Raw genomic sequence first — 65,587 nt, 5'->3', positions numbered from 1 at the left:
AACCCTAACCCTAACCCTAACCCTAACCCTAACCCTAACCCTAACCCTCACCCTAACCCTAACCCTAACCCTAACCCTAACCCTAACCCTAACCCTAACCCTAACCCTAACCCTAACCCTAACCCTAACCCTAACCCTAACCCTAACCCTAAGTCCGAAGCAACGGTCACTTCGAAGCGACGGTCGGCCGTCGCCTGCCAAATAGGGCAGTGCGACCGTTGCGCACGTGGCCAGTGTCCCGAGCAACGGTCGCTTCGAGGGGACGGCCGGCCGTCGCCTACCAAAAAGTTGGATTGGACCGTTGCGCACTTCCCCAGTGTCCCCATTTCGAACAAGTTCACGCGTCGCGGCCGTCGAAAATTTCAAACCGTTGCTGGCACTAGACCAGTGTTTTCCCGCACCGACCGTTGCTTTTTTGGCAATGTGAGATCTCTCCCTTTTGGCAGGGCGGCGGCGGCCGTCGCCTGCGAGCGACGGCCACGGACTAGGGCTAGGCGATTTTTGGCGCCCAATGATGAATATTCGAAGAAAACAAGTCAAGTGAGTTGCTTTTGTGCAGAGCGAGCTAGGTGGTGACGGAAGAAGAATAGCTCTTTACATTGTGTGTGATCCGGCCTTTGGAGGAATGTTAGACTGTTGCGCGATGGTACCGTTCCGGGCGAGAAAGGCACGCGAGAAATGTTACGTGTTCTTTGCAAACAAACACACGAGAGGAAGCAAAGTGGGTGCTACCAAGCAACAATCTCACAGCGACTCAAAAATGGACGGGGCCCCGTGTTTGTCTGGGTTGGGCAAAACGCCAGACCTCCGCAAGCATTCAGCACACTTTACGCAACCGGACGAGTTTTTGAAGCAGTCCGCTTGGAAATCATTACAAGACCCGTCAATACTTTCTATTCAAGATTTTTTTGCAGAGACGAACGTCCGCCAAATGTTTCCTGGAACCCTAACATTAACATGAATTGCCCACAACACCAAGCAAAAAGACTGAAGACCACCTTCCCCCTTTACTTCTTGATAACCTGGAAACCAACCTCGCCATCGGCGGTCGACATGGCATACACGACAGCCATGCCCTCTACAAACGCCATGATAGGCTGTAAGATCAACAGCGCAACCGCATGCACCGGGATCTGCCACGTCTGATACCACTTGTAGCCATAGTCGAGCTCGGAGAAGAAGAGACCCGAGTAGTAGAGCCAGTAGAAGTTTCCGAAGCAGAAACACGAGATGACGTACAACCACCTCGGCGTCGGTCCGGACCACTCCAGGAGCAGCGAGAACGGAATGTTGATCAACGTGGCCACCAGACAGAAGATACCGGCGGTCCAGAGCTTGATGGCGATCTGGGGCAAGAAGAATAAGCCGTCGATACCACGGATACCCATGTACCAACGACGACGCTGCTTGATAAAGTCGGACCATCCTTCCGGCGACTGCTCGCGCACCACACCGTGGATACGACCCAACGTGAAACCTTTAGCCCAGGCCGCCTGCGAAAACTCAAAGTCTTCCGCAAGCGAACCAAAGTCCCAGGTCACCTTGTTCTCGACATCACCGTTGATCATGAGGAAAGAGCCATGAACTCCAAACACCGGTCGCTTGATGATGTTGCCCTGCAGCGAGAACCTAGCTAGCTCGTCACCGACACGAATGCAATCGGCGACAGCAAAGAACCAGTTCCTCCAGTACGTTTCCCTCTTACCATTGTAAATGATAATGCCCTGACCAATGTGGGCCGTGTTGTAGCGAATGAAATCAAAACAGCCACGCAGCGACTCGGCATCCATAGTCGACTCCTCGTCCATGTGCAGCACCCAGTCGTACGGAGTAAGGCCCATGTGCGAGCGGAAGTAGTCGAGTGCCTTGGCCTTGTGCTTGGCCTTGCCCAGTGGCGACTTGTACGACTTGGGCGTCATGACATTGTCCAGATCCGGGTAGTAGTACGGCTCGTCGGTGAGCACAATCGATCGCACCGCAGGATGGTACTTTTCGAGCTTCTTGAGGTGCAAATGCGCACGCCTCGTCGTCTCGGGGTTCGACCCACGCGTGACCGACACGATAAACAGACGGTGAATGTGCTCGCGCACCACGGGCTTCTTCTTGAGCTCCTCCGTGGTCCTCGTAATGTCCGGCGTAGCAAACCCCAGTGTGGTGATGACACAATACGGCAGCGCCAGAGCCCAGAGCACACGCCAGATAGTCGAGAAGTCGGCAAAGCCCTCCAGGATGTAGCTCGCCCACGGATTGAACCACATCCAGGTGAAGCCAAGCCCCAAGATAATCGCCACCTGCAGCGGAGCCAAGAACGACAGCGCCCTCAGCATCCACCTCGTCCTCACCGCCTGCTCGTCGTCCGAGATATCGGCATCAAACAGCGTCGAGTGCAGCTGGTTCATCTGCAGCCCCACCTCCATCGGGTGCGACGGCGGCGGAGGCGCCTCCACCATCGTCCTCCAGTGGAACATCATCCACACAACATGCTTGGTCTGCGCCCACTTGTTCTTCACCCACCCTGGCGTAGCCCTAGCCACAGCAGGAGGCCCAAACACAACCGCGCGGAACGTGTTGACCGCCGACACGCGCATCGTTTCGACCGTATTCTCGCGGATGATGGTCTTTGCGAACCAATTAGAAAACGTCATGGCCCACTTGTCGAGCGTATGCGAGATGAGCCAAGCAGCCACGTAGGCCGAGAAGAACGTGATGAGCCACGTGCTCCACATGTTGCTCCAGAACATGTACCCACGGTCTCGGAAGTGAATCACCAGGTAAGGCATGATACCATAGATGATCGACATCTGGCACACGTAAAACCCAAGCGCCACACGGCCCAGCGCCTTAAACGCCCAGTTTGCCACCAACCACTGGAGCACCACGCTCATCTCGAGCCATAAGTACAACACCCCGGCCATGATCAAATAACTCGGCATACGACCAGCCGGGAATTCGGTGATGTTGTAGCCCAGAACGCCATCGCGGTCTGTAATGCTCTGCAAAACCGAGTCGATCTTGATAAAGATGGGGTTGTAGCAGAACGCCGCGACAAAGAAGGCAGCCAGCGCGACCTCGGTGGTCAAAAACGCAATGCGCGACTTCTGGTTGAACTTCTTGATGTATCCGGACGCCTTGAGATCGGCAGCAATGGCACCCACGGTAAACGGAATATTCTGGTTGTACGTGTAGCCCTGGAAGATAAGCAATAGCGCATACAGCACAAAGCGACGCGAAGGCTCAAGGTACATGACAATCGGCAGCAGCATGAGCACCGACAGCATGCCCCACAGCTGCGGCACAATCGACCAGAGCATCGACGTGTCGAGCTGCTGCTGCAGGTAGTCGCGGTTGGTAGCCAAGCGAAGCAAACCAACCACAATATCGCCGAAGCTCGTCGAGATCTGCCAGTTGCTTGCGAACGGCGAGGAATTGTTGTGGTTGCACCATAGCGGGTAGCCAAGGTTGCCGCTCTGAAGCCAACCCTCGGCAATCACAATCTGGTCAAAGGCGTGCGTGCCACACTCGACCTTCTGGATGACCAGCCAGACACCACCGACAATGAGCAGACGCAGAGCTCGGCGGATCATGGCCTCGGGCACAACGCTCCAGATCATAGGACGACCGAGCGCCTTGTTGCGGAAGAACGAAGTGGCGTTCAGACGTCCCGAGAGCATGTAGAAGAGCACCAACCCGATGGGACTCCTGAGGATGCCGACGGGCGTACCGTTCTGAATCATGTCAGGGTGGGTGGCAACAAACGTGTTGTCGATAAAGTGACCGTTGAACACGAGGATCATGGCGATGCCACGCAGACCGTCGGCATAGTCGAGGTACCCGTTGGCCGCGTTCTTTGCGGGCTGGTCGTCGCGAGGCTTCTGTTCGTCGCTGACAACCCCGGAACCGACGGCGCCCGCCGAGTCCTTGGGCGCCTGGAATTCGACGAGGCTAGCTTTCTCCTCAACCTCGACAGTTGTGGCGGCAGTGGTTTGGTCGTAGAATTCAGGTGTTTGAGGTCCAAGAGTATACGGCAGAGACGACAACTCTCCATTGGGTGTCACTGTGCTCGAATGTGTCCGAGGCAAATGCCATCCACCTTTAGAAACGATTGAAATCAAACCAAGCGGGTCAGGGCCATATTTTCTCTCGAGCCTGTCGGTGAATGATATTTTCGTATCGCAGTTCGGCGGTTTTTTTTGATACTTACGACTATGGTAGCTGAGAGAGTGGATGTACGGCATGCGGCCGATGGGTCTGGTTTCGTCGTCCTTGTCACTGTCAGACGAGTGCGAACGGTCGCTGGAGCTCTCGCTCTTGCGCTGTTCCTGTTGCAGGACAGGCGATAACATGATTGCGATTCGTGCGGCTCAGACTCGCAAGCACGAGCAATGAAATTAAGTGAGCTGCTTACACGATGCGCTTGCCACGATTCCACAACAAAGCACCGACACCGATGTGCGAGCGAAATTCAAGGGAGGTGGGGTGGCGTGGAAGGGAGAAAGGGGAGTGTGCGCTTCAGGGCTGTTGCGTATGCTCTTTGGTGAAGGCAATTGACGGGACTTGGTTGAGGGGGAGGTGGTGGTGGTGGTGGTGGTGGTGGTGGTGGTGAATGATGGATAGGAGAAGGGGGCAGATATCTGTGAGGAAGTGTGAGGAGGACGGTGAGTTGGTTGGGATCGCCTATCTTGGCTGTAATCATGCAGGCACGGTTTGGTTTCCCAAAACCGTCTATTGGGAAGGTCTCACTCGCCGACGAGACCTACTCGAGGGCCTAGGCTGCTATACCGATTGTACCACGACCAGTGCTAGTGTGTGAGCGCTTCTTCTGCCGCATCTCATCTGTTGGCCGAGAGCCTTCGGTGCTCACTGCTGGGGCGGTAGCCTGGATACATGGGAATCCAAAGCCGGCTTGGCCCTGCAGCGAGGAGCACCGAGGCCAAAGAAAAACAATTCTCTGTGCGGGGGGGAGGGGGGCATGGTAGGAGTTGTAGATGTCAAGTACTGCAGCCGAGCGTAAGGCTTACCCGGCACACTTGGGAGGGTGGATAAATTGACCGACGCGAGCTGCTCGGTGAGAGAATACGAGCTGCATGCACGTCGGAGAGACACGAACGTGCAAAGTTTGACAGCTGCTTAGCGCAAATTTTCTTCCAGGGTAGAGAGCCACAGTGATTCGCCGCTGCGTGAAGAAACTGGTTTGTCTTTGTATTTTTTCGGCGCGCTCGATGCGGCGAGCCAAGAGCGTCGAAGATCTCTGCGCATCTGCAGATCCGCGATGCTCCCTCCCCTCCCACCTTTTCCTGCGTCTCACGCATGAATGACTTTCGGCGATCAGCACACTGGTCAATCTGCAGATCCTCCAGATGCACTTACTGCATATGCAATGTAACTCAATTTGTAGGCAAAGAAAATTGAAAGTAAAAAAAGAAGATGCAGAGAAAGGAACAAAGTACAGTACAGTAGGGTTTGTTTCGGTCGGGTTGTCGCCGTGCGAGGCACCCAAGCTATCTATTCACTGAGATGCTTCATAACCAGCCAAATCTGTATCGTCGGCAAGCCATGTGCACGTTTCCTCCTCGTAGAGCGATTGCATCGGACTCTGTGCAGCTGTGCCCGCCCCTCCTGCGCATCAGCCTGGCGGTAAATCAAATATCGGCATGGTGCAGCAACTGTACCCTGCTAGCTCTGTGATGTAGGACAGACGAAGCACATACTGTAAGGCGACTCGTCAAACGAGGAACCTTCTTCTTTCGAAACGTTGAAGGAGCCTTTTGCTCGACTGGACCGATGTACAGTGTAGGTGTGCGCGAGTAAAGGTTGCATCCGAATCACTTGGGGGGACAGGCCCATCAACCTTTCCAATGCGGAAGGATCAACGGCCTCCGAAGCATAGTAAGGCCTCATCTTGACATCCGAGACAAAGCATGGCTCTCGACCAAGAATCTCAGCTGGTTCAAATCATGCACAACGTGCAGCAGGATAAACTTCCTCGTGGCTGTTCTCTGCCGACTCCCCGGGAGGACTGCAAAAGTTTGCAACTGCTTTGCATCCCGTGGTCTAGCCTTTCTACAATCAATCGCAGCAGCTCGACCAATGAATTGCAGATCAGTCTACGTGCACGACTCGTGCTCAGCGGAAAACAGATAGCCGCACAACCGACTGCCTCGATGCAAATTTTCAAGCTCAAACGGTCAATCGCCTAGCTCCATGCCCAGCCATAACATTACTATGTCATAACCCTCCGTCCCTGTCTGCATTGAGCTTGTGTTTGAAGCAATGCTCCGCTATTATACCGATGGCCTTGGTTCAAATGTGAGCCACCAAGGGGTCCAGGTTGGTTACCCCTTGGCGCTGCTCCTTTCTACGGGAACGAAGATCCTTGAAGTTTTCGAAACTGTAAGACATTCCAGCAGGCTTAAAGGAGAGACACTCTCAATGAGCTCGTAAAACCGAGCGCTCAAGGACTTTAAGGTGCGGCAGGAAATACGACTGGAACACTGCATGTTTCAAGACCGAATAAAGCTCAAGATGGGCAGCATGTGATGCTAAGAGCGGGGAGCGCACCATGCTGCAGAAGCTGCAGCTCTTCTGGCCCGGACTGATGTTGTTACATTTGCCTACTTCCGGTGAATCTCGAATGGTGTGGTCTGTGGAATGGAGCAGCGAGATGGGAAGGAAGCGCTATCTTCCAACAGCGGAGACAAGACATGGGAGTCTAGGTGCAAAAGAACACGAAATTTCACTAGTGGCGACGATGACGATGACCATAACCGGACCATTTTTGGCATTTTCGTTTTATACTTATTTGATTTTTTGACTCTAAGTTTGGAAGTTTGGGTGAGAGGTGATTTTCGGTGCCGAAAACCAGTTCTCCGACAAGCCAACATGGCGAGCCATGGCCTGAACACACAGGCAAAACACAATGGTGCTCGCATTGTCACACAGCGCAACCGGCTCCCTTTCCCTATCGCGCAACAAACAAGCTTGCCGCTCTCGTCCTGGCTTTGTCCACAGCCGTTTCGGCGCGGTCGATCATTGTCAGAAAGAATTTCTTTGGTTGCCTGCCGAAACCCGAAACTCCGATTTTCAGAGTTTCCCGAAATGTGCATATCCTTTCAGTTCCTGGCCTAATGCAAGGTCATGTCGATCGGTATTCGAGTGCATTCAACTCTAACCTGTCTGTCAAGCAGAGCCAAGCTGGCTCGGACTCATTCTATCAGACCGGGATCGTCGCTGCCGCTTGCCAGGCCGCATAAACGAGTAAAATGGAAGCTCGATGCGTCTAGCGTGGTCCTCGGCCCGGACCATGTTTTGCACAACTCCTTTCCTTGGAGTCATGCAGAAAGGCCAACGTGGCAACGAGAGGAGGGGGAGAGATAAGGCGAGTGTCGAGGATAGACCGCGCTGAACAGGTACGTCCACTCGTGCCTGCTTTCCTGTGTCTATCGGGGAGAGTGTTCCTGGTTTTCCTGTCCTTACTGCCCTCACTGGTTCAGAACGTAGCGTCAACAAGGATGGTCAGTTTCTTTTTCTCAGACCAAGCGCTTGTCAGGGACTTCGCCCTTGACAAGATCTCCCGTTCCACTGCCCACGCTCATGAAGCCAGAACCTACGTAACCACTTGAGACAGCATGTATAGATCATGGCCTGATCAGCTCTGAGATTGCATTCCTTTGACTAGGACTACAGTTGCTGAGATCGCTGTACAACAGGCTGTACCATAGTCGTCGCACAGCCGCGAGGAGAGAAGAGTGGTCAGGACCCTCACAGGAGGCAGCGACAGGGGCAGGGAAGATCACCTTGATGTCGGCCAACAAACAGTTTTGCGTCGACCTAAGTTTGGCCAAACTGTGAAAAGTGACCCCGCGCTTCCCGATAGCTGAGTCTAAGCAGCACAAACTGAAAGATCGAAAGTTCTCCAATTTCTTCTAGAATCCTTTTATTTTATTTTATTTTTATTGTTTTAATTTTTCCGGATGGCAGCTAAGAATGGGCCGCCTCTCAAAGCGTACGTCTCTCCATCGAGAACCTGCATTTTCCCCTGCATGGCGACGGTCAAGGACGAATGAGCATCAGGTTATGCTCGCCTCTGCTTGCATCTTAAGATCCGAAGGGATGATCTGCTGCTCCTCTCCAAGCCTCTCTTTTTCGTCTGCATCCAGAGACGCTTGTCTGCCTCCTTGCGTTCTTGGTCTTTGGTCCTTCCTCACCTTCATCCGTTCCTTCCTCTAGATCCTCCTTTCCTCACCATCATCCGTTCCTTCCCTCTAGATCCCCACTCGTACTCCAAAGCGACTGAATGCTCTTCACCTTGTAGCATCGCATCGCATCACACATACAAAAGCCATGTCCAAGCCCATCCCACAAGCCTGGCGCAAGGGCTCCTCCGAGCTCTACGACATTCCCTCGTACACCCCCAACGAGTTCCTCAATGGCGTCGAGACGCCGCTGGTCACCAGCGACAACGAGGATGGTATGGCCTACCTTCGGTCCATGAGCTACGTGCACATTCCGGGTCGGTTCAGCTCGTACTCGTCGCTCAACAACAACGACGACTCGCGCAGGGGGTTGGCGCACAACCCCCTCTTCAACGCTTCGGCCGCGGCTACGGACTATACTTCGTCCGACAGCGAATCGCACAAGAACGCCAAGTTCGACTCAGCGGTGCGCAAGAGCCCGCTGCGCTCGTGTAACTCGTGGGAAGCCCAGGCCGAGTTTGGCGGCATGGTCCCAGAGATGAACCCAGATGCCGTGCGAAAGATGAAGTACGGCCGGTTGAGGTACATTGACGGATTGCGGTTGGTGGCTGCCATTGCGGTGCTGACTTCGACGGTGATTGGCCACCACACCCAGACGTGGTCCGCGGGCAAGAGCATCCTGTACCCATTTAACTCGAATTTTGCCCTCACCCTCTTCCTGGCGCTTCAAGGTCGTGCGCTCACGCTGCCGTGGCTGGTCAGCCGAAAAGACGCTATTTCGAGCTTCAAGGAGGCCGCTGCGGCCGCCAAGACGCTGGACGAGAAGGCTGCGCCTCCTGCTGCCGTGACACCGAAGAGCGAGACGAGCTCCAAGAACGAGATCAATAAGCCAGACTTCAAGCTGTACGGCATGGCCATGATCTCGAGGCCGTTCCGCTTTCTGCTTCCTATCCTTTTTGTCACGGGTGTGCAGTATGTTGTCTGCACGGCGACGGGACTGTACGCGCAGAACCCGAAATTTGAGGCGCTCATCGGCCAGAGACCCGAATGGTGCTATGCCAACGTCACGCAGTGGATCATCACGGCGACGAACCTGTTCACCTCGGAGGATCGACCTACGGAGCTGCTCAACGCGACGGGCCCGATTTTCTACCTGCCCTGGTTCTTCCAGAACAGCTACTACCTCTATGGTGTCACGATGATTGTGAGCATCCTGCAGCGCGACACGCGTGTGATGTTCTTGATCGCCATGGGACTGCTCAACTGGTGCACGCTTTCGTACCTTGCTCCCGCGCTTTTGGGCCTGTTGGTTGCCGAGCTGGATGTCTCGGGCTACTTTGCCAAGGTGCGCAAGCATAGGGCGGTGTGCTGGGGCGTGCAGGGCTTGTGTGCGGCGGTGTTCTCGCTGTTTTTGCTGGTGCCTCAGATCAGGGATCCGGTCAACAGCGGGTTGAGCCACTTGCAGGTGCTTCGACCCACGACGCACAACGGCGCCAATATTTACTCTGTGATCAAGTTTACCGATGTCATCTGTGCGACGCTTTTGCTGGTCATGCTCGAGATGTCGCGCTTCTCGCAGCGTGTGCTGTCGGTAGTTCCGATTTCGATGATGGGCCAGCAGATTGGCGCGGCGATTGTCGCAGTGCATTCGATTGTGCTGTGGTTCATCATACCCAAGATCTTCCCCATGACGGCGGACAACTCGGTGACGTCTGGGGCGTCGACCAACTTGGCGGTTATCTGGGCTTTGACGTTGACTATCACGTTGGCGCTCTCGACGGTGTTCCGGGTGGCGATCGAGATTCCGAGTGAGTTGCTGGGGCGCGCCACGCTCATCTTCTTCTACGGTCAGGTCGACCTGCAGAGTCGCTCAACTGTGTCGCAAATGCATGTCGAGAAGGCGCGCAACTCGGGCTACTTTATGCCGCTGCCGAGTCTAGGTAATCCGATGGCTAAATTGGGGTTGACCAAGGTGCCTTGGTAGGTGCCTTTCTTCGGTTTCGATGTTGTTTGTTTCACCTTTGTAGCAAGTTTATTTGTCGTGGTGGTGGTTTTCATAGACACTTTCTTTTGTACAAGTCGGTATTGAGAGGGTGTGTGAGTGGGTGTGAGCGTAGGGCAGGATGGGCTACAGTATATTTGTGCTGTGGTTTCGCGAGCTTGCTTCGAGATTGTGCTGTGCTGTCGAACGATCGTGCTTTACCGCCAGCTGCGACGTTTCCCGTGTCATTACAAATTGCGCCTTTTAGATCTATATCCGCAAGGTGGAGCCTCAATTCAGCCCCACTCGATCGCATCCACTCGCAGTCTAGAAACAACAGAACAAGCAGAAAGATAACCGAAGGTCCATTTCCACGCGCGGGGCATGAAACTACTAGCACATTGTACGAATCAAGAGTGGACAAGCGAAAAGAGAAAGAGAGACAAGTGGCGCGTGTCCCCATAACAAGATGTGAGCGAGGGAGGTGGTGGGGGTGCAAAGCTGGAAGACGTGCGCGCAATTCCAGCAACAGCTGCAACATGCGAGAGAGAGCGTAAGGTTCTAGCCTGTCAAAACGGATCAGGAGGAGAGGTATACAGAGCAGGCACGAAAGACAAGGAAGAAGCGGAAGAAGGCGATTGCTCTAAAGGTACGATAGAGCGAAGACAGCAGCGAGCGCGGTGACAGCCAGACCGACGAACGAGATGCGGCTGGCCTTGGCGCCGTAGCTGAACCCCCTCAACGACGAAGGCAAGCTGGATGGGCCCGCGTTGCTCGATGTAACAGTGGCGGCCGATGCAACAGACGCAGCCGACGCGGACGCCTGTGCGTTTTGCACCGGGGGGAACATATCTTCCGCAAACTGTGTCGGGAAGGTCGAGTTGTTTCTGTGCGGTCTACTCGTCACAGTTACTATTTTCCCATCTTTTTCTCGCGCTGGGCACCTCGAACATCCCCTTCCTGTGCTTCTGCGCCACAATCCTGTGCTTCTGCGCCACAATCCTGTTTGCCGAATGTTTCAATCGAGCGCGTTTTTCTCACCACTTCACCCCGGTGTTACATCTCGCTCGCGTGCATCTGCGTAAGCATTGTAATCATACACGAGGATTAGTTAAATGCCGAGACTTCTGCGCAAAGGCCAGGCTACAGGAAGACGCGTCGTGAGACTAAGACAGGGACGGACCCTTCCCTTCAATGTGCCATTTTGCAGCCAAGGGGATTATACTTGGTTTGCCTATTCCTGGCAGCCCATCACGTTAGCTCTACTTGCTGCCACCATCCTTGACCCTATCTTCATATACATCGAACCGGCGTCCTAGCCTAGGCGGTGGCCGTCGCCTTGCTAAAGGGGACGCGCCGAGCCAGGGCGCGACGGCGAGCGCAAAGGACACTGCTCCCGAGCAGCGATGGTTTGAAACTGACCGCAGCCGACGCGTCCAAATTCAAGGGAAATTTAGCCCTGCACCCAGATGGCTTTTGTGCAGGTCACTGCATTCCTCCACAAGAGCCGCACCCTTCTTGATGATGCTGGGCTGGATCATCCCAAGGTCCAGTCATCCGAGTTCATTGGCAACCTTGGTCCTTGGGCCCGTCAGCTGAATTGGCATGCTTACTGGGCGGGCAAGCTTAGGCGGATTGCTTTCGCCTTCGCCTCTTCAAGAGTCATGAGACCGTCAAGCTGGGTATCTAGGCTGCGTTTCAGTGCGGCCGAAACGGGGGTGAGTTGGCAGCTAGCTTTGCGAATATGCACTCCTTTTGCTGGCGAGGCGCGATAGCCGAGTTCGGGAGACGATGGTTGGGATCGACTAGCCAAAGCACCAGGAAGTGACGCTGACCAGGCTTAGTCTCGTCCACCAGTTTGAACGACTCGACGCGATGTTGCAGAGTATTGGGAAAGGTCAGCAGACGACCACCTGGGGCTGCAATGGTACCTAGCTCTTGCCCCCTGACCTCTTCTCGAGGTGAAGAAGTTCCAAAGTTGACTCGGAGAGGTCCGTGGTTCTCCTACTCATGCGGCTTCTCGATCTCGTCCAAGTCGGCGTTCTGGCGGAACGAGATGCGTTCGGATGCAAAATTCGCCTGGATACCATTTTGGCTAGGCAGCATTGCGGAAGGAGTCCTGCTCGTTGACTTGGCGCTGTCGACCAATACACTAGCCTAGAACTTCGTTAGACGATGTCTGTATTGGAGCCTTGCCTTTCTGACTGGCGACGTACTCTCTTCGAGTTGGTCTGTGGGACAACGGCACCAGATGCCTGTAGCAAGGATGTTGAGGAGCTCGTAGGGGTTTGGACTTGTATCCTTATCTGTGTGTTCCTTTCACGATTGGAGCAGGAGTCCATACACGAGACATTCTCTAGTCATTCACGTGGGGAACCTTACACTTTAGGCTGAAGCATTGTACTGTATTGACTCTTGGCGTGGGGGAGCCTAGACTAAGTGTGGCAGTGCTCGCTTGGCTGCTTTGCATATGATTTGCCTATTGACCAGCCAGTGTCTGTCTTCTATTATTCAATAAAGGTAACCGAGCTTTTTAATATATGACACGGTCAGCTGCCGCAAGACAGCTCTATCGCGCTCACCCAAATTTACCCGGGCATCTTGGAATTAGGGTTCGGCGTCTGTCCAACAACGTGACTACTAGCACGTGCCCGCATTCGGCCCGCTTCCTGTGCCTGAATACTTCGTGTCTTGTCTGTACCCACTTTATGTACGGATCGGTGAGAACGAGCAAGGGGAACTCGGCATAACACGATTTATTGCGACTGCAACTCATGGTGAGTTCAAGCTCGACGAGACTCTCTGCTCCCAGGAAAGGCGGCCGGACGAGCGCAAGGACGGGCAACAAAAGAAGGAAGGAACATACAAGGATGGGAAAAGTTTACTCGCTAGCAAGGTAAGTGGTTGTGGCAAGCTTTAGCCGTCAGGAATTGAGCCATGATGCAGGCAGCCCTGAGTGAGAAAGGCACCTCGTCCGCCTCGAACAGCGCCATCAAAATGCATGCTGAAACCACAGATTTCGTGGAATAATGTACAGTACAAGGACAAGTCACTCTTTGTTGTTTTGTGACTCGATCAGTGATGTGCAGGATCATCAGCTTGAGCTATTCACCGGCTGTCTCGGGAAAGCCCACCATGCGCTCAACTTTGGTTGTGCTAAAGAGTCATCCTGCAACCGAGGAAGCTGGTCAAGATAAGGACGCGAACCACGTTCGGATCTGTCGGATCGGTTACAGATGAGTTGCCCTCGTACCTCGGTCTAAGATGCGGAGTTGGAACCTTTGGCGCTATGGTTGCTTTAAGCGATGCACGTCGATACGTTGATTCTGCTTGGCAGTCGGTTAGCCTTTTTTGGTTTCCCCGAACATTACAGTACTGTAATGGCACTGTCGCGTAGTGCAGGTGCGGGCACTTGGTTTCTGGAATCTTCTTTTTTGGGCTCTTTTCCGAGTGTGGCGCTAATCAACTGTTCTTTGGTCTCATTCATCGCTCTCGGCTGTGTTGTCCAAATCCGAACCTCATGATTGCCCACTTTGACGCTCGAAGTCTTGGCGTTTGAGAAAGACCCAGATTGCTTCCGCTGCCCTCAGACCCAACGGCGTTGATTGTCTCTCTGAACAAGAGACTTATCTCGAGGATGTACAGTGCAGTACTGTACTTGTGAAGTATCAGGTGAAAGGCCATATTCTATGAGTACCGCTCCATCTACAATCGAAGCCGCAGGCTTGAGTACGTCAGTCTGTGGATCTGACTGGGAAGCAGGAGCGGATACTGTACCCGAGCTTGAATGCAGACAACACAAGCGAGCGACTTTTGAAAAGCGAAGTGAGCCCGGTTCCAGAATAAGGCCAGATGAATTGGGTTGCGCCACCCGTTGTCCCCAGGGATTCGGTCAGACATGAACAAAGTGGCTCTCGAATGTTCCTTGAGACCGGAGAAAACGTTGCGTACTTGTCCCGATACTTGATCTGCAACAACGTGCTGCTCTGCTGTCAGGTATCTTTTGGGATCAGAGGTGTTGGTAGCGTCGCCAACGTAGAAACAGCGAGCTCGCAGAGGTTACTCGACTCGCAGCTTTTTGGGGTCAACAGCAATGTATAGTGGAGGTTCCAAGCGTGACCTGGGTCTGCTCGCTTGAATAGAGTCTGTCAACGTGTCGGGTGGCAGCGCAGAGGCGGTGGCTGCACCACCTGTTCCGATGAAGAGAAAGGCGTCTTTCACATTGGCAAGAGTTGATACGCCGAAGCTCGCAGTTCATCCGTAACTTGAATCGGGGTGCCTAGGCGGATAGATGTCTGCCCCTTGCTCGGCTAAAGCTCGCCAAAACCGCTTCCCTTGCATGACTCACTTCTTAAACTGGAACAAATTGTTAGGAGAGCTCACACTCGTTGCTTTCTACTGACGCCGGTTTACTTGCCAAGCGAAGGATCGTGCTTTTGTCTCCATACCCTGTTCAGCAGATGTTTCGAAGTTTTTCAAGCGATGATCGCTCCTGTCCGAGACTTAGTGTGACCAGGACGAAGTGTCTCGACGTGCAGTTTGAGACTGGGCTCAGCAGCAGTACTCGCGCTCGGCATTTGCTTTGCAAGCGCCAGAAGCTTTGGAATGCTGGAGACCTGTCGCCATGTCGCATATATATAAGAATCCAAATATCTGATTGTACCACGTTTCGAGGATATCACAATCTTCCCGACTTCTTGCTACCGTTCCACTAGCTCTCTTCTACAAGGTGATCATGAAGTCGATCATTGTTCTTGTGCTTGCCGTGCTTACGGGCATTTTTTCGCTCGTAAGCTGGTCCATCGCTGCCCACGTAAGCTAAACATGTCCCGTCGCGTTGATGTTGTCAACATACTGACTCCATCACCCCGCATGGCTCTTCTGCTACCAACACAGCTCATGCCCTACTATCGACTGGCCAGTGAAGGCTTCAGTCTCGACACCGTGAGTGTGAAGTTAACCCTACTCGACCCCTCTAGTCGAGGTCATCTTTCGCAAGTTACACCTGCTTACCTTCTCTGATCCCTCGCTGCACATGTGCTGCGAGTCAGGCTTGGGACTCTGGCTATGATTCGAACACCGGTTCCGGTTATATACCGGGCTATGGCCCAACAGGTTCCTCCGGCCCAGGTATCTGCTCTGATACAAACAAAGCTTTCGGATGCACACCCCCTGATTCACTCACAGGTTACGGTTTCAGCCCAGGCTCAAGCTCTGGAGCTGGCTATGGCTCAGGCTCAAGCTCTGGAGCTGGCTATGGCTCAGGCTCAAGCTCTGGAGCTGGCTATGGCTCAGGCTCAAGTTATGGCTCAGGCTCTGGCTCGGGCTCAAGCTCTGGCTCAAGCTCTGGCTCGGGCTCAAGCTCTGGCCCACCCGACTGTTCACGCTACGGCCCGGACAATCCCTATACGGGATCCGGCCCGGCCACACCCGAGGGGGGCTCAAGCTATGGCCCAGGGTTTTGTACAGGAAAGGGCGTCGGTAGCGGTTCACGGAACAGCTCGGCAAGTGGCTACGGACACAACTATGCATCTACCAGCACTTGGACGTTTGCTGACGGTATCAAAGCTCCGCTTGCCGTGAGTGCCCTTGGGCTCGCTGTTGCCGTCTTGCTATTCCTTTTTTCTCCTGCTCTTGCTCTGTACGCTTGGAGGGAGCGCAGCTCCGAGGCAGCAGTGCCTCGATGGCTAAATCGTACCATGCTTGGCCTCGCCTTCATTGGCTTTGCTACGGCCATTGCTATGTTTGGTGTCTATGGTTATTACCAGTAAGTTAGCATAGGCTGACTCATCGACAGGAGCTACAAAAAGCTGATCGTTTCCCCTTCTGACTCTCTTTGGGTGCCCTCTGAACGAGCAGTTTCTTGGGCGGCGAGCCTGCTGCTGAAGCCACTATGTTGCTCTTGGCCGCCATCACTGGGAGTAAGTCTTCTAGTGTCATGCAGACTAATCCTTGAGCCGTGCCCTTATGCTAATCTTCCTTTACTGATTTTGCGACTGCAATCTTGGCCAAAACAGTTGCAGCAACTCTTGTCCCCCATCTGCCTGCCAAATGGTTCGAAAAGCACAAGACAGGAGAAAACAAATTCCAAGTCAAAGAGATCAAGAATGACCACATTGCTGCTTCGGAGCACGCCTAATCTGCACGGTTGATGGGTAGCAGCGATCGAACACCTTGTTACTGAAAGGCGTCGTCACTTGCTGCGTTTCGTTCTGAAAACCTCGGGTTGTCAACTTTGCCTCTCGTGCGACACGGCGAGCGGAGCTCGCTTCCCACCTCTTCATATGTCTAGGCCTTGTATCTATGTTTCTTATGTTTCTTCTCTTCCTCCATCATCTCTCTCATCGTCGCTAGGCTAGTCACCGCCTAGCGCTCGAGTCTTTCCCTCCCTGTACTCCCTCCCTTTGTCTTTTCGCTCGCCCTTGCGCTCTTCCAGCCCCCTTTCCGGCGGGCAGGTAGACTCATTTAGCTCTCAGGTCTAACCATAGGCGGAGCCGCAATCAAGCCATTCTCTCTCATTCATGCAGCGAGTGACACTCAGCCGGGACCCTCGTCATTCAAATGTTTAATACCGACAGTGGTGCCGTGAAAAGAAGGCCGTTGTGGATCTTGCTAATACTTTTCTTCACACGAATTTCACGAAGCTTTTCGGGTTTTCTAGTTGATCCTGCGGCATTTTTTGTGACGAGCATGGTCGGCACCATGCAAGCGAAGAAAAATCCAGTCCAAGCGCCTCTCGTCTGCACTACAAGTAGCCTCGAGCTAGCAACTGTCCAACGCAATGAGACAATCACGAACAATAGCGAACAGTGCAGAACAAAAGAGAGCGGAACTGCGAGCGATACAGCCGACATGATGCGATATGACCGAGTAATCAGTCAACGTTCTCTCTCTCGAAAAGTTTGTGTAGGAGCCTGCACTAGCACGTGCTACTGTGGAACGAGACTGAACAACAAGCAATAATTTGACGGCACAGAGCGGGACCGAACCGGACGAATGACAAAGCAGGCATTGCGACGAAACGGCGTGCATCTGCTAGGCGATAGTGTGTGACTCTTTTGAATCTTGGAGTAGGCACGTTGCAGCATGCGAGTCTTTCTGGCCTTAACGTTTCGACGTCGCCACCTGGCGCACTTAATGCCGTTGGTGAAATGCACTTTTTGACGTCTTGGCGGTCCTGTCCATGAGAAACCAAAAATAAAAACCCACGCTAGGCGCCAACCTGCAGCAGCGAGTGTGCAGGCGGTTCCCGGAATAGAATGACGCGACAGGCATGTTGTCATACTGTGGCGCCCTTTCACGAGTGATTTAAATATTATACTGCTACTGGAAAGCGTGAATAGTTCCCGGCTGTCCTATACCCGGTCGCTTGGTCGCTTGTTTGACAGGCGGCAATCAAGGGTCTCAGGATCGGCAGTTTTGTGCGTCTTGTAGATCATTATACCAATCTGCGCCGACATCTCTCAAACAACAAATGATGCCTTTTTCTCTTTCTCACAGCACCCTTCCATCGCCCGTGCAGCTCGACGACCTAGCTCGCTTCCTCCAAGCTTATGGCGCTGCGAACCGCGTGACCCAGACCTCGCGATGCTAGATGATCACACTGCTGTTTTCAATTTATCAGCATTCCACTCTACCCCTTGGCAATTGCTGGCTTCTCGTTGGATATTGCCAACGTGTGCCCTTAGGCTGATCCCTTCCGCAAACGGTAAATCGACGTCTCTGAGCCAATTGTTGCGAGCTGCTCAAGCGTGCCCCCCTTCCCGCTTAACTCTTGCATGAACCGACACCGTCCGTTCTCCGAGAGTTCTTCTTCGCTTCCGAAGTACTGGAACAACGCAGTATCGTGTAACTCGCTCCATTCCGACAGTTTCTCCCGCGCGCTCCTTCTCCCGTCTCTTCAACGCCTGCAGAACCCATCAACATTGTGGCAAATCTATCTCATGCTGTGTGGTAACCTTTGGTGGGCTCTACCAGGATGTCATATAGACAGATAAGCAAGTTTGAAAATGGCCCTTAGACCAAGGTTGGCGGCGGTGAGGCGTCGGATGCCATCTCGCTCTTCGCCAGATGAGATGATACAGCTGGAAGAGAAAGGCAATCGCTTCTTCTTCATGTCCCGGTTTGGTACAGAGAAGAACGAGAAGCGTAAGATGCCCTGCTCCTTGTACTCTGCCTCTACTCTCGTTGATCAATGCAACGCATGTTAGGACTGGACGTCTGCGCGTGCACTTGCATCAGAACCAGCGAGCTACGATGACAAACTCGTGCGCACTGCTACGACTTGCTCTATCTCTATGAGCATACCTATATCTGTGCTCAAGAGGTATATAGCCTGACCTGTTCTGGCTCTTTCGGTTGTTTGTTTTCCTTCATCACTCTCAAGCTCTTCTTCCTTCGCCTCCTCCTTATAAATCGTTTGTTTTTTCTCTTCCTCACCCTCTCAAAGAACGTACTTGGCAAGATGAAGTTCCCCTTCAACCTGTCCATTCTTCTCTCGGTTGCCTTCATGGCAGCCCCCTCCATGGCGATGCCCAACTTGGGAAAGATGCTGGCTCCCGGACCCAACGGTGGACCTTCGTTTCTCGAGAGGCGCCTGCTTTCGGCCGATCCCCTGCACCTGAACAACCTGTTCACCGACCTCACCAACAAGGTTAAGGAGCTGCAAAACGCTACAGACATTCCGATTGTCAGCGACTTGCTCAACACCAAGATCAGCGAGATTACACCCGAAACGATCTACGCGTCCTTTGGTGTTCGACGTGATGGTGGACTTCTGCCGCCTGCCGAAGACTCGGCTCACCCTTACATTGCTCCTGCCAAGGGTGCAAAGCGTGGACCTTGCCCTGGTCTCAACACGATCGCCAACCACGGTTACCTTCCTCGCAACGGTATTGTCAACCCCATCGAACTACTGGTTGGTACGTTCAATGGCCTCAACCTCAGCCCGGATCTTGCTGCCATCCTCGCTGCTATCTCTTTCGTCGGTATGGGCGACTTGCTGCAGCTGAAGCTCTCTATCGGGGACGGCTACGGTCTCGGTGATGGTTTGAACCACCACGGTATCCTTGAAGGTGACGGTTCGGTTACACGCAAGGACCACTATTGGGGTAACAGCTGGGACGCTGATCCGACTCTGGTGGAAAAGTTCATCAACGAAACAAACACCTACGGCAACGGCAACATCAACATTTGGTCGCTTGCCAACTCTCGTTACCGTGCTTGGGAGGATGGACGCAACAACAACCCCGTCTTCGACTTCAACCCTTGGCGCATGCTCGTCGCGTACGGTGAGAGTGGTTTCGTCCACGAGAACCTGCGCGGATCGTTCGTCAAGTTTGACGAAGAGATGATTAGGAGCTGGTTCCTCAAGGAGCGATTCCCTAAAGGTTGGAGCAAGCGAATCGTCCCCATGTCCACACCGGAGATTCTGGCCTGGGCCGGTATCGTTGCTATCCCTAAGCCTGTCCTGCCTGGTTGGAGTGTCGGAAAAGGCGCTTTCATTCCCCTCCCTACCACCGACGGCGCTTACAAGGAGCTCAAGTCTCTGTTCAACCCTAACACCACCGGTGCTACCCTCGGTGAACTGTTCTGCGATGCGGGTAGTGCCGTGCTTAGCTTTGTCCCTTCGCAGATCACCAATCTCCTCGCCGATATTGGTATCAAGGGTGTCGATTCTTCCTTCAGCTGCTCTTCTCTTGCAGCGTAATCTGCTACCCATCCTTAACATCGCTGTAAAGCGAACGCTGAGCTGTCCTCCGGTCTTCTCCCCCTCCTCCTCAACATTCTTTTCGTCCTCACCTTCTGTCTCAACTCGTTTCATTATCCTTTCTTTTCTCTTGCTTCGTTTCGTCCACACTCCCTCAGCTGCGTTGGATGTCCCTGGGTGGCGGAAGGCGTACCTGCTGTGATTTTCCTTAGTCCTTGGTTGTGGATAGATTTTCCTTCTGCTTTCAATTTGGATCCTTCCCCCTCTAGAGACTCGTTGTCTATGCAAGCGCAAGCGGCCGTTCTCCGAAGGACAGTGTCAAGAGCATGGAGCCCATCGTTGCCTTGATTGGGATCGATCACGCTTGAAAAATCGATCGAACGTGAAATCGGGCCGCTCGCGCATTTTGGCACAGCCAGCATGAATTCTGTTGTGCCGAAGTCTCGGCACAGATGGCTCGCTTAGGCTCGCGGCGAATTTGGACAAGACTCGTTGAGCGCTGCCGCCGGCTCGACCTGTACTAGCTTGCATTCGACGGTCTTCGCAGCCCCGCAAACCTCGTACAGCCCGGTATCTAACACGGAAAAGGCTTGCCGATACAGTTGCGTAGTACTGGATTGTGCGGCGAACACAATTCCAAAGACGGCTGTTGCGAATTGCTGTTGCGAACGACATCGGCCCCTTTCTCGTTTCGAGGAAGATTGATCGACAATGCAGCGCTCTGCCTCTGGTACCTTGCTTGCTACTGTGAACCCCCTGTTTACTGTAGGTCCCGTCGGCAGCAGTCGTGCCGCGCTTCAGGAACCAGGGTCTTGCGTCCGCTAAGAGAAATCACAACGTTCTGGTCGTTGAGTCCGAGCAAATGCTTATATAAGATGCTCTTGGTTGCACGCCGCCCTGCCGGTTGCTTCTTCCTTCCAAATCGCGTTCAAGCTCACTACCTGAAGCAACATGTTCAAGGTACACGCAATCCTGCTTGCCGTACTCTTAGCCTTCATCAGCAAGGAGCACGTCAGCGCCCATGTCGGCCGTGGCATGCCCGTCCACCATCACTTGCAGGCTCGAGTTGGTTCCACCACAGACCAGGACCGTCATCTGAGCATCTATCGTCGCTCGCTCCGCCAGGACAACGAGAGAAGGTCGCAGTTTTTGCACGAGTCGATCCACGAGAACGTGAGGCGAGCTGCATCCAAGGATGGTCACGAGATTCCAGCGTACAGCAAACGTCAAAGCACCTCTGACACTGGCGGCTCTGCGGGTTCCAGCAGCACGGGCCAGACTGATGCTCACGGTACCACAGAGGAGTCGGCTGCGAAGCTCGACAATCCAGTCGAGCAATGCACGCCGTACAATCTGCCCGTCATCGGCCAGATCATTTCGCAGTTCCCACCCGTATGGACTGTCGCCGATATCCTCCAAGGCGATACCGAAGCCACGCAGCTGTTGCAGACCATCAACGCCTCTGGAATCATTCCTACAGGCATTGCTCCTCGCGGTACGCAGCCGAGTTCGCTCAGTGGCGCTGACCTCGATGGCGACTATTCTCTCAGCCAAGATCCCGACTGCTGGTGGACTGACAAGATGTGTACCACCCCTAAACATGCCGGTCTCTTGCCGGACGTCACAACGTGTAACGAGCCCTACACTTGGGGTTACACCTTTGACGATGGTCCCAACTGCACCCATAATGCGCTGTACGATATGTGGGCCGCCAACAACCAAAAGGCTTCTCTGATGTACATTGGCTCCAACGTCCTCGATTGGCCGTTGGAGGCACAGCGAGGAATTGTCGATGGACACCACATCTGTGTCCACACTTGGTCGCATCGATACATGACTTCTCTCACCACCAGCCAGGCGTTTGCAGAGCTCTGGTACACGATAAAGGCAATCAAGTACGTCATGGGCGTCACACCCACCTGCTGGCGTCCACCGTACGGCGATGTCGACGATCGCATCCGCGGTATCGCACAAGGTCTCGGTCTGCGAACCATCATGTGGAACGTCGACACCAACGATTGGAACATTGCCCCTTACGGTCCCATCCCTACTGCCTCGATGCGCCAGACCTACTCGAGCATCATCTCGATGGCCACCATGGCCCCTGCTGCCACCGGCGGAGTCATTGTTCTCGAACACGAGCTCGAGCAGTCGGCTATGAATATGAGCGTGGAGCAGTATCCTGCGGTCAAAGCTGCTTGGAAGCACGTCGTACCCCTCAACGCCTGCCTCAACATCACCCACCCTTATCCCGAGGACATCACCTACCCGGACTTTAGCGACTACATCGCTGGCAACGTTGTCGCCTCTGGTCTCCCCAACAACCACATGGAAATTGCTTCGACCGTCAAGGTGACGGCGCAAGGCACGCTTTCTGGAATGGGCAGCACATTCCCTACCGCCACCGACGGTTCTGGTAACAGCGCAAACTCGGTCGCACAGACGTCCGCGCCCACCAATTCCGGTTCAAGAGCGGGAAGCGCAGGAAGTGCCTCGAGCCCCAGTTCCAGCTCAAAAGGTTTCGCCCAGTTCAGCGGTGCTTCCTCTGTCTCCTCCGTCTCGTTGCTTACCCCTATGCTTGTGGCAGGTTGCGCCATGGTGGGTGCCCTGTTGGTGTTTGTCTGAGCTTGTTTCTTCCGATGCCCACAAAGATGGCCTGAGTCTCTACTGACTTACCTTTGTCTAATACGAACAATGCAATAACTTTCCCGATTAAACCCTGGTGAGGCCGTGATGAGTAAGATTGCGACTTGGGCTTCGTCGTGTGACCACGTCGCCGCCCAGAACCTTGTCCACTCGCTTCAAGGTTCACACCGAGCGCCGCTTCACGTTATCGTGTCAACCGACCCCCTGTCCCACCGTCCGTATCGTGGTAGCAATGACCGTGGGAACGGCCATAAGCCTCATCAACACGAGGGAGCGAAAAGTCCCTGTACTCAACGTCCTCACCTTTGACGTGGGAGGAGCCTGTCCTAAGCTGATTGTTCGCAAGCTATAAAGCGCTTCTCGACAGTCTACTAGACGAATCAAGTCCTGCTCATCCAGGTCAGCACCAGGTCTTCTTTTAGCTTCCTCTTCCACCAGCTTGTCTTTGCCCAACTGTCCCTGTCCAACAACCGCGTGTCGCATCGCCATGCTGGGTCTAGCACCACGTTTTGTGTGGCTCGGCATCTTGTCCGTCGCATCACATCACCTCGTCTTCCGTCGCATCGAGCTATGGCCTTTTCAGCTTGCCTTGCTCACCTTTGTCCTCTTCAGCATCGACGTTTGCCTTCGGGTACATGTCGAAGGTATTTCAGCCTTCCTGGACGCCCTCAAGCCTGCCTATCTCGATCTGACCGTGTACACCTTGGGAGTCTTGGCAAGCATCGGTGCATACCGTCTCCTGTTCCACCGACTTCGACACTGCCCAGGTCCCAAGTGGTGGGCCCTGTCCAAGTTCGCGTTCATCTCCGTCGACAGGAAGGGTCTTCGCGCTAGAACGGTAGAAGCGGCGCATCAGAAGTACGGAGATGTGGTGAGGACGGGCCCTCGCGAACTCTCGATCAATGCGCCTTCCGCGATTGTGCCCATCATGGGCGCGAAGAGCTCCTTTTGGCGTGGCCCGTGGTACGCAGCTTCGGCAGGCTCGAGGAGTCCCCACGTTCCGAGGAATTTGCATGCGCTACTGAACGAGTCGGACCACGCCGCTCGCCGCAAGGTCTGGGAAGTTGCCTTCTCTGCGAAGGCGCTCAAGAGCTATGAGCCCATCCTGATTGAAGTCCTGGAAATCATGATCGACCAGCTAGAAGGACGTGCGCGACGCAAAGAAACGATCAACATCGACGACTACTCCTCCTTCTACGCTTTCGACGTCATGTCGCAGGCTGGCTTTGGTGCAGATTTTGGCCTGCTCCACCACGGCCAGCTGACGCCCATGATTCAAGCATTCCAAGCTTTAATGACATTCATGCAGCTCGTTGGCAATTTGCCTTACCTCGTCGAGATCCTCGGACTGCTGCCCAACCCGATGGCCGAGTTTGACAAGTACATGAACCAGGTGGTCGTGGAGCGAAAGGCGCGCAAGGAGGCGAAGCCAGACATTATGGGACAACTCCTCCACGACGTCAGCGAGACTGCAACGAGCAGGACCAGCAAGCGCAAGGATGCAGAGGCAGTATCGGATGCACGACTCATTGTCGGCGCTGGAAGCGACACTTCCTCGACGACGTTGGGCATTGCCACGTTCTTCCTGATGGAAAGCCCCCAGATCCTAGCTGACCTGCGTCAAGAGCTGCTGGACGTGTTCGGCGATGACCCCTCCTTGCTCACCAACGTTGCTCGGATGGACGATAAGACGTGCCCCCTGCTCAATGCCGTCATCAACGAATCGCTCCGAATCTTCCCTCCCGTTCCTGGCGGCCTGCAGCGTGAGAGCCGTTCTCCTGCCATCGTCGAAGTCAATGGAAGCAAAATCGTGATCCCAGCTGACACGGTGGTCACGCTGCCCATCTGGTCGATCCAACGAGACGCCCGCAATTTCTCGCCCGAGCCCCTCAAGTTCCGGCCCGAGCGGTGGCTCCGTCCAGACAAGGAAGTGCGGTTCAACAAGGCAGCCTTTATCCCGTTTTCGCTCGGCAAGACTTGGTGCGTGGGAAAGGCACTGGCTTACATGGAGCTGCGCCTCGTGCTCGCCAACCTGGTGAGGAGATTCGATTTCGTGCCCGCGGATAAGTACGACGCGCAAAAGTTCCAGGATGGACTGGTGGACGCGTTTGTCGTGCTGCGTAACCACAAGCTACCGGTCCACGTCCGCATTCGTGATCACGCCGGACCGTAAGATGATCTGTACCAAAGTACAGGGTGCCATCGTGCATTCTAAGTGTGGTGATCTATAGCTGTGCTTATCTGTGTGAGGTCAGTCGCCAAGTTGGAGGGGTGCAAACTGGAGACGAGTCAAGACCACCAATCGTACATGTCTTCTCCCTGTTCTCAACGGCTGGTTTGCATGAGCTGTTCGTCAAGATCGCGAGGCAAGTGACTGTCAAATGTGGGCAGCATGCTCTGTTGCGCTGGCACGACAATATTGCGTGTTGCGGAAGGCTCTGTGTGAAAAAGGCTGCCTGCATCCCGGCGTTGAGACGACGATGTGGTCAGCGACAGGGGCGGAGACTGGATCCGCTCTCTGCGAAGTCTTGTACTCGTTCTAGAGGTGTCAAGCTTGCGTTCGATGCGAGCCCGGATGAGACTGACGATGCCAATCTCCTGACGAACGCAACGATCAGGATCGACACCTTGTTGCCGCTGATGGTCGCGTGGGTGAAATTGCCGCGTGATGGGGTCGCTAACAACTCAGCACTGTCAAGCAACCAGTCTGCCGAATCAGCGACGTCGGGCAGTCCGGCTCCAAAGTCGGCGGATTTTCCGACGTGGCTTTTCGCAGTCTCTGGAGAATTTGAGGGAAGGAAAGCGTCTTTGTGGAAAGCAGTCGCAGATCATATGCAGGGTCAATCACACATGCTCGGCCTGACGCAAGAGGACAACGATACAGATGCCGGATCTATGTGATATATTAAAGATGGGTTCAGCCTAGCTACAGGAAGCGTTCCAGGATCCAGTCGGTCTGCACACAGCTGCCCATGGTGAAGTCGTGGTGGCCCACCTTTTCAAAGCCATGCGTCTGCAAGTAGAATTTTTGTGCCTTCAGATTGTCTTCCCACACGCCCAGCCAGATGGCTTTGTATCCTTGCTCGACAGCATAGCTGAGCGCCTTTCCCATGAGCTGCGACCCAACGCCTCGTCCCTGTGCTTTCGAGTGTGTATAGATGCGCTGCAGCTCGATGGTGTTTGGCGGCTTGATCTTGAGACACGGCTCTTGAGAGGAGCGATTGAGCTGGACGAAGCCAAGTAGCTCTTTGGTGATGTCATCGCGAGCGACGTAGAAGAGATGGGATTGGTGATCTTGGATTTCGCTCTCTATGCGTTGTGTGCTGTACGACGTCTTGAGGTAGTCGTCCATGTCTTGGGCAGGCATCGAGTGGGCAAACGACTCAAAGAATACGCTGCCCCCGAGAGATGCAATCTCGGCAGCATCCGAAGCGGTGGCTCTGCGGATATTGGAGCTGATGGGCTCAACTGTAGGAGGAAGGAAGGCAAGGGGCAGATGAAAGCGTTCCGTGTCAGTTTTGACCGCCAGGTTTGCGCTCAAGATCACAGCTACGTACCGGTCATGGCTTTGCTGACTGCTTGCTCCGACTCAAGCCTCGAGAGTGTGAGTGACAGAGAGGTGTGGTGCGTCAGAGGCAAGCTGTTTCCGCGCTCGTCTCTTTAATTCATGCTTGAGGTCGACGGAGCACCCGATCGCGTTGATTTCTAGAAGAGGAAGGAGAAAAAAGCAGGTAATTTGTCTCGCGCCGCGTGCTGTTTGTTGTCTCAGCTGTCAGTCTGCCAAAATCCAACGCAGGGTCCAAGCTATGAAACCAGGCTCGTGTGTTGGTGTGGAGAAGATCAGACTGCTGCCGAGCCATCGGAAATATCGGGAAATGTGTCGGAGAAACTTGTCGAGAACCACGCGAAACGCGCACACACACAGACGGTCACTGAGCTCGATCGCGCTCATCTGGCGAACGGATCGAATCCACTTGAAAAATAGACGGCGGCGGGAAGTCAGAGAAACGATCAGGATATCGTGAACGATTGTCTCGAAGAGCATTCGCAACCGTACGACAAGTGATCGGATCGCCTACTGCTTGGAAGATGGCAGCTGAAAAGGTAACTACCCCAGATCCAGGCACGGCCTTTGAGTGTTTACCAGCTCGTTCCCAGGGCAACGGACAGGATGAATACAGTACAAATATGTTGATGCGATGACCGAGGCGGGTGTGAAGATGGGAGAAATAGACCAAGGCGTGCACGTCGGTGGTGCGATAGGCAAAATAATCGCCCCAAACGGCGGAGTGGATGAGTTCAGTTAATCCAATCCACCCCTCACTTGCTTGTCCGCTCTCCCGCCCGCCTGTTCATCCGCCCGTGCCTGAAGCCCCTTGGGAACGAAGCGGAACAAAGAAAGTGCCCGTCCACTTATTCACATGTCGCCATCTGCGGCCACTCAGTTTCCTTTCCCATTCTCCAGATGGTAAGCCAGCGAATGCCAAGTACAGTAAGGTGACCGGAAAAATCGGAAAACAGGAACACGGCCTTTGGCAATGGTCAACGGGTCGAATAAAGCAGGCAACCGCTGCGGCCAAGCCTCGGTTCAAGTCACATTGCTCGAGAGCACCGTACATCCTTGTCCTGCTGAAAGGGCATCACCCTTGCAATCTGTCTGCGATGAGCGCCCGTTACGCAACATTGGGTTTCACGCCGGGCGTTTCTGCCGTTAAGTTACCTGCAGGGTTAAAAGGTGCCCCTTGATGTGCCAACACACCATCTTTACTCCGTCTCGTATGCGTCGGAAACTTCCTTGCTGGAGATCATGTGTTGTTCTTGCCGTTGCGCTTGCTCGATTGTCTCGATGAATGGTCAAGGGTCTGCACACACATAGCAATTGTATAGCAAACGACATCGTTCTGCTCCTCTTATCAAAAGGTACAAAAGCGTGCCTGTCTGTCAGTGCTTGCTCAGCCGCCTGACCCATCTACGCAGTCCCTCCTTCTTCTCGTACTAAGACTTCCTCCACAATGAAGCTCACAGTGACGCTACCGACGCCCGTGATGGTCATGCCAAGCTCCAGTCATTTGCACAGGCAACATTTGAACGATGAACCTCCAAGCTACGATGCAACCACCGTCAACGCTGAATCGAGCCCAGTTGGCGCACCCCTCTCTTCGCTTAGCTCCACGCATGCTTCGATGTCTACCTCGTCTACCTCTTCCGACTCTGTTCTCAGAGCACTCATCACTCTCACTGTGCCTGCGTACGAGCAAGCAACCCACGTTCTCACCTCCCTCACTGCCCGTCTCAAGGCGTACGAGTCGCTGGTACACAACAACGGAGGCTTTCAGCAGAGCCAGCCCATCGACCTCCGCGTTACAGTTCCTCTTCCGTCCCAACCTCTTTCCCTTCTTCCGGGAAAAACGTACAGCTTTCGAGCCGAGATCGTCTGTCCTGACCACATGCCGCCTAGCGTTCAGCTACCTGATGCAAAGGTGAGGTACAAAGTCTGCGTGCGTGCAAAGACGGTACCAGCCGTCTATAGCCATTCAAGGTTGGCATCCTTGCTACGCGTTACCACGCTGACGGACTCCGTCGGCCTCACCGTGGTGCAGGCAGTTGCAGCTGAACCCGAAGGTGACGGCTACCACTCTAACATCAAGCATGTCTCGATCGAAGGGTTGGGTCCAGTGTGCATCTCCACTGCTCCACGCTCGCCTTGCATCATTGGCGCCAGCACCACCGTGCACCTAAGCCTGCCCGAAGATCCACCGAGAGCCAGCCGCATCGCCAACGTCGAAGTACATCTGAGTCAAGACAGCACCATTTGCTGGCGTTCAAGCTCGCTTTCCAAAGCGTCAAAGAGCCAGCAAAAACCACGATTTCTGTTGAAGCTTCCCACGTTCGGCGCGCCCGCAAATTTAAACACCGCTTCACGCCCCGCACCATCAACAACGGCATCGGCGACTCCGGGGCCAAAGGCGAACACCACAAGCACCAGAACCGACTCGTACCAAACAGAATTCCGCATCCCCGACCAAGCGGAACTACAAACAACAACCCTCGCTGGTTCCAGCTCAGCCATTCACACCTCTCACCAACTTTTCCTCGCCGTCAGCTTTTTCGACGCGTCAAATGAGCTGCGCTTGTTCGAGTACTGCTGGCCCGTGACACTAGCTCGCACCGAGGCCATTTGTCCAGACCTCTCGGAGCACCTGCCAGTGTACACTGCAGCAGACCCGCTTCGACAGATCAACGCCGCGCAGCCCTCTGCATCATGACCACACCTCAGAACCATTCCTGTATGAATAACTCTAATGCCTTTATCCTGAAAACCCAACGTGGATATCCCTAAATCTACAGAACAGTACGTACTGTATTTGTTACAATGCAAGTCAACGCATCGACTAGAGCTCGGAGGTGTGTGACTCGAAACGCATTACGAGAGGGTATCGCACCGACAGCCAGGCGCGTACATACTTGACCCAGATCCACGTGTCTTCTGCTCGGGGTGTCGGCGAGGGCGAGCCGTGCTGCCTGAAGCCGAACGCCGACGAATTGTCGAAAAATTCAAGCGTGGATAGGCTCTCTGCAGTAGCCGAGCGATTCGTCATGGCTGGCGTGACGAACGTCTCTTCGAGGATGATCGAGTGCATGTAGCGCGATAGCAATCCAGTCACGACATCCAAGCGCTTCTTTTCAGTGCTGCCGGATGCAGGCTTGATCGAGACATCGACCTTTTCGAACGTCGGTGGCGAGGGCAAGGCCGCAAGCGGTGGCATGACCAGCTCGTCGTCTGGTAAGAATGCAGAGAGACCTTGGAGGCCCGATTTGCCCACCAGATGCAGAACCATGCAGTCGCCGCACGAGGGCAATCGGTAGGTAACCTGCGAAAACAACTCGGACACGCTGGGCTTGACAGTGCTTCCATTGGCCATCAACAGCGACTGGACGCAGACCATTTCGAGCTTGCAGGCCTCGGTCTTCTGCGTCTGCGTTGCGTCTGCTGCATCCGCATCCGAACCAACGTTGCCGCCCCCGAGAGATGACTCGGATGACGACCGCGGAACATAAAATGCAGATCCGTCAATCGAGCTCTGCAAGAACTGGTGTGACAAGCGCGCCGTGAGACTTGCGTGTTTCAGGTGAAGTGCCACGGTCGAACTTTCCAGCGAGCTCCGCATCGGCAAATGGACGACAGGGAACGAAGGATTGCGCATGTCGGCCGCGCCAAGATCTCGAAGCAAAGCTGTAGCTTCCTGCGTCGAGTAGACTCCGTCCGCATCGCGGTCATGCTTTGCAACGAGGAACGACCACAAGAGTGCTTCGCGGTACCTCTCTGCTGTGTAGTGAGCGTGCAGCGTTCCGAGATCGTGCGAGGAGGATAGGTCGAGCTGGTTCGGCCACGTCTGTTGCAATTCTGCAACAACCGTTTTCGAAATGGGCTGAGGCAGATCCAGAAGCTTTCTTCTCGGACGTTCTCCGAACCTCTGATTGAGAAGCGCGTTGGCACGGATGATAGGAGCATCCTCAGCAAGTGTGCCGACAGCATCGGCGTTCGCGATGGGAATCTCGTCGGTTTCTGCACTGGAGCCCAGACGGAAGACGGGGCCGTACAATGGCGTCCAAAAGTCGCTCGCCGACACGGGAGCTGCAAAGATGTGATGTGGTGAAATGGCCAGGCGGACGTCGGATAGCTCGGGTGCCACGGCAGCAAGCAGCAGCGAGTCGGATGCGGACGCAGATGCAGCGACGCTCGACGCGGCATCTGCACAGCGGTGCTTGGCCAGACCGCTCTCGTCTGCGCAGGCGACCTGGCGGTGGTGCAGAAGCGACGGCGGTTCATACACCGGGTCGGCCGTGCTGAGCCAACAGGGACGCTGACCCGAGTTCGCGAGTCCTTGAGAATCGGTATAAGCGTGCGTACATGCTGCTGCCGAGTCTGTGCTGGGTGCGATCGGAACATCCGGTGTCAGTAGAGTGACGGTGCCAAAGCCAGATTGCATGTATCGCTGTGCTGATCGAAAAGAATAGCGGAGCAGGTCCGAAACAGTCCTGCTTGAGTCTTTGCTTTGCAGCGAAGACGGCGACGAGGTCAGACTCGCATTGTTCCACATCCATACCAGGTCCAAACGGTCTTGGGGTGACCAGAAGTTGGGTGGACCCTTGCACACAGTGCCAGTGCTGACCCACTGCGCCCAGCACTGTTCACGTCGGTCTTGCTGCTCGCCCGTCCATTTCGACGTGGGGAGAACGTCGTTGCTCTTGGAATGCGTGAACACACGCTGCGAGTGAAGGTCACGACGGTAGAAGACCGAGGTGAGAAAGATGAGCACGATCGAAGCCGGCAGTGCCAGGAGCACGAACTTGATACGAAGCGTGCGTGCGCCTTGTGGGAAGCGCATGCGTGCAGGAGAGGTGGTGCGTGCAGTGCCAATAACCGATGTCAGGGTTGACTTTCGTCGATGATGAAGCTGATGTTGGTGTCGGCGGTATTGGAGGTGGTGTTGGTAGCGTAGTTGGTTTGGGTGTTGGTACTCATCCCGCTCCTGCTCCTGCTGGAGGCGGCGTCGTTCAGCAGCCAGGCCTTGGCCACGGCGGACTGGACGAGAGGTCATGGTGACTGGACTGGGCTCCGACAAGAATGTGGCTTGGCTGCGTCTGGTGCCTTACTTGGTGTGTGAAGATCTGTGTTACTCTATCTGTCAGGTGAAAACAGGCGACGAGACGAGCTCGCGAGCGGCTCGGCCTCAAAGTCGCGTTCAGTTGATTCCCCAGGCACCGCACACGGGCTTGGCACCGGGAGTGAAAAATTAATATAGAAAAAAAGGAAAAAGAGAGAGAGGAAAAAAAAAAGAAAAGAAAAAAAGAAAGAAAAAAAAAAAAAGAAAGAAAGAAAGAAAGAAAGAAAAAAAAAAAACACGGAATCTCAGCTACACAGCGAGGTTTCGGAATGCAGCGCGGTGGTATCCAGAGCAGGTCCCACTCCTCGAGCCTGATGAACCACGAACCTGGCTTGAGTCGCCGAGTTAGGGTTCCTGACTGGAGGCCAGCACAGTCTCAGATATAGTAATTCACATGAGATACAGTACAGCAAAGAGGAAAACAAAAAAAAACCCCAAAAACCAAAAATTACAGTAGTGCAACACTTGTTTAGTTCTGCCAATGAAGTGCAACACTTACTGCTTCAACTAAGGGTTGCCCCGCGAGGTCTGTGTTGCTATCAATCATTTTGTCTCGTCCCAGAGTAACTGGCCATGCGTCCAATCGGCAACACGGTCCGAGCATCTGTTGCCTCAGCAAAGCCTGCTGGAGAGAATTCTCCCGTCGATCGACCGCAGAAGTACCGATGCGGTTCCCACCTTGCAAGCTCGAGCTGAAACCTTTCTTGCGTGCAAACCCGAATTTGTCTGTCTTCCTTATCAACAATGCAGTAGAACTTGGATTGGTCCGAGAATGGATGCATGCGGGCAGAAGTACAAATGCGGATGCGAAGGAAGAGGATGACACGATAAGGACAGCAACAATCGTTAATGCGGTACAGAGATGGGCGTGTGTGGTTGAGTGCCGCGGCTACGACTTGGACTCCGCACCGGCACGAACATAGCTGTACGTGCTGAACAGGACCAGCGCACAGCCCACCAGCTGATACAATGAAGGGGCGTGAGAGCTCAAAATGCTCTCAAAGGCAATCGTCGTGCAGATGGCCAGGCTTGTGGCGAAGCCCTTCATAATTGTGTCGGCATATCGCAATGTGGCCGAGACAACGTAGCCACTGGCTCCGCGCAGAAGCACCGTGGACCACGCCAATGTCGAAAAATTTTCGAGCGGCGCCCACTGTTGTTTGCTGAATGCTTCCAGCACCACGGCCGCGCCCACTGTGAGCAGCGCAAACGACGCCAGCTGAGCGTTGCGAACCGAGAGCGAGACCGACATGCTCGACTTGAGCTTTGTCTCGATGTAGACGCCAGCAAAGCTTCCGCAGATGCAAGCGAGCAGCACGCACGAGATTCCGATCGCCAGCGATGCGTTTGCGTACTGAGCCGCGACCAGCATGGCCTTGGCCATGAGTGCCGATGCCGACGACTTGTCCACACCCGTGCGAGGATGCGAGAAGGGCGAATCCGGCCCTGGCTCCTTCTCGGTCAGCGACGCCACTGCATCTGCCACGTCTTGGTGTGATACCGTCTTCTGGGTCAGAAACATGACGCCCACGAGCAGGATAGGTAAGCACGTCCATTGCCGCGCCGAGAGCGTCTTGCCGAAGAGAGCCACACTAATGATGGCGGCAGTGACCAGCTTGAGCTGCGACAAGCCTTGGTACGTCACCGAGCTCAGGTACGAGTTGGCTGCCAGCTGGAGCATATTTTGAATAACGTAGACCAGCGCGGGGACCCCCATCATCCAAGCCGATGGGCAGTAAATGTCGTTCCAAGCTTGCTGCACCCTTTCAGTCAACGACATGGCCATCGCTTCTCTTACAGGCGAAGAGGGGGGCGAATCCGTCGCAGATTCGTCTTGATCCTGCTGATCTATCTTTTCCGAGAAGAGCGGCAGCGAGGCGCTGACCTTGGGTGTGGTATCTTCTCGCGCAAGAACTGCTAGCGTAAAGCCGACCAACAGCTTGAACAGCTCGGAGAGAAACACGGATGCTGCGATGGAATAGCGCTTGTCTGCGTCGACGCTTCTCGATCGCTGTGAGACGATGCTCGTAGCTGTAGTGAAAAAAGTGAGCAACAACAAGCTCAGCCACTTGCGCGAAGCATGATTCGGGTTGTTGACGGCTTGCATATTGATGTTATGTGTCGTCGCGAGAGTTGCTATGAGTCTCGATGCCATCGGAATGCTGCTTGTGCGTGTTGTGCTGACCCCGCAGTCGGAAACGTTGCCTGTGTGCAAGCTGTCGTCGAGCACGAGCTATATCTTGCAAATCGTGATCAGAGCTGTGGTGCGAACGATAGGGAGACGACGAAGCTTGACTGAGGTTGACGATGAGGTGGAGTGGAGAGCACAAGGAGCAGGAGTATGGATTCATGTCAAGAAGTAGCGGAGCCAGAAAGCAAACCTACGAGACCCTGTCGACTTGCCTGAGTGTGAGCCGCTTATTTCTTGTTACAGTAATTAAATAATATTATACAGTAGGGTAAATGCCGATTAATGTATTCTTATTTTTATTTTCATTTTTTCTGATCTTGTTCACACAGTAGAGTACTTCGAACGGCGACAGCGATTGCTATCCCAAAGCGTACTGTTCCCGTCTCAGTTGCTAGTGATATCTGTGAAGCGTCCTCTCCCTTCGAAACGGGCCCGAGCAGTCAAGATAACAAGCATCTATAATCGTGTTGTTTCAGTACGGTATCGGCCTCGAATTTCCAACGGAGTGCGGAAAGTTGCTTTTACAAGCCAAGGCCGTTTGAGACACCATTGATCCCACAACGCGAGCTAGTAACGAACTAGCGCCTGCTGGTCCTCTGCTTTTCACAGACCCTATCCAAAGGGACCTGAGCGGATCTTGAAACCCGAACGAAAGGGGAGGCTTGGCAGCACACGGTGTGAGCGAAAAACACCGTAGTGCGACAAAGTTGGCTCGCCGGCTTTCATTGCATGAAAGCGGACGATCGAGCATGGCATGCAAGGACCGGTAGTTGAAAATGACAACGTACGTGCAGCAACAGCTCCAGCCACTCCCGAGTGCCAAGCAACTTACAACATGCACGTCGCAGAGAAGTCGGGTCTCATGCACTGTATGTCCAGGTGGTGCCTCGGAGACGAATGTGGCGTACCTTGCAGGTAAGCCAGTTGAGTCGCGTTGCCCTTCCGTTCCCTTGGCCGAGACGAGGCTCGACGCGACCTGTCCAACTCCGCCTCTCAGACCTCGTTGCAATTTCACAAGCACTCAATCGTCGACGGTAAATTTCAAGACCCGCTCCGAGACCGGTCTTAATTATGGCCTCGCTTCCGGTTGGACACTAACCGACTTTGGTTACCATCTATCTTGCTTAGCCTGCAATATCAGGAAAAGCACCCGCCCCCGGATCTTGCAAAGCAAGCGGGCAAACACATGAATTTTTTTTCCCATTGTTTCACTCCGAGCCGATATTCTTATCCCGTTCTGAGAACGGTCCGAGTCAAGTGTACCGCCAATTTGGTCCCTGCTTTCGACCTGCCACATCGTGCTTTTCGGGCTGCCTGTAAATCTCGTTCAACTCTGACATTATAGCAGCAACACCTTTGAACTGTGGTTGTTGGCTGACATGGTAAGCTGCAACGCAGCAAGCCACGCACAATGACAGGAGCGAGAAGAAAAGGAGGGGGAAAGAGGAAAGCCAAACAAACGAAATGGCCAAAAAGAAGCGCGGGATGACAAGAGCTTTTGGGAAAAGCCACCAGCCGCGAGCTCTTGGGTTTCTTGCGTGTCTCATTGGATTTGGCCGGGGTGAGGGATAAGCACTCAGCGCCAATGCGTTTACTCGGGGCATGCCCTTATCATCGCCCCCCTCGGCGCGGACTTCAATCACAACGGGAGGGACCAAGTAAGGCGGGAATGATGCAAGAATGCCACTCAATGCGAACAACATGGCGTCTATGCCGATCTGCAGGATCAGATCCTGTCAATAGTATTGAAAGTCCGTGATTCGACCTCATGGCCACGCTCAAAAACAGGCTCAACACACAAACGGGATCCTGCACACTGCGAAAACTCAGAGACCAACGGGCACCTCCTATCTGTCCGGCACCGAGTGACGAGCGAATTTGAAATGTGTTTTCATGAGGACGACGAACAGCGAATAGAACGAAGCAACGGAGAGATCCAACAAACTAGATAGCGACAATGCCGTACGATGCGGTGAGACAGACAGGGAATATGCTGGCAACCTGCAAATGCCAACGGAAAGGACGGGAAAAAAAATCACTCAATCATCGCGACGGGCGTGGTGCTTATCCTCCTCGCTCTGTGTGGCCGCCTTGTGGTTCTTCCAGGCGTGGTACTTGTTCCTGATGGGTTCTTCGATCATGAACGTGGTGAACGTGGACACCATGAAAGCAAGACCCGTAGGACCCCAGTTGTTAACAGGCCAGCCGTGGAGCGCCTGCAGCGGGAACTGCCACAGGTACCACGAGTACGAGATCCTGCCTGGGAAGCGGAACAGCTTCGACTCGAGGATCGGGTTGCCGTTGATGCTTCCCAGCAGAATGAGCAACACATGCAGCGAAGTGAACAGCTCGAGCCAGCTGCCCGAGGTGCGGAAGTCAAACCCGGCTGCCGCCAGGCCGTAACCCCACATGTAAGCCAGGACGAAGAAGCCGAGCGTGCTGACGGTGCCCACCCACTTTCGAGTGCAGATCTCGGGGACGGGCAGAAGACGTGCCGAGCATCCGATAAACATCTTCCAGGCGTTGGCCGAGTATGCATATCGGTAGTCGATGCCGTACATATTGTCCGACAGGAAGGCGTACCCGCTGTAGTCACGGATGTAGAAACCGACGAGGACGAGGAAGCCCATCACCAGGGCTCTACGCTTCAGCGAGAGCGGCATGATAAAGGGAATGAGTAGAGACCAGAAGATATAAAACTGCTCCTCGACTGCAAGCGACCATGTGTTGAGGTAGAGCCCCGGGTACATGAGTCGGTTGTCTTCGGGCTGGAGTGGGTACATGTTGTGCACGTAGAAGAAAGCGGACAAAGCGTCGGCCTTGAGTACCGCAGCAGGCACGCCGAGACGCAGGCCGATCTTGGCCACCAGACCCACCATGAGCGCGAGCGCAGGCGTCAATCGAACGAATCGATCCATGTAGAACCTTGGCAGGAACGAGAAACGCTGAAGTGAGATCTTTTGGGTTGCCGATGCCGAAGCGGCAGGGGCCGAGTCCTGCTGTGCTTGCTCCTGCTTTTCGATTTGCGACATGAGCACACCCGTGATGAGGAAGCCCGAAAGGACGAAAAACACGCCGACACCCAGAGTGCCGAGCATCTCCTTTTGAGGAACGACGTGCGAAACCATGACGAGGGAGACTGCCAAGCCTCGAAGACCTTCCCAGCCGGGGACAAATCCGATTTTACCGAGCATCTTGATGCCGTGTCGCGAGGACGACTCGGATGCTGGAAGCGGCAGCATGCACGAGGTCTCGAGCTTTACCTGAGACTCGATCACTGGGCTTGTTTCTCGTGAGGAGCGATACGGAGGTGGCGACGAAAAAGCTGGCCTCGACGCCTCTTCAGTCGAGTTAAGAGCGGGTTTAAAAGAGTTGCTGCCGCTAGCCATTGTGTAGTTGTGATCGTCGCAGTCTACTGCGTTTTGAATGCTACACGGAGAAAAGTGAAGTACGCCTCCTCGTCAAACCGATAGGCTGGCCTCGACGAAGATCGTGAAGAGGTGGCGGGGGTGGGGGGGCTCGAAGAGAATGAGAGAATAAGAAGAGTTGTAGGAAGGCGGCGATGATGATGGTGATGGTGATAACAGTGAGGAGGGGACGGGAAGGAAGTGCCAAGAAACGGAGCCAATTTAGTATGCAGGATGGTCTGAGCTGTTCATTTTGCTTTTTTGGAAGGTATGGTAGATCGAACTAGGGGCAGACCAGAGTGCTCTACAGTGTGTCGACGGCATCTGTTTGCTCAGAGACACAACCGAGGGCATGCTGGCCTGCTGTGGTGGCTGTGGGAAAATCGAGACAGTGGACGAGACTTTAGTTCATCAGGACCGTAAGCTAAGACACTCTGATACAGCTGTTGGATGTGCAAAAGTGGCGCTAGAACCAAGGGGAAAAGAAGAGAGCGGGACGTAAGCACCTTTCCGATTTCCTTTCACCCCGATCGTCGACAGCCGGTCGACAGCCGGATTCATGGTGTGTGAACAGACGGTGGGAGATCGGAGCTGGCAGGGGAGCATGACACCGGCTCAAATTCAGTTACCGCCCGTGGTACTGCGACATGGACCGATCCAGTCGTGTGAGCGAGCTACAGAGGCAATTGAGCAGGCTCAAGCGTGTCAGATGGCCATGAGAAAGTGTTGATCTATCTGTGTGTAAGCTCGGAGCGCGATTGGCACCGGTCCGACACGGGGAGCGGAGCAGAGTCAAGACAGGCCAAGAGAAGATACAGTAATGAATGGATCAGCCAGCGAGAAGCAGGTCGGCAACAGATGGCAAAAAATTCCAACACAAACGCATGAAACCAGGGTCCAGATCTGCAGAACAAGTGATTTTTTGGCTGTACAGTACAGTACAGTAATTTGCAGATCAATGCACCACTCACCGACTGTCATGCAACTCGGGGGCCGACTAGAGCAATATCGCGCTCTTGCAGCCCCAGCTGCACGGCCAACAACAAAATCAGAATTAAAAAAAGAAAAAAAGAAAAATAGAAAATCAGCCACAAATCGAAAAGAATCCTGTATATATTAAATAATAATAATTTTATAATAAAGTGATTCCAGCGCGACAGACGGCTGGACCGTCCTGCCATTTCCTTCCTTCCCTTGCCCTCGGACTTGTCGTCGTGCTTAGACACCGACCCTGTCTGCACTAACGGAACAAGAAACCAGCAAATTGAATCACCGCATCAGGCTGGCGCGCTCCAAATACTTTAGACCGTCGTGACTGCGGACTAGCATGTTGGTCGCAGCTTGTCACGCTTCTCTCACCACAGTCCCGAACAGAGTCCAGAGACACATGCGATACAGTACAGCACAGTGCAGTACGGTACAATCAAGAGCCGCGTCTGCACTTTGCATTTTTCCCGCAAACTCACAAATTGGCCTCCACCTTGCTTGTATGTTGCAAAGTCAATTTGGATCGCGGTGGCCAGTTGTTCGAGTATCATCAGTGAGCGACTTAGACGTTCGTGCTTCGATCTTCTTCCTCTCCCGCACTCATCTGGTCAAGCTATTTTGCAGAGACACCATGGCAAGTCTCGACACCACCCTAACAGCAACCTCATCGCGGCTGAGGGTCAATGCTTTCTCTCCCGACATCAAACAAGAGGAAGTCGTTTCTCAAGACAACCACCAAAATCAGCAGCAGCAGCAGCAGCAGCAGCAACAACAACACCATCAATACCCGCACAAACCGTCACGGTCCATCGATATGGCCCTGCCAACGCATTCGGAGAGCTCAAGCTCTGCTGCAGGCATCCGCAAGATGAAATGGACTGTGGCGGCAGGTCTTGCTCTGCTAGGTTTCTTCTTGCTGCTATCCAGCGGCGCCGATCGCTACGATTACACAGCAAGCACCTCGTATCTCTCTTTGTCATCCTCGTTCGCATACAGACCAACCTCGGTTTCGATCGACGAGGTCATGGCCAAATGCGCCATTACGGCCACTCATCGAATTGCGTGCAAGGTGCAGCACGCCGCCGAGCTGGCCGAGCAGCTTGTCTCGCGTCAGTCGCGCACTCCACAAGACGCCGTGCTCGTCTACAAGCGTCGTTATCGGCGTGCACCCCCTCGCGGCTTCGAGGCGTGGGTCAAGCTGGCTCTCAAACACAATGCTACCATCATCGACGACTACGACCAGATCGAGGTGGATATCAGCGCTTTCCGTCAAGCAGGGCTCGTGGGTGACAAGCTCAAGAGAAGGATCCTTGAGGCAAAGGCCAAGCTGCCCGGATACGAGTTTGGACAACTGAGCATCATCGGTGGGCAAGCTGTCGCTCTTGGTCCCGATTACGGTCCACTTTCGACTAGTACGTTGATCGATCTCCTCGAACCGGTCCAGCACATCATTCCAGACGTCTCGGTACCGTTCAACTGGTTTGCAGAGCCACGAGTGCCCCATCCCTCTGCAAAAGCCTCTATTGGTCCTTTCGAGTCGAACAACTTGTCGGGAATGGATCCCACTGATGCGTTGCGCAAAGCATGTCCGTCCAACCACCTGACACCCAACAGGCCTTGGGACGCGCTGCTGCCCCCGCTCGACTACTGCAGCGAGGACCACCAAGAGCTGGGTGGACTGCACGGCTTCTTGCAGGCTCCCGGCAGCTTCATTCCACTGAACAAGCTGGTTCCAGTGCTTTCGAGGTCCAAGATGTCCAACTTTGCCGACATCTTGGTGCCCAACGTCTGCTACGGTAACGAAATCTACCGTGGCTACCCGGACACGGTGCCATTCGAGAACAAGCAGGATACGCTCTACTGGCGCGGCACCACGACAGGTGAGTTGCAGACGCCGACCACTTGGGCGCGCGGACATCGGCACCGTGCGCTGCGCTATGTCAAACAGCTTCGTGAAGCGGCAAACAAGTTGACGACGGGTGTCGAGGTGGACCCCTTCGACGCGATCTATGCGCCGAACCGGACTGTTGCTCCCTCGCGGGAGTCATTCCACGTTGCTGGCAACACGTTGCCTCTGTTTGACTACACGGACAACATGGTAGTAGACGCGCTGAAACGACTGGGCTACAAGGTGTTTGATGTAGCCTGGAACATGTTTGTGTTGGCCGATGATGCAACGATGGCCTCGCTCCAGGCAAACCAAGTGACCACGGGCACCGAGGAACGTAACCGGGTCTACAAGCACAAGTACGCGCTCGACTTGGACGGCCAATCCATGTCGTGCCGTTACTACCAGCTGCTGGCGTCCAACTCGGTGGTGTTCAAGCAGACAGTCTGGTCCGAGTACCACGACGACCGTCTGGTGCCGTGGATCCACTTCGTGCCTTTGGATCTGCGCATCGAGAACAACGAGCTGCCGCTGCTACTCGACTTCTTCATCAACCATGCTCAGGGCCCCGCCACCGCGGCCAAGATCGCCGCCGAATCCAAGCGCTGGGCCGACGCAACGCTTCGCCCGATTGATGTGTCGCTCTACTATGCCAGGCTCCTGATCGAGTACGCCGAGATCTATCAGCCTCCGTTCTGATTGCTGCATTGCTCGTCACCACTTGGATCTATTGTCTTTGTATCCTGTTTGCAGCCGCCGTCTATAGACCACCACCTGTTGGTCCTTCCACTGCTGCGCTGGCCTGACGTCCTGGCGTTCCATAGATTTGACAAGGATATATAATAAACTACAAAAAACAAGAAAGCAAACAGCACATGTGCCACGTGGGAACAATGGATCCTTTGGACATACAGTGGTGCACATCACGCCGGCAGTTGCAATTTTGATTTTGGGTTTCTTGTCTTCCCACACACAAAAGTTGGACCCAAAAAAAGGGACAAGAAAGAGAAAAATGTGCTGGCCAACGCACAAGCGAGATTGACGCAGGCCCGAGCAGCATGCATGGACGCGCATCTGGGCCCCGAGCCCTGCAGGACACCTGTCTATTTCTTTTTTTTTGTCGAGCTCTCGCATACTGTATCGAGAGTCTTTGCATCTCTGGCAAACTCGGCGGGTTGCGCATCCCGAGTCCGTTCTGCTAGCACAAAGCGATCGACGATGCCCATCACCGTGTTTGGGATAGGCAGCATGCAGGGCTTGATACGCACGCATCGCAATGGCACTGTGAAGTCGAGACTCGGATGACAGGTAAGAAACAAGGAATGGAACACACTACTATACATACACGCTGGATCCTTGTTAATCGTGACCGATGATGTGGGCCAACTCGAGCATCTGGCGGTACGTGTACACGGACAGATCAATCTTCCTGAGCGCAGTGCCCGCCCACTGCTTGGACGCGTCTGCAATCCTCTGCCCCAGCTGCTGGCCCTTGGCATGGTTGGCGAAGAAATCGATCAGCATCGGCAGCTCCTCGAAGCCGATGTGGACAGGCACGTAGTGGAGCCAGGGCACAATGCGGTCGTCGTGCCACTCGATGTAGATGGTCTGTTTGAACACCAGACTGTTGCTCTCCAGCATGCGATAGAAGCGCCCGGACATCGAGTTTCCGTCGAGGTCCATGACAAACTTGTTCTCGAACGCCGTCTTTACCGGCTGGCGCGCGGCCAGCGGGATGGTCGCCTTCCACTCGTCGCAGAACTTGGGCAGCTGGTCACAGTAGTGCAGGCTGACAAAGTTCATGTCGATCGCGTCCTTGCCGAGCCTCGAGAGTGCCGACAGCTGCGCCTCGCTGAACGTCGCTGGCATATTGGGCAGGCCGACGCGCGTATAGTCGGCAGGGGTGAAGCTGGGCTGCGCCACTTCTCCATCGGCCGCCCCCGGGACACGTGCAGCCAGCTCGGTGGCTTTGAGCTTCATCTGATGCGCCATCATTACCAGACGCGCGCGCTGGGTCTGGAACGAGAACTGCAAGTTGGACCGGCTGCCCGTATTGCTCCCACGCCAGTAGATGGCGTTCTTCTTTTGCGCATAGGGGATCTCGTCCCTGTTGGTGTCGGTGAGACGATAGTTCCGGTCGCCGTAGCACCAAGAAGCGGTGGTGATATCTTGGAAGGTCGAGATTCTTGTCGTCGAGAGGACGGGGATGCTCGAGTTGAAGCAAGCGCCGTACATGTGCGCCAGGCCGTGTTTGTTCTCCAAGTCGTCGAACTGCGAGCACATGTCGACCGAGGGGCGGTCGCTGGTGACGGCCGAGTCGGTCCCCGTGTATCGCGGGCAGCTCTGGGTGAGATAGTCGCGCGCATTCGGGATGCCATTGTTGTACACCACGTTTACTTTGGTCTCGTTGATATCCTCTTCGCGCGCGGTCGGGCCGCAGACTTTCATGTTGTCGTCCCAGTTCTGCAACAAGCTAAAGTTGGGCAGCTTGTCCAAGAAGGGCGCCATGATGTCTCGATACGACTGGACCATCTCCCAGCCGTCGGGCGCCGAGGTGCTGAGCGTTCCGTTGACAAAGTCCCACTTGTACATGACAATTTCCTTGCTATCGAGCGCGTTCTTGATGCGTTGGCGCAAGACGTGGCCGGGAATGAGACGCAGCGGCGCGAGATCCTTTTCCAGCTGGCCGTAGTCGTCGATGATGGCGGCATTGTTCTGCTGGGCAAACTTGAACCAATCCTCAAATCCCGGAGGCGGCTGTCGCTTGTACTGGTGTACATAGCGAGCGACCGCCTGCTCGTATGTCTTGGACTGTCTGGAAAGCATGGCATCGAATTTGCGCTGCGCAAGCTCGACGTGGCAGAGAATGGCTTCTGCGCCGCCCTGGAGTACGCCGGGGCACTGGCTGTCGTCGAGATTCGCATCGCTGATCACCGGTGCTGGCTTTTCTGGTGTCTTGGCAGACTTGTGTCCGTACAACCAGCTCTTGATTTCGGACGCTGCCGATTTTTCGTAGGGCTTGGCTCCGGTTGCCACGGTAGCCGCCGTTGAGCTCCAAGAGGTGAACAGGGCGTAGGGCACACCAATCAGGAGAAGAAGACAGATGATCCTGAAGATCTTTCTCTGGGTGGCGACGTGCAAGAGCCTGTGAACTTTTCTGCTGCTGCTGTTGCCGGCCTCGGGACCGTAGAGTGGCAGGTGTTTGCCAGATTCCTCGGGCGCACTGGGGGTAAACGCATATCCTCGCAGGCGATTCGTCGCTTGCGAGTCGAACAGGTTCAACATGCGCTGACGCAGTGAGGGGCTCGGAGTCGAAGAACTAGCCCAGGCCGACTGCTGCTCTGCGACGTAGCTTGGCGACGGCGGATAGCTGGCCGTGGAAGACGAGGGCAAGAAATGCCCCTTTTCGGTGGTAGTGGCGTCGTTGTGCTTGTCCATCTTGGTGGCAATCAGTCGCGCGGCGTCGAAAGGCCGGATTCGAGAAGCAACGGCAAGATGGTGGAGGACGATCAGGATCGACCCCTATGTAGAAATGAGCAACAAGTCAACCGCATCGCGGTGCATGGCGGGCGGGAAGAGCCTATCGTGAAGAGCGACCCTGCTATGCATCAAGGGTTAAGCTGCTCAAAGTTTGGGTGAAAAGTTAGACAGTCAGCACCAGGCACAACCACAACGTGGACACAGGGTTCAAATTGGAGATTGCCGAAAGGCTGCAGATGCAAGCTCTTGTGCGCACCAAGAAGATCTTTGCTTTGCTCCGCGGTCTCTGCGGAGAGTGCAAGCCAAGGGCGAGACGGCGGGAGATGACCTGAAAGTTTGACATCAGCGGAGTTATGGCATATGTCTGCGAGACAGATCGACCAGCGGTGAAAGCTCGGCGAAGAAGCGTAGCTGCAGCTGAGCAAGTACTAGACACATGCACGTGGCATTGGCACTGGCACTGGTATTGGCATTGGAAAGTATCGCCGGGCGGTGGATCAAAGCGTAGGTAGGGCAGATGCTTGCGATTCTATAAAGATTACCGAACTGTACCAAGCCGAAGAGAAAGTAGAAGCAGTCGAGCAGCAACAATTTGCGTGCCGTTGCTGCAGCAACTCCGCCCCTCTACCAAACTCGAAACTGCTGCAGCGAGTAAGGCCACTCTCACTGCTCCTCAGTCTTTGCCCACCACACAAAAGGCTGTTCTCTCCGCTCGTCAGAAAAGGAAAAGGAAAAGGCAGCAAACTCCGAGTCGGCGATTGAGCGCGCCGCTGCAAACCTTGGAAAAATAGCAACTGCCTCGTCGCATAGGATAAATGTCACGCATTTCCAGACACGCTCGCTCGTTCAAGCTGGAGCCACCATGACAGGATTCTCCATGGCCGGTATCGGAACATTCCAATCTGGCGCTCGACCACCTTGCGCTTTGATGTAGGTCTGGACCCAACCTGCTTTGAACGGCTCCTTGTTTGTCGGCGCTCGATCTTTGCCGATTGTCTGTTTCTGCATCCGCTTCGGTGAGCTCTGCAGGACGAGGTCCGACTGAATCGCTGGTGCGCTTTCTTCCCGGGCCGCTGCAGATGCATCTCTAGCTTCGGCCGCTGCGGACTCCGATTGCGTCGACTTGAGCGCTGTCACCGACGACAGTCTTGCCCTGAGCTGACGCATATCCCACGCCACTGGTGCATCCGACGACACCGACGACGACGACGACGACGGTGATCCGCCGACTGAGAGTGGCGGTGCCGAGAGCTTGCGCATCAGCCGACGAATCCGCCACCGCCTCGTGGCTGCCATCGGGTCGATATTCCGCACATTCTCCTTGATACGCACTCCCACGTACTCGATCCTCTGTTTCAGAGTCGTATCGTGAGCCATCCCTGTCTCTGCCACTTTCCATTTCCCCGGCTGTAGCGTGTGCCTCGTGAATCTCGAGCCGCCCTGCTCCGTCTCAGCCGCTCCTTCCTTGAACCCACGATGCAGCTTCCACTCGACCTCCTCCAACCTCTGCATCTGGTCTAGCTGTCTTATCAGATGCGACTGCGCCCGATCCATCAGCTCGTCCTGCAGCGCTTTCGCCCGTGTCACAGCCGCATGCCTCGTGTAAAATGGTGCCGAGTCGACAACGTCTTGTGCAATGGCCATGCGTGCCTTTTGCGTCGTTGTGATGAGCGATCGAGCTGACTCCTGTATGTTGGCAGCATCCGTGCTGAGCGGTGGCAAGTGCATCTGTGCTGCTCGCAGGATGTCATCTAGCTCGCTGCCCGCCTGCGGAACGAGGGGAGTGGGTATCTCGAGGGCGAATAGCAACGGCAGAACCGCCGCCGTTAGCAGAAAAAGCTGAAACAGCCCAGGCGGCCACATGTTGCTTACCATTCGAAAGCTTTCCCTTGCCATGCAATCCAGCTTTAAGCGCTTGGTTGCCCAGGCAGCTTGGTTTCGTTTCTTGCTTGGCACCGAGCCACGACCGAACGGCAACCCTTGTTCTCGGATATTGGCCTGCTTTCTGAGTGCAGAAGAAAGCCAAACTTGTCACCTGTCGAGTGTCGGGGGGCAAGAACTCGTATGCCTCCCGGCTTTCGCCAAGGGATGAGGAGGTCCAAGGCGAGCGATATGGGCCCGCAGGTCCAAGCTCGTGCTTACACACGTCGCTCTCCACGCTCCTGAAGCAAGATCTTCCTGCAATCAAGGTGGGTTGACCAACGCACGATGACAGAGCAACACAGCAACGCGCTTCTTGGCTCGCCATAATCGGGTTCCGTTCATCTCGGTCTGATGATGATCACACGGATCGCATCGCCTTCACCGCTGTGGCGGGAAAGAGTTAGTCTTTCGAGCGTCGGTAATCTCGCTATCTCCTGTCTTTTCTGCTGAGTGATCAAGGTTGCGATCTTGCACGCCGCACGAGTTCATCTCGCCGACTCGTCGTTTCCTCGTCTGGTGGTGGGGCTGGCAAAAAGTCTGGATTCGCTCACACAGCGCAAAGTATTTCCCACCACGTACTCCGTGGCCCGCAGCGAACTCCTCTTCCCACCACTCGTGCAGCAGAAATGCTCCGAGGCAGACGTTTCCTGTCCTTAAGGGGTTCGGTAACCGACTCGGGCTTCAAGTATTGCGTGCATTGAAGCTGAGCCATAAATAGATGACGCTCGATAGTGACAGTGAGCGCGGATTGAGAGCAATGAGAGCACACATCAGCGTCCCTTCACTGGCTTCCCTACCTCTCTAGGTTCACGCACACGAAGATGAAGAGCCAAAAATGGCTCTGCGAGAAGCTGGTGCTGTCGATGGTGGTGCTCGTCTTGTGCGGGCCGTCGTGCATGGCCGCTCTGATGGGACCGGGTGATGCCACCCTCGCTGCGCCGAGCCGATGCACATCCGCCAGCTGACGTCCGAGGAACTGTTTAAAGCTATGATCGTGCACGACACCTCCCTGCACGTACCCGTATCCGTCGTTGTTGCCTCTCGCGGGCAACAAGCTGCAGTGGCCCAAGCAGCCGCGACCGAGCTCAGCCGCATCCGGCAGATGCTACGCTTCATCAGTCTGCCGTCGGTCATTGACTATCCCGTCTCTCAACCAACGCTCGTGCGCTTTGACGAAACTCGGCCGCCCGTACGTCTCTCGCATGCTGAATCCGACATCGAACGAGCGATCCAGTCGCACTCGTTCGGCCACTACCACCTCCGCCTCAACGAGATCCACGACGCAACCCGCCCGCCTGCCACCACCAACCTCGAAGCGTTCAGCAACTGGTTCAGTCAGCTTTCGTACTCGACTCGACTCGAGACAGCGCGGCATGTGGCGCAGGAAGCATCACAAGCCAGAAATAGCGCTCAGCAGTGGGCTTTCCGGTTGGCTGCGAGACAGACCGGCGCCAGGGTGGTAGAGGCGGAAATCGACAAGTCTTTGACCAACACCTGGAGATTGTGGAATCACGGCTTTATCGAGGCTACAGGCTATGCCATGGCGGCTCTGGATCGGACAAAGCTGAATGTCTTTCGACGGCGTCGCCGATGAGCTCGCTTCAGATGGTTTCCTGTTCTCATTGCAGTTGGTTTTGGCGCATTTGCCAAAGTGTTGAACCCGTTTCAGAAGCTCAGCAGGACGAAATGAGCGGTAGAATAGTGCAATTTTCGTGTTGACTGAGGCTGTGACAGGCACTGTGTGTGCAAAGCGCAGGAAGGAATCGTCTACCAGCCCCACCCGGGTCGCTGGAACCCGTTGACAATGACATTATCCGTCCTAACAACCCCACCGGTCCCTACAGCCCTGACCCTCTTCCTTGCCTTCTCGATGGCCTCCACCTCCTTGTCAGCATACGTCTTGCCGTACCGCAACACGACACTCATCCTGGCCTGCGGGTGATGTTTCCTGCCCATCCTCGCCCTTCCCTTGATATCAGTCCTGGTCAAATAGATACCCTTGCCCACCCAGGCCTCGCTGACCACGAGACGGGGCACCTCCATGCCCTTTGCCTGCGCATGATCCCTCGCGAGCGCCAGGGTGCTCAGGACGCGCTTGGCTGCGCGCTTGGGCGAGAACTGCATCTGCAGAATGGCATAGTCGATCGGCTGGCCGCTGATCTGGTTGGCCAGCATCTGCAACTTGCGCGGAGAGATCTTGAAGGCGGCTGTCGAGTACTTGTGCTCCAGCGCCTCGCCCGTGAGCGGATCCTTGGCGTTGAAGCGTTTGCGCAACTGGCGCGTGGCGATCTTGGCAGAGATGCGCTGCTGCTTGCGTTGTGCCTGCTGCGAGATGGGGAGCGACTCGACGTCGTCAAAGAGAGGAGTGCCGTCGGGGGAGACGGATGCCATGGCCGAGTCTCGACGGCGTTCAAAGTCGAGTTTGTTTTGCTCTTCGGGAAGGACACCGCCGCGTTGACGGCTCTTGGTGTAGTTGTCTCCGAGCGCTACTTTGGCGAGTCGGTCGGTGATGTTGGAAAGGAAAGAAGTGCGTGGTGCCGAAGACGAGACGCTGTGGGAGTAGAAACGAGAAAAGTCAGACAACGTCCTATCACTTCCATTCATACTTATCTCTAGTACGGACTCACCTTCGTTGTGACACATTTGGGGCGGCCAGCGCCGAAGTGGACGGCGTGGTTCGGGAGGCGGATAAAGACGAGCGCAAAAGGTGTCTTGCCGTTCGACCGGCGGTATTTGATGTCGACATGGTGTGTTCTAGGAGTGTGTGAGTGTTCCTTTCGTATCCTTTTCCCGTACGTTGATCGTGATCGCTGGCGATGGCTGCAGTGAGTAGAGTCGACAATGATGGTGATAGTGATGGTGATGATCAGCAAAAATGCTTCGCAAAAGTCGATTCTTCCAAAATGGATTCTTTTTGCACATCACGTGAGAGTGGCCAGCATCAGATCGGCGATTTATTCCAGCACTGTTGTCTCGTTTGGATCATTCGATGTAACAGAGCCTTAGAAAACTTTCAAGAATCTGGGCTTGCCCCGCACAGACGCACACTCACTCTTGGCACCACACCAAGACGATTTTGACTCGATCATCTCACTGGCCACTCTGCCACGCTCCTCACACACAACACATCATGGGCTCCTGTCTCTCAACAAGCAAGACGTTCCAAGGCGAAGGACGAACGCTCAACGAGCCAGCGTCCTCCCCTTCCCCTGCTGCTTCAGCACCAAAAGCCAGTGGAGGACAACGACTCGGCGGTAGCAACCCTGCCTCCCAGCCGAGCGCGAGTGGTGGTGATGCTGGAAGCACATCAGCTGCAGAGAGAGAAGCAAGAGCTAGAGCAGCCGAACGAAGGATGTCTCAACAAGCGGTGAAGGGCAATCCCAACCAGGGCAAGCTGAGTCAAAAGCTGGAGCAGCAGAAGCAATCCAACGCGTTGCACCAGAATGATCAGCAGCCAGAACGAGTCGTTGTACGTATGAACTTCCACGCCCACCCGCCGACTCGACTAAGTGCGACAAAGAAGCTGACACGTAGCCGTCTTCCCAACGCCTGCAGTGGGATTGATGGATGCATATCAACCGCACGTCATCACCCCTGGTCACCTTTTATACCCCTCGCCGCCCTTCCTCGCTCACTCGGCCACATGATTATTGCAACGAGAATTTCAATGGCAATGAGCGAAGATGAAAGTCTTTTGAGAACTGCGAGAGGGGAAGGATCAGAGTAGCTTTCAGCACCGACTTCCCGCCTGCATCGTCTATTGAGCAGTACAATATTCTCCGCGCGCCAATCACCGGCAGCAGCAACTTTTATCGCACTCGACATTAACTTTGTCCGTACCAGTGCAAAGAGAGGTGAGTTGTCATGGTATGCGCAACGCCGTTCAGCAGTGGGGAGGCGCAGTTGGATTAAGTATTATGCTCGGAGACGATTCGGCGACCAAGGCTGTGGCGCTACAAATGCCCCCTTTTTCATTCGTTCGGTTGGCATTGCACTCATTTCGCACTGCAGCGACGAGCTTTCGAAATCAGATCGTCACCTTTGTCTCTCCTCCGGACAAAGCTTAGATAAACGTCCCCATCTATCCCCAACGAACATGGAGTGTGAACTGCTCTCGATGATCCACAGAGAGATGGGGCAGGCATGACAGAAGCGATTTTCCCCCATGTTGTTAAATCGCCTGCACAAAGGCGTTGCTCTGAGTCGCCGTGAACTCGCCGAACTTTTCCTGTTTCCGTACCACCATCGTCCACCATCCGCACACAGAGCGATGTCGTCTCGCTCGCAGTCCACGCCCGGCAATGAAGATGATGACACCTCGTCCTCGTCCGCCGGCGAAGACACCGCCGCGACTCGCACAGCAACCGGAGCCTCCGCATCCGCAGCTGCAGCTGCGGCAGAGAAGAAGGTGTCATGCCAACCATGTCGAGAAGCCAAAGTGAAGTGTATCCCTTCTACCAGCCCGGGCACGGCCTGTTCGCGATGCCTCAAGCTCGAGCGCGAATGCTTCTACCGCACGCACAAACGCGGACGCAAACCGGGCAAGATCAAGCTTCAGCAGATCCTGCGTCGTCTCGAATTGCTCGATCGCACACTGCACGAGATCAAGGAGCTCAACAAAGAGGTCGCAGATGCAGACGCCACGAGCTTGATCGAGACACTCATGTGGCAGCTGCATCGAAGCAAGTTCTTCTCCAAGGGAACGGATCCTGCCGCAGCGGCGGGGGTGAAGCGCGAGAGACACACGAGTAGTAGTCCCGCTGGGAATGGGGCGGAGGCGGACAAGGTGGCTATGGGGGGTGTGATGGGGATGGGCAGCGGCGTGCAAAAGAGCCGCTCGGATTTTAACATGTTGGTCGACATGGAAGACCACGCTTCGGTAGCTAGGGTGCCCGACGAATTCCCCACGCTCAGCAACCCGCTCAAGCTGCTGGCTCAGGCGAGTAGCGATGAGAGCGAGAGGCGCTTGCGGACGAGGAGCACGAGGCTTGGCGTGGAGCGCGCGAACCGGCAAGGCTCGGGCTTGAGACGGCAAACCAACTTCGACGAGGCTGGTACCAGTGCAAGTGGGAGTGGCGACGAGGAAAACGATCAGGAACAAGTGGATCGAGACCGCGCAACAAGCTCTCATGATCAGCCGGGAAGCGATGGCGATCCAGCTCGAAAACGAGCACGATCCCGATCTCCCACACCAACCACCAGCAGCACGAGCATCACTGCACCTGCAGCCAGCACCACCTCAGCCCCGCCCGTCACGGCCACATCTACACGGACGCCGTCCAGCTGGGCATCCACCTACTTCTCCCGAGGCGCCTTCCACCCGGTCTACGACAACCGCCAGGAATTCGATCCGATCGACCAGAACCTGCTCACCGTTGCGCAAGCGTCGCGCCTCATCACCTCGTTCTACGCCTCGTTCGGGACATTCATGCACATCTTCGACCCCACGCTCTCCACCATCACGTACATCCGCAAGCACTCGGCGTTCCTGCTGACCGTCATCTGCGCCCTGTCGGCCGAATTCGAGTCCTCGGCGGACCCACACGTCCAGGCCGAGTCCGCCACGTTGGCGGTCAGCCTGCGTCGACACTACGAGGAAATGATCACATGGATCACGTGCGGCGACTACAAGAACGTCGAGATGGCGCAGGCGTTTTTCCTCTTGGCGAGCTACCGGCCCATGTCGGACAGTGCGATGAGCGATCAGACGTGGTTGTTCCTGGGTACGGCGATACGCATCGCGACCGAGCTCGGGTGCAATTTGGTGTGCTATTCATATGGGAACCCGAGGGTTCGGGATGGGCAGGACGAGCATTATCAGCGACAGTTGCGCAACACGGAGCGGCTGTGGATCAACCTGTGGAATCTGGAAAAGACGCTGGCGAGTCAGACGGGGCAGAGGATGCACCTGGCCGACGAAGGGGTGATTGCGACGTGCAGCCGGTGGCATCGCATGCCGTGCTCTCTGCGCCAGGACGAGGCGCTGATTGCGCAGGTCGAGCTGCGCAGGATCATGATCGCCCAGGGTGATCACTTCAACACCCACGTCCTGCGCAGCCTGGGAGCCCGGCGGAGAGTCGCCCACCCTCCTCCACACGCGCCCCCCGAAGCTTCCGCCAACAGCGACGGCGACGACGACACGCTCAGCACCGCCGAACGCGACCAGCTCCTGTTGCAACTCAGCTACTTCCGCAACTCGGTCACGATGGACCTCAAACGATGGGAAGAGCGATGGCTTTCCCCTTCCTCCTCCGCTTCCTCCACGTCGGCTTCTTCGGCGTCGTCGACGGAGCCGTCACCGCTGCAGATCACGGGCCCGCTCTCGCTGGACTATGCGGCGCTGGTCACGTACGCTCTCCCGCTGCCGATCAGCTACAGCGTCGACGTGACGCCCGAGCTCGCCGCGCTCAACCGCCACTGCTACATCAGCTGCACCAACTACATGGCCACGTTCATCGACCGCAGCCAGCGCCACTTGATGGACCACATTACCAACTCGACCATCATCTCGACCGTGTACGCCGTCGTGTTCGCGCTGGATCTCGCGCGCAAGGCCGCGACAGCAACAGCTGGGAACGAGGGTGGCAAGGGCGGCGTGGATTTCGGGTTTGTCAGCAGCCAGCGCGTCGTGAACCTGGCCAGGCTGACCGCGAGGGAACTGGAGCGCGTGGGGGGCGCGACGAGGGGTAGGGTCGGGAAAAGCGTGGCGAGCAAGTATAGTGGCTTCCTGCAGGGGGTGTTGGCGAGGTTTGAGGTGCCGATCACCGCGACGTCCGAGGGAGAGCGAAGGGGGGAGGTGGATGGTCACGGGGAGGGTGAGGGGGAGGGGGAGAGGGCGGCTGCTCGACGTGGATTCGAAGCGCGTCAGACGACAGCTTCGACACCATCGCAGTCACTCCACACTGCAGATCCACGGCAAGGAGATCACGCCGACGCCTCATCGTCACCAACCCAGCCAGTGTATGCCCACACAGCAACCGCAGCTGGAACAGGCAAACAAGGCACCAAAGCGTCGCATACCTATTCGTCCAACGTGCTCTTCTCCCCTCAGCCGCTCCCGCAACCACAACAGCAGTACGCTCAAGGATGGGTTGCCCCGGCACCGTCGCCTGCCGCAGCTCCCCAGTGGACGGCACCCCAGCCGGGAAGGTACCATGCTCTGCCACCGCATCACGCGCCAACACCGGGCACCACCAGCAGTGCTGCTCCAGTGGGAGGCGCGCAGAACTGGCACAACTTGGGCAGTGCGGGAGGAGCGTTGAGTCCCGCAAGCTGGTTCGGCCAGCAGCCGCAGCCGCAACAACAGCAGCAGACAGGGCCCGGGGCAGAAGGGCAGGGTTACACGCTGGAAGAGGATCCGTCGTGGGAGTGGATGATGAAGGACCTCGATTTCCTCAATGTGGACGGAGGCGGTGGAGGCGGCGAGCCGATCCTGGACCAGATGGGACGCCTGTTCGGCTGAGCCCCCCACCTTCTTTCTCCTTTTATATCACACACACACGCACACTCACACACATTCAATCTTTGACACTGCTTTGTTGTCCCGCATGACTCATTGCGTTCTATCTACGCACTTGTGACGCTAACGAATCTTAGTCTCGACCCTCTGCACAACCGCCGTAGCGGCCAACAAGAGCGCCGTCACCGCCGCAACCGCACCCACCTTGATCAGATTCGCGCGGTGCGTCAAGGTGTACTTGACATAGACCAACTGCGCATGCTGGGGCGAGCAGTTCCTCCTCTCCACCCGAACCGCCGGCCTGCCCACCGTATCGAGGTATGTCTTGGTCACGCCGTTCTCGACGCCGTCCATCTCGAACGGCAGCTCGACCTGTACCCTCGTTGCGCCCTCCGGAAGCACAATCGTCGTGGACAGCGCGTTGACAGCCACGTCTTTGAGCGGGGTGAAGAGCGGGACGGCGGTGACGTAGTCGGACGAGCCAAAGAGGCGCTTGGTCCAGCCGCCGGCGCTGAGGGGCAGAGTGTAGCCGATGCTGAACGTGTAGTTCCAGCCGCCGAGCAGCGGGAAGCGCGGCTGCAGCTCCAGCAGCGAGAGTTTGGCGGACGCCGAGGGGAGTCCGGTAGAGGCCGAGACAAGCGCAGGGTCGGGGGCGGAGCCTCGGAATCGCGAGGTGGACACGTTACCGATCTGATCTATGAACCACGGGTCTTTTACGCCTGCGGGCAGAGTGAAGGTGAGCGAGGAGAGCGCAGAGCCAGAGCCGCGGTTGTAGAAGGAGGCCATCTGGTGCTCGATGCGCGAGAAATGGCCTTTGAGCGAGGGACCCGAGTTGCGCAGGAGGATGCGGTCGGTGATGGAGAGTGCGTCGCCCCAGTGGCTGATCTCGGCGGTTCGGTCGAGCGAAACAATAGTCGCTCGTGGGGTGTCCGCCTGGAAATGCACTGTGGCTTTCTGCAACTCTTGTGCGGTAGCGAGAGGGGCAACATTGGAGAATGGTCCGAAGGTGACGATCGACCCAGACTTGGTAGCGTCCTGCGGGGTGAATTCGACGATCTTGGGAGAAGCTGCTTTCACTTTGATTTTCCCACTGACTGTCGTGTAAGGTGAGCGAATGGCAGCGTCTCCCGTCCAGAGGAAGAGCTGCGGTTCGGTCTGCTTGACGGTGCTCGGCAGTGGCACGGTAACGTGGCTGAGCGTGGTCTCGAGCGTCAAAGAAGCCCCGTCTGCACCGAGAACATCGGTAGGAATCTCAGCTTTGTACAGGAAACTTTTATTGGCATCGCCGTCCACTGCGCCCTGCGGTTCGAGCGCGAGCACGGGTCGTGCACCTCCTTTGAGCTCAGATGTAGACGCAAGCACCGAATCGAGTGCCGGTTTGACTGTCAGTCGGCTCCATGACAACTGCTCTGCCTCTTGAGCGCTCAGCAGGAAATAATACGGCAGAGTCTCGGCGGAAGAGGCGGATTTGGGTTTGATGGTGAGCGTGGTGAGGGCGTGCGATGTGGAACCGGCAAGGTCGATCTGCTTGAGGTAGTTGGTGTTGGTCCAGACGGAAGAGTCGGGCAGTGTTGCCGCCTGGATTGTGATTGCGAGTGCTGCAAGCAGAGTGACCAGCAACAGTGGCAACTGCATCTTGTTTTGCGGCGCCAATTTGAGCAACGACCGTGGATGTCGTGATGGGATTGATGGTGGTTGTGAGGATGATGATCAACCGTCGGCACAAGTTGGACTGTGCGCGCCCGCCAAACCATTTCTTCCAGCTCATTGCTCGATAAAACCGCACGAGAGCAAGGACGTGCCACTTTGTGTCGCTTGCTTGTTGTCCACCTCGATCTGACATTGAACAATTGTCCAGAAAACCCCTACTCAACGCGAAGAACTCGTTCGACTCGACGCGCTTTTCCCTCTGGAACCGTGTTGCTCTCGCCCACTCTCTTTGCGTTTGGCCCTTGAGACGCAGTGTTGCTTGGGTGATGGATGCACTTTTACTGCGCTCTGCTGCCCCTCTCTCGTTCTCCACTTTTTTTGCTGTTGTCAACTAGTGTTGACGGCGCTCGACTGAGCCGAACAGCATTTGAGCCTGATCTTCACAGGCCTCCAACGTTTCTAACCCCATCATCATCAGCCATACTGTCACCTTTCGATCGCACTTCTGACGTGCAAACGACTCTCGCGCAGCAACCGAGCTTTTCGACACAATGGTTGTGGTGGCGTGTCCCAACTCGTCGCTCGTCGACGTGCACATCGATCCGGACCGCATCCCGTCCACCTCGAAACACGACTATGCTTCAGCCTATTCCCGTATTCGCTCAGCAGCCCGTGCGGCAGGGCCTGGCGTGTCGAGCGTGCTCATCCTCAGCTCGCCCGACGTCGACTCTGTATGCGCTACACGCATCCTCACCTCGCTTTTGCTGCAAGACGACATCCCGCACAGGATTGTACCCGTCGAAGGATACCGGTCGCTGCTCAACACGCTGTCCGCCGTGTTTCCGGCACTCGATGAGGACAGCGTTGCAGCCGCGTTGCCTTCGAGCTCAACATCGACGACAGATGTTCGCTCGGTGATCTTTGTCAATCTCGGAGCGGTGCTTAGTCTGCCGACGACGTTCAACATCCCAGCCAGTTGTACCATTCATGTGATCGATTCGCATCGGCCCTGGAACTTGGAGAATCTGTTTGCCACGAGTCATGCCAACGACAGGGTGTGGTGCTGGGACGATGGCGAGATTGCCACCAAGCTGTGCAGACAGGGCGGCGAGAGGGATGCCTTCGAGAAACTCGAGTTTGATGTCGAATCGGATAGTGAAGAAGACGATTCGAACAGCGATGATGACGGCGAGTCAGCGCACAGCGACGACGATAATGATGATGATGATGATGATGATAATCAAGATGGTCCAGGCAAACGAAAACGGTCCTTCCGCTCCCCTTCGCCGCGCAACAACGGCACCAGCACCAAAAGACGGCACCGCCAGCGCTCGCCTTCCAGCATACGCCTAAGCAACGCTGAACGCCATCGATACCGCAACGTGCTGACCCGCTACTACAACCGAGGCGAGAGCTTCGGCATGTCTGCCTCGTCCATGCTCTATCTCCTCTGCGAAGCCCTCGGTCGCGCCGATCGCGAATCGCTCTGGCTCGCCATCGTCGGCCTCACCTCGCTGTACCTCTCCAACAGCATCGACTTTGAGACGTACGAAACCTACTCGTCCGCGTACGCCTCGGAAGTCATCGCCATGGAGCCCTCCTCCTCCCACGGACCCACCGAAGCGTGGTCCCTCGACCTGCTCTCCAGCAAGGACAAGGACGACACTGCTTCGGGGAGACCCAACACCGCCGCCACACGCGCGCATGACCGCGCGCTGCGCGTGGGCATCTCGCAAAACACAAAGTCCGAAGACGCAGACGACCGCTCCATCCGCATCATCCCTGCCGAACTGCGGTTCACGCTCTACCGCCACTGGAGCCTCGAGACGGCCATGTACCATACCGCGTACGTTGCGGCCAAGTTGGGCGTGTGGCGCGAGCGCGGCCTGTCCAAGCTGCGGGGGCTCATGGCCAAGATGGGCTTCTCCCTTACGGCGGTGCGGCAGAACTACACGCACATGCCGCTGGATCTGCGCCGGAGCCTGGTGCGCAAGCTCGAGGCAATCGCGCCCGAGTATGGACTGACTGAGCTGACCTATCGCGGGTTCGAGCGGTCTTTGGGGTTCCGCACTGCGCCATTGGGTGCCGCGGATGTGGTCGAGGGCGTCTCGGCGCTGTTGGTCGCAGCGCACGGCGTCAAGATCGAAGTCGAAACGCCAGGCATGGTGTTTGCTTCGGCCACGTCGAGTGGAGCACACGGGGGCCCGTTGAACAACAGCTTTGCGGCCAACTTGAATCCGGCCAACCCGCACGCGCAGACGTCGGAACTGTTTGCCACCAAACGCGTCTGGAGCCTGGGGACGACGCTGACGGACTCGATCACCTCTGCAGTTGCCGCCACCGCCGCGGGCTCGGCGAGCAACGCCACGGGCGCGAATGCCGGGCTGGACCTCGAAGCCGTCGCGTCCCAGGCAGCAGCAGGCGGGGGCAGTGCCGAGGAGATGGCAAACCTGGAAGCTGCCGAACGTCGCGTATGGACGACCAACTTTTACGAAGCCTACCGCGCGCTCGACTTTACGCGCTCTGCGTCGGTCGATCTGCTGCGCTCCTCGCTGCTGCTGTCCCAGGCACTGCACCGCAAGATCGTCGCGCGCGGCATCTCATTGATCACGAACCAGAGCATTCGGACGCTCAAGAACTTCCGGCTGGCCATCCTCAAGGACGGTGCGGACCTGGACCTCTTCACCCACGTAGACGTGCTCCTGCGCCTGGCCAACTGGCTCACCACCAGCCTGCGCGACATCATCGTCGACCAGCAGCAGCAGCTACACCAGCGCAAAGGCGCACCGGTCTACGCCCCGCTGCCGTTCATCCTCGCGGCACTGCACCCGGCCAAGGACAGCTTCTTGGTCGTCGGCACTACGGGCGCTGCCGTCCACGGTCTCGTCGAAAACAACCACTTCACCGCTGCCTTCCAGCACGCGGCAAAGATGAGCGGCGCCAGAGTTCGACATGACAGATTCCAGACGTACAGCATCCAGGTCAGGAAGAGTGATCTCGCCGGTTTCGTCGAGAAGGTGCATTTGAAGATCAAGTAGCTTTTCTTATGGCAAATGCAACATGCTATTCGTCCGCCAGGGATGGAGTGTGCGCCGTATGTGTGCGTGCGTGTGTGTGTGCTGCTTTGCGTAATGCTGGCGTGAGACGCTGGCCTCTTCTCGACTTGCCGCACCGCGACTCACCTTCTGTTACACAACCAAACACTTGCACACACAAATCTGCTCGCTTTGCAAACTCTCTGAGATTGTCCATTGAAACCCGTACAACGCGTGCTAGGCATGGCCACCGCCACTGCCACCACCGCCACTGCTTCCACCTCCTGCAGCCTGATTGCTCAAAAACGTCTTCAGATCTTTGATCTTGCTGCCGGCCCCGCCCGTTGCCCCGCTGTTCGTCCTCGGTTCCACTAGCAAACTCCTCTCGTACAACGCCTCATCATCTAATATCGGCACGTCAACAATCAGCCGCTCCACCGCCGCGTTCGGCTTGATGTAACGATCGTACTGCTGACACCTGGCTACCGCCATGACCGCTTCGTCCATCAACGAAAACTTGCGCCAGTGGATCCAGCCGTCGCTGGCCCGCATCGAGGGATTGCCGTCGCTGATCGAGATGATGTCCTGCAGATGCACGCCGACGTACGGGATCGTCGGTCCGTCCGAGTTTTCGAGCGCCAACCTGTACGCTGCACTCGATCGCTCGTTCGACATCAACCGCACCAGGCTCTGGTACGCCTTGTTCACCGCTTTGCCCTTGAGCAACTCGCGCGTCTGGCGCAGCCGGTGCACCGCCGTCTTGCTCAGCCCGCCCAGCACCGAGTTGAGCGAGCCATAATTGTTGTCGTGCCTCAAGATCGAGGCAATGTTGAAGAACTTCTCCAACATGCGTGCACGATGCTTTGTTTTGCTCTGCGCCAAGATCATCGAACAGACCCAGTTGCTGATGTAGTTGAAGTGCGAGATGGAGCGCGAAACGGGTCCATCGCGCTTATCGTGCGGGACGAGGATGTGTCGCAGCAGATCTCGCGGCTGGATGGCGGTGAAAAAGTTCCACTCGAGCCGCGTCAGCTCGGTTGCAATCACTTCGTCGTCCACTTCCATGAGCACGTTCGAGATGCTGCGCAACGCCGCTTTCTGGTCCAGCGTGCGCAAGTTGCTGCTAGACACCGTTTCGTGGCCAATGCCACCGCTGCCCGCGACGAGGTTGGCCGTCGAAGAAGTCACAGAACTGCTGCCAATGGTCCCATTCGCGGGTGTGCCTGTACCCGAGGCACTGCCACTGGCGACGCTCGGTGGTGCCAACGTCATGCTCTGCTTACCATCCCTGTAAAATGCATCAGCTGCTTCGACCGACGAGCTGGTAAGGTCGGAAGCACTGCGCGAGCGTCCACTGTCGCCCACGTCGTGAGGCCGCAAGGGCAGGCTGCTCTCGGAGCCGTTTCGCTCGTGCTCCTCCAAGCCATCTCCGCTGTGGCCCGGGCCCGCGCCGTCAAAATCGTGGCTCGTGTTGCCCGAAGAAGGCATAAATCCGGAAGCGCTCCCGCTCGAATGGCTGGCTGGTAGCAAGCCGGCGCTATCCGCAGCTTCGGCCTCTGCTCCGTTCTGCTGGGCACTGGTAACGGCTGCCATGGCTGCAGCGATCCCTTTGTGTCGCGTCTGGTCGCTGTTGACCGATTTGCTCCAGAGTGCATCTAGATCCGGTGCGTAAGCCGCCGCATCCACAGCCGCATGGATCTGCGACGCTGTGTGCACCGTGTCCGGGTGACGCAACAACTGGCGGTGGTAGCGCACGAGGAGAGCATGCGATTCGGGATGGCTGAGATCTCCGGGATAGTCGAGCACCCAATCTCCGAGCATGTTGGTTAGCCTGATCAAGGCAAACCGATGCACAAGACCATCGGCCACGTCCTCGGCGGTAAGCATCTCGAAGCGCGCTATCATCTGCCTGAGCAGCTCCATGGGCGTAGCGAAACCACGGAAAAACACCATGAACATGGTGACAAAGCGTTCGTCTGTCCTGGAAATGGCAGCGTGGAAGAGCTTGTCCCACAGCTCGTCGATCGAGACGTAGCCCCCGGTGGCACGCGCGTTCTGCATACCCATTTGCGCGCGATGAAGACTGTCGTGTAGCACGCCATCTTCGTCCGACTGAAACGTTGGGGCATCTGAATGGCCAGATGCGACAGTGGCTGTGCTCATCTTGCGCGGCGTGAAAACAGCTCCTCCGGGGCGTGCTTGCGCGGCACCATCTGCGAACGCATCTGTTTTCATGCCTAAATTCACGGTGGCATGAGCGGCGTTGTCAACCGCGTCTGTCGATGATGCGTGGCCTCCCGCAGATACGGCACGACCGCCGCTCGAGCTAGCGTTGCTATAGCCCCTCGCACGAAGTAGGTCGATGGGTGCCGCAGGCGAAGGGAGCTGGTCGCCAAGGTGAGTCGAGACTGCATCGCCGCTAGTCGAAGTCGCTTCTGGCAGCAAGCGAGGGGGGTTGCTTTGCGAGCTTGTCTGCGACGTGCTGGAAGCAGTTCGACTCTGCGGCACTGGCGCGCCAGCATTGGGAGCACCGGGCGACAGAGATCTCGGCGAAGCCATCGCGGCAAACGCTGGAGGCACGGTGCTAGCAGGACCACGGCGTGCACGTCCCGATCGCACCTTGGCCACCTCTTTGACCAAGTAGGAAAAGCAGTCGCGCATGCGCTTCTTGCCCTCTTCGCTCTGGACGGTGCACTCGGCGAGGCCGACGTTGTAGATGCACGCCATGTCGCTTGCATAGTAAGGGTCAACAGCTTTGGGGTGGACTTCTGACTTGCATGCTAGCATGACCGTGCTGAGGTTGGCGACGGAGAAGTTTTCGAGTAGTTCCGACATGCCACGAAACGAGGCGATCTCGGAGGCATCGTAGCAGAGGATGACGGCATCGATGTGCGGGAGAAACTTGGGCCAGGCAAAGCGCTTGCTGGGACCATTGAGCAGAACCGAGGCATCCACTTCGAGCACCTCGATGGTTCTTTGCTCTTGGTCGACCACACAGACGGTGGAGTGGGAAGTGACCTTCTCGGAAAGCACATGGGGTTTCGAGAGACCGAATTGACGCAGGCCTTTTTTGATGACGGTGGATTTGCCCGAATGAGCGTGGCCGACCACGGCGATGACGAAGCTGGCGTGTGACTTGGGCTGCGAGTTGACTTGTTGCAAGAGGCTTCCGCTGCGGCTGCGACCGCCAACGCTTGGGCGACGGTCGCTGGTTTCGGTGGTCACGCCGCCGCCGCCGCCGCCGCTGCTGCTGTTGCTGCTGCTGTTGAGACAATTTCGCTCTTCGGTGAATGAGATGCCCCGATTAGGGCCTTCGGTGTTGGAGGAAGATGGCACTCGACGGTCAAATTCCATGCTGTAAGTGTCGCGCGCATTGTCGCTGTCTTGCCTTGCGGTTCTGGATTTGTAGCGTGGCTCGGCAAGATCGAGCGGGAAAATCTCGTTGGACAAGAGCGACCTCGGCCTGGACTTGGCAGAAGTCGGAACGGGAGCGCTGCCACGTGCAGGCTGCGAGGGACCGGGTACAGCGCCGACGGTGAAGCCTCGTGGTCTTCCCATCATGGTGCCCGTCCGCGAGTTGCTACGCGATGAACTCGAAGCGGCAGCAGCGCCAGCACTACCAGTAATGGGAGATTCACTGCTTGGTGGCGAGATTTTCGAAGATCTGGTTGCTGAACCAACAGCCTCAGGAGCTTCTCTGTCTCTGCGCTGGAGGGATTCGCTGCGTTGTCGAATCATGGGTACTGCCAAGGACGACGGCGCTGCTGCTACTGCTGCTGCTGCTGCTGGCTGAAGGCTGTTTGCTGGACCTGTCCGGATCGGCGGTTGCGCACTGCTCGAGGTGGCTGGCATATGTAGGGACATTTGCCGAGTCTGCTGGTCCGCGGAGGCGACCTCTTGTTCGAGGCTGTAGCTCCTTGAGCGCAAGGTTGAACCACTAACCCCATCCACTTGGTCCTGCAGGGAATTGGGCGCTGTGCCGGTGCGCATCGAAGTGCTGGGCGGTGCGCGTGTAGAGCCAGCAGAAATACTGAAGGGGGCAGCAACTGCACCGCGTGAGGAAGCGCAGGAGGAGGCGGCAGACGAAGCGATCGAGGGAGGTGGTGGTAGCGGAGCTTGGGGCGAAGGACGCGGCGGTGGGAGCTTTGTGGTGCGATGAGCACGGGTATGTGAGGCCTGGGTGGGCGAATGAATCGAGAGATACGAGGCTGCAGGTGGGTACCCTGATGATGTGGAAAAGCCAAGACCGATAGGTGATTTGGGAGAATCGCTAGAGACGAGCGAAGCTGAGTTGGAACAAGAAGGCGAAGGACGCATACTGCTAGCAACGTTGGGGTCTGTGGCAACACTGCTCTGGCTGGGCGAAGCACTCATGTCAGACGCGGCGCATTGGTGCTGACGAAGCGCAAAGCTGGGTACTGGCGGTCTGTCTGGGCTGTCAAGCAGCTCGCTATCTGGCAAGAGTGGGCTGAACTCGAGCCAAGGACGTGTGTCCTCGAAAGAAGGAGGCCGAGCTTGCTGATCACGGCGTGCATTTAAGCTCGCATTTGCCTTGACACTGGCGACAGGCTTGGAAGGTGTCATGGGATCCGACTGCGCATCGTGGAAGGCCTCCTGCTGGTTGTCGGTACTGCGGGTGGCGAGCGTGCTGCTTACATCCGTCTCGGAGATATGAATTGGGCGTCGCGAGGAGGCCGAAGAGATTCGTGTGTGCGTTGCCCGGCCGCGTACTTGGTTCGGCAAGGCCGAAGACTTGTCTGTGTCTGCAGCGGCGATAGGCTCTGTCTCTTCCGCTCCATTGAGGTCGTTACCGTCGTCGTCGCCTTCTTCATCGGCTGAGAGCACGGGCGACTCGGTCATGTCGATGGCGCCCGCACTGCGTCGTTTGCTGTTGCGCTTGCGCAGTTGCTCTTGTACTAAGCGTCGACGTCTGCGTGCCTTTTCGGCATCTACTTCCTTGAAGTTGGGATCAGCTTGTCGTGCATCTTGGAGCTGGGATGTGGACGCGTCTGCAGATGGGCTTGCTGAAGATGGCTCGGCGTTGCTGGCAGTAGCGTCAATGGACTGGTGAGACGTGATGGTTGCGGACGAGTGCGCGGATCGTGGTGCGCTGTTGGCGCTGCTCGAGCTGCTAGAAGCCTGTCGTGCGAGACTGGATGCGATGAGCGGACGCGCCGATGGTGATTGCAGGTGCGCTTGTGGTTGCTGAGTTGCCAAGCTGTCGGCTGTCGCGTTGGCACTGCTCGGCACTTCTGCTAGCTCAGATGCGCGAGTGGCGGATGAAGATGATAGGCTCCGATTCGGTTGCGGAAATGTAACATTGGTGCGTCGGCCAGACAGCGAACGATTGAGCGAAGAGGATGAGTTGGAGGAAGAAGGGACACCAGATCCAGACTGCGAGTATTGCTGAATCAGACGCTGCACGCCGCTGAGACCAGATCTAGGAGTCGTATCAGCCTGCTGCTGCTGCTGCTGCTGAAGAGCTGTTGGACGCTGCGGCGATGGCGATGGCGACGGCGACGGTGACGGTGACGTAGACATTGCCCGCTCGAGACCATCGCTGCGACGCGCTGTGGAAAGTGACGTGGTGGATAGGGCGGATGGTGGTGGTGCTGTATTGGCGAGTGAAGAGGTGCTGTCCTTGCGTTGTCGCTCCCAAAAGGCGAAAGCGGGCTTCTTCTTGCCCGCTTGATTGACGGGATCCTCCATTGTCGTGCGTATGGAAAGTCACTAAGGCTGTCAACGAGCCAATGACGAATCGCAAACTACGGAGCAAAGATTCGAAGCAAGAACAGGAGTTCAGGCAAGGCACAAGCGGTGCGAAGAGCAGCTCTGACTGTCGAGATGAGGGTGGCGCGACGCTGACATGGGTATGTGTGCTGGCTCGCGCTGCTGATCGGAAATAGACGCTTTACAGGCTCGGTGCAGTGCCCAAATCCGAGATGAAGGGGAGCGCCGAAGCGTGTTAGGCGGGGTATCGTGTCCTGTGCAAGGCTTTCAAGGGAGCGGTCAAGTCGATGCAAGAGGCAAGAGGTCGCGCGTGATCGTGTCGTAGAGCGCCCTTGAGTAAAGAGATTCAGAGTGTGCACAGCGCGTGAGCAATTCGTCTCGACTGTCCGGTGCTGCCGTTGTCGTTGCGTGGTAATGTCGCCGTAGCCGGTGCTTGTCGTTGTTGGATCGTCAAGAGGGACCGTTTGGGTGGTGTTGCGCGTGATGGAGATGCGGTATACAGCAACATTCAGTTGCGTCGTCCAGTAGTATCGTGCTCGCTAGAATGAGGTGTCGAGGGTCGAAGTACGAGTCCAAGATGGGAAAGCGGGGTCACGTATCCGTATCCGCCTAGCAATCGCGACGTAGCACCAGCAGCGATGCAAAGGTGTGAGAGAGAAACGGAAACGAAAGGTTGAGGGAAGGGCCCTTGTATGCGATTGGACGACGGCCTCTGCAGCGCGACGATGAAAATCAAAAGGGGAGAAGGTGAAAGCGGATCGCAGGATGGTATGACAAAGGAAGAGAGAGCAAGTAAGATAGGAGGACGCCGTTTCAAAGTCGCTGAACTGCACGACTGAACTGACTGACTGACGTTTGACGCTGAGAAGTGCGTCGGCTCGTCCAGCCAAGCAAGACACACACATACAACACACAGGCACAGAGAGACAGACACGCGCGCTTAGCGGAGCTACACAGAAAGAGCTGACGGGCACTGGCACTGGCAGCAAGAAGTTGCGCGCTCTTAATTTGTTCTTTTCCAGATGCCTAATATACGCTGCAGTGTGCTGCCTCGAATGTCGCCTTGCCAACCCAAAAAAAAACGTGCTGGTCTGTGTAACCCAGCTCTCACGCTAAGTTACAGACAGTATCGAGACGCAGCCAGCAAGCAACTCCCACGCCTTCATACCGCTGCTGCGCTCGTTCTCGAACAACTTGGCTCACGACGCCTTCTCGGAGATAGAAGAGCTGCAAAAGAACGCGCTTAGGCGTACGACTAGGCGTGCTGCTGCTGCTGCTCTGTCGATCCAACCGCAGTGTGCGCCTAACAAGTTTTGGCATCCGCAACTTGTCGCTGGCCTAACCCCAAGTGTGTGTGGAGAAGACGGGGCACGCTCACACCTGTTCTCTCGTGACAGTTGCAGTTTTTGGCACCGCCTCGCCTTGCATCGACGAGAGCGTCGATTCTTGTTGGCACAACGGAAAAACAGCAGACTTGAGTCAGGGGTCCCGACGTGAGCTTATTCTTTTCGCTTTCTTGGCTTGCCAACAGCAGCCAGCAACCAGCAACCAGTGCATTCCCTCCAGTCCCAGTCCATATCCAACCTGCTTGCTCTGCTTGCTTGATGTGCTTGCTTGGGTTGTGCTAGAAGTAGCGCCTCAAGAGTTGCTTGATGCCCACACGCCATAATTGCTTTTCCTGCTTTTTCGCGCTCTCGACATGCACGCCGTCGTCGCCGTTGTCGTTGCGTTCGGCTCAGCAGCCGCAACTGCATAAAGGCCCGAATAATGAGCTACAGGTCAGAGGAATTTGTGTTCGTCAAGTGAGCTGGCCGCCGCGTTGCCCAGGGTTAGCGACATTGCGATACAGGTCGGTACCATCTACTCGGCAAGCAGCCTCGAGTCAATCCAGTCTCTCCGTCGACTCGGCTGACAACCGAGAGACAGCAGAGCGGGCCCAGCTCCAAGACAGATTCAGCCAGCGAGAGGCGATGCCTTATCACACGAAAAGGGCCAACTCCAGCCGCTGCTCAATACCACAAGCAGCTGTCGATGGAAGTGGGCCGGTCAGAGCAGGAGCTCCCGGGCTGTGGCGGAAGCAGCAGCGGCCATCGACGGCGCCGGCATGCGCATTGCTTCGTGACCCAAAGACTGGGAGTGAGTTGACTTTGCATACAAGTCATAGGAGGCGGTCATCCACGGCGTGTCGACGAGCAGCAATAGCCGGAAAGCAAAGCCTCTACTCCGAATCGGGTTTGACCCGACCGATTTCACATTCCATCTCCCATCCCTCTCACAATCGAGGCTTCAACGCTGGGAACCGATCCTCCGCAGCCGCAGCCACTTAATCGGACTTGGCCGATACAGTCAAGTCGCAGCAAGAGGAGCTAGTCCGGCCGCGCCTCAGCAAGCCAAGAGTTACAAAGAGAGTGCGTGTGTGAGAGGGAGAAGACGCCAAGAATCTGTCGGATGCGGAACATCACAGGACAGCACAGCTGCGAGGTCTGAACCAAGAGACACGGAAGGGAAGGCGGAACAAACGTTTATGCAACAGAAGCACGGGAATGCTGCACCCGATTAAATTGGCTGGTTTCTCTCTTGAAATCGAGATTAGAATTTCTTATGGCTCTCGCAAACTTCAAATCTGGCTGATTTGCGTCT

At 55.9% G+C, this 65,587-nt stretch overlaps 21 protein-coding genes across 21 annotated transcripts; 11 read left to right on the top strand and 10 right to left on the bottom strand.

Moving 5' to 3' along the window:
* Positions 1 to 1,007: 1,007 nt before the first annotated feature.
* EX895_002804 (uncharacterized protein) lies at positions 1,008 to 4,343 on the bottom strand (the record flags this gene model as incomplete). Its single annotated transcript, XM_029883402.1, has 2 exons — positions 1,008 to 4,054; positions 4,202 to 4,343. The coding sequence occupies 2 exons, from the start codon at positions 4,341 to 4,343 to the stop codon at positions 1,008 to 1,010; spliced, it is 3,189 nt and encodes a 1,062-aa protein (XP_029740437.1).
* A 3,997-nt stretch (positions 4,344 to 8,340) lies between these two features.
* On the top strand, positions 8,341 to 10,176 carry EX895_002803 (uncharacterized protein; the record flags this gene model as incomplete). Its single annotated transcript, XM_029883401.1, has 1 exon — positions 8,341 to 10,176. One exon carries the CDS (start codon positions 8,341 to 8,343, stop codon positions 10,174 to 10,176), a length of 1,836 nt encoding a protein of 611 aa, XP_029740436.1.
* A 4,869-nt stretch (positions 10,177 to 15,045) lies between these two features.
* On the top strand, positions 15,046 to 16,312 carry EX895_002802 (uncharacterized protein; the record flags this gene model as incomplete). The annotated part of the gene is made up of 4 exons (XM_029883400.1): positions 15,046 to 15,121; positions 15,361 to 15,940; positions 16,033 to 16,094; positions 16,191 to 16,312. 4 exons carry the CDS (start codon positions 15,046 to 15,048, stop codon positions 16,310 to 16,312), a joined length of 840 nt encoding a protein of 279 aa, XP_029740435.1.
* Positions 16,313 to 18,637: 2,325 nt separating this feature from the next.
* Positions 18,638 to 19,882, top strand: EX895_002801 (uncharacterized protein; the record flags this gene model as incomplete). The annotated part of the gene is made up of 1 exon (XM_029883399.1): positions 18,638 to 19,882. The coding sequence occupies one exon, from the start codon at positions 18,638 to 18,640 to the stop codon at positions 19,880 to 19,882; it is 1,245 nt and encodes a 414-aa protein (XP_029740434.1).
* Positions 19,883 to 20,833: 951 nt separating this feature from the next.
* Positions 20,834 to 22,507, top strand: EX895_002800 (uncharacterized protein; the record flags this gene model as incomplete). Its single annotated transcript, XM_029883398.1, has 1 exon — positions 20,834 to 22,507. One exon carries the CDS (start codon positions 20,834 to 20,836, stop codon positions 22,505 to 22,507), a length of 1,674 nt encoding a protein of 557 aa, XP_029740433.1.
* Positions 22,508 to 23,015: 508 nt separating this feature from the next.
* On the top strand, positions 23,016 to 24,701 carry EX895_002799 (uncharacterized protein; the record flags this gene model as incomplete). Its single annotated transcript, XM_029883397.1, has 1 exon — positions 23,016 to 24,701. The coding sequence occupies one exon, from the start codon at positions 23,016 to 23,018 to the stop codon at positions 24,699 to 24,701; it is 1,686 nt and encodes a 561-aa protein (XP_029740432.1).
* Positions 24,702 to 25,454: 753 nt separating this feature from the next.
* Positions 25,455 to 26,092, bottom strand: EX895_002798 (uncharacterized protein; the record flags this gene model as incomplete). The annotated part of the gene is made up of 2 exons (XM_029883396.1): positions 25,455 to 25,996; positions 26,086 to 26,092. The coding sequence occupies 2 exons, from the start codon at positions 26,090 to 26,092 to the stop codon at positions 25,455 to 25,457; spliced, it is 549 nt and encodes a 182-aa protein (XP_029740431.1).
* A 1,448-nt stretch (positions 26,093 to 27,540) lies between these two features.
* EX895_002797 (uncharacterized protein) lies at positions 27,541 to 28,794 on the top strand (the record flags this gene model as incomplete). Its single annotated transcript, XM_029883395.1, has 1 exon — positions 27,541 to 28,794. The coding sequence occupies one exon, from the start codon at positions 27,541 to 27,543 to the stop codon at positions 28,792 to 28,794; it is 1,254 nt and encodes a 417-aa protein (XP_029740430.1).
* Positions 28,795 to 28,920: 126 nt separating this feature from the next.
* Positions 28,921 to 31,131, bottom strand: EX895_002796 (uncharacterized protein; the record flags this gene model as incomplete). The annotated part of the gene is made up of 1 exon (XM_029883394.1): positions 28,921 to 31,131. The coding sequence occupies one exon, from the start codon at positions 31,129 to 31,131 to the stop codon at positions 28,921 to 28,923; it is 2,211 nt and encodes a 736-aa protein (XP_029740429.1).
* A 955-nt stretch (positions 31,132 to 32,086) lies between these two features.
* On the bottom strand, positions 32,087 to 33,304 carry EX895_002795 (uncharacterized protein; the record flags this gene model as incomplete). Its single annotated transcript, XM_029883393.1, has 1 exon — positions 32,087 to 33,304. One exon carries the CDS (start codon positions 33,302 to 33,304, stop codon positions 32,087 to 32,089), a length of 1,218 nt encoding a protein of 405 aa, XP_029740428.1.
* A 2,123-nt stretch (positions 33,305 to 35,427) lies between these two features.
* On the bottom strand, positions 35,428 to 36,777 carry EX895_002794 (uncharacterized protein; the record flags this gene model as incomplete). Its single annotated transcript, XM_029883392.1, has 1 exon — positions 35,428 to 36,777. One exon carries the CDS (start codon positions 36,775 to 36,777, stop codon positions 35,428 to 35,430), a length of 1,350 nt encoding a protein of 449 aa, XP_029740427.1.
* A 1,636-nt stretch (positions 36,778 to 38,413) lies between these two features.
* On the top strand, positions 38,414 to 40,369 carry EX895_002793 (uncharacterized protein; the record flags this gene model as incomplete). Its single annotated transcript, XM_029883391.1, has 1 exon — positions 38,414 to 40,369. One exon carries the CDS (start codon positions 38,414 to 38,416, stop codon positions 40,367 to 40,369), a length of 1,956 nt encoding a protein of 651 aa, XP_029740426.1.
* Positions 40,370 to 41,029: 660 nt separating this feature from the next.
* On the bottom strand, positions 41,030 to 42,955 carry EX895_002792 (uncharacterized protein; the record flags this gene model as incomplete). The annotated part of the gene is made up of 1 exon (XM_029883390.1): positions 41,030 to 42,955. One exon carries the CDS (start codon positions 42,953 to 42,955, stop codon positions 41,030 to 41,032), a length of 1,926 nt encoding a protein of 641 aa, XP_029740425.1.
* Positions 42,956 to 43,996: 1,041 nt separating this feature from the next.
* On the bottom strand, positions 43,997 to 45,025 carry EX895_002791 (uncharacterized protein; the record flags this gene model as incomplete). The annotated part of the gene is made up of 2 exons (XM_029883389.1): positions 43,997 to 44,941; positions 45,023 to 45,025. The coding sequence occupies 2 exons, from the start codon at positions 45,023 to 45,025 to the stop codon at positions 43,997 to 43,999; spliced, it is 948 nt and encodes a 315-aa protein (XP_029740424.1).
* A 994-nt stretch (positions 45,026 to 46,019) lies between these two features.
* Positions 46,020 to 46,667, top strand: EX895_002790 (uncharacterized protein; the record flags this gene model as incomplete). The annotated part of the gene is made up of 1 exon (XM_029883388.1): positions 46,020 to 46,667. The coding sequence occupies one exon, from the start codon at positions 46,020 to 46,022 to the stop codon at positions 46,665 to 46,667; it is 648 nt and encodes a 215-aa protein (XP_029740423.1).
* Positions 46,668 to 46,840: 173 nt separating this feature from the next.
* Positions 46,841 to 47,819, bottom strand: EX895_002789 (uncharacterized protein; the record flags this gene model as incomplete). The annotated part of the gene is made up of 2 exons (XM_029883387.1): positions 46,841 to 47,624; positions 47,701 to 47,819. The coding sequence occupies 2 exons, from the start codon at positions 47,817 to 47,819 to the stop codon at positions 46,841 to 46,843; spliced, it is 903 nt and encodes a 300-aa protein (XP_029740422.1).
* A 384-nt stretch (positions 47,820 to 48,203) lies between these two features.
* Positions 48,204 to 48,637, top strand: EX895_002788 (uncharacterized protein; the record flags this gene model as incomplete). Its single annotated transcript, XM_029883386.1, has 2 exons — positions 48,204 to 48,542; positions 48,629 to 48,637. 2 exons carry the CDS (start codon positions 48,204 to 48,206, stop codon positions 48,635 to 48,637), a joined length of 348 nt encoding a protein of 115 aa, XP_029740421.1.
* Positions 48,638 to 49,343: 706 nt separating this feature from the next.
* EX895_002787 (uncharacterized protein) lies at positions 49,344 to 52,535 on the top strand (the record flags this gene model as incomplete). The annotated part of the gene is made up of 1 exon (XM_029883385.1): positions 49,344 to 52,535. The coding sequence occupies one exon, from the start codon at positions 49,344 to 49,346 to the stop codon at positions 52,533 to 52,535; it is 3,192 nt and encodes a 1,063-aa protein (XP_029740420.1).
* Positions 52,536 to 52,655: 120 nt separating this feature from the next.
* On the bottom strand, positions 52,656 to 54,167 carry EX895_002786 (uncharacterized protein; the record flags this gene model as incomplete). The annotated part of the gene is made up of 1 exon (XM_029883384.1): positions 52,656 to 54,167. One exon carries the CDS (start codon positions 54,165 to 54,167, stop codon positions 52,656 to 52,658), a length of 1,512 nt encoding a protein of 503 aa, XP_029740419.1.
* Positions 54,168 to 54,733: 566 nt separating this feature from the next.
* On the top strand, positions 54,734 to 57,220 carry EX895_002785 (uncharacterized protein; the record flags this gene model as incomplete). Its single annotated transcript, XM_029883383.1, has 1 exon — positions 54,734 to 57,220. The coding sequence occupies one exon, from the start codon at positions 54,734 to 54,736 to the stop codon at positions 57,218 to 57,220; it is 2,487 nt and encodes an 828-aa protein (XP_029740418.1).
* Positions 57,221 to 57,454: 234 nt separating this feature from the next.
* EX895_002784 (uncharacterized protein) lies at positions 57,455 to 62,926 on the bottom strand (the record flags this gene model as incomplete). Its single annotated transcript, XM_029883382.1, has 1 exon — positions 57,455 to 62,926. The coding sequence occupies one exon, from the start codon at positions 62,924 to 62,926 to the stop codon at positions 57,455 to 57,457; it is 5,472 nt and encodes a 1,823-aa protein (XP_029740417.1).
* Positions 62,927 to 65,587: the final 2,661 nt, after the last annotated feature.

The sequence above is a fragment of the Sporisorium graminicola genome, chromosome SGRAM_16 (assembly GCF_005498985.1).
Source record: "Sporisorium graminicola strain CBS 10092 chromosome SGRAM_16, whole genome shotgun sequence".
Taxonomy (NCBI): Eukaryota; Fungi; Basidiomycota; class Ustilaginomycetes; order Ustilaginales; family Ustilaginaceae; genus Sporisorium; species Sporisorium graminicola.
The sequence above is the reverse complement of the archived record's forward strand: the minus strand, read 5'-3'. Positions and strand labels throughout refer to the sequence as shown.